Consider the following 60,948-nt stretch of genomic DNA (forward strand, 5'->3'; position numbering starts at 1 on the left):
TACTATTTCTTTTGTTTTTGGTGGTGTTGTTGTTTTTTCTATTTTGAGGTTTTTCATCATTGCTCTGATTTTTTCTCTTATAACATGACTAATGCAGAAATAGGATTAATGTTATTATGTGTATATATATAACCTATATCAGATTACCTAGAGGAAGGGGGAGGGAGGGGAGGGAGGGAGAAAAATCTGAAATTGGAAAGCTTGTATAAACAAAAGTTGAGAACTATCTTTACATGTAATGGAAAAAAATTTTTTTAAATTAAAAAAAAAAGCATTTCTGATAAGTGGACTACAGCTGAATAGGAACTCTGAAATACAGACACAAGAGTCCAGAGAAATTGGAAATAGAAATTTAGTAGAACAAGAACAAGTTGTGTGATGATTTAGTACTAAGATCCTATGGGGGGGAAAAGAAACTGGGGTTCCTTCAGAACCTTAATGTCCTCAAAAGGTACCAGGGGAGTTAAAAAAGAAAAACATAGGCCCTGGGATGGATTTTGTTTGGAGACTGTTCTGACAGTTTGAAGAAAGTGATGAGGGGGCAGCTAGGTGGCGAAGTGGATAAAGCACCAGCCCTGGATTCAGGAAGACCTGAGTTCAAATTTGACCTCAGACACTTGACATTTACTAGCTGTGTGATCCTGGGCAAGTCATTTAACCCCTGTTGCCCTGCCAAAAAAAAAGTGATTGAGGAGACAAAAAGGGGTTAACAGATAAATTGAGGCTTGAGTCCTTATTAATAGTACCTAAAAATGTTAACAGAGAAACTAAGGTTTGTGTTCTTACAGTAACCAAGAGGATTTGTCCCTATCAACCCTCACCATCAACAGAGACAGTAACTAGGGACCATTAACCATTAATAGCCATTAATATTCCTAGATGACAGGACACCTAGAAACCGGATCTTAAGAGATACCATCAACAGAGAGACCCTCTGGGTCTGACAAGTTTAAGCATGTCTGTAGGAACATGTGCAGAGAAGGCCAAATGTGTCCTTAAGTTCACCTTAAGATGTGTAAACCCCAAAAACACACCTCCAGGGAAAAAGGTACCTGCCTAAGGGGTTGGTTTAAGCCCCCAGGAACTCCAAATTAGGATAGGCCCTCCGGTGTACCTCCCTAAGGTGGAGATTATGATAATGAGGAGATAATTAATTATTTTTTGCTATAAATATAACCATCTTTCTTCCCCCTATTCAAGACACCTCCCTGGTGCTTCTCCCTGTGGTCACTCATAATATTGCAATAAAACTTGGGAAATTGAGTCACTGAGTCTTGTAATTCTTTGGGATGCCTCATGATCAATTTGATCAATTAAACCCCCACCCCCCATCAAAAGGAAGGAGAAGGCAGGTTATGAGCAGAACCAGAAGAACATTGTACACAGTATCATCAACACTGAGTGTTGATCTACTGTGATGGACTATATTCTTTTCACCAATGCAATGGTACAGAAGAGTTCCAGGGAACTCATAATAGAAGAGGATCTCCAAATCCAAGGAAAAAAAAAAAGAACTGTGGAGTATAGATGCTGAATGAACCATACTATTTCTTCTGTTTTTGGTGCTGTTGTTTTTTCTATTTTGAGGTTTTTCATCATTGCTCTGATTTTTTCTCTTGTAACAGGATTAATGCAGAAATAGGATTAATGTTATTATGTGTGTATATATATATGTGTGTGTGTATATATATATCTATATGTATATGTATAGAGATATATAGATATAACCTATATCAGATTACCTGCTGTCTAGGGGAGGGGGGAGGGAGGGGAGGGAGGGAGAAAAATCTGAAATTGTAAAGCATGTATAAACAAAAGTTGAGAACTATCTTTACATGTTGTATGATATGATTATGGATTTGAGTCAGATTAAACTCTGAGGATGGGGTCTGGAAGGTACCCAGCCCTGACCCAATATAGTTTGTTTAGAAGTATATTGCTTTTCAAATTCTCACTGTCTCCTTTAAGTTTAATTGCCAATTATTTCTTTGACTTCCCAACATAGCCGAAGATAAATTTTAACCCTGTCATCCTTATCTTTAGAGACAGGGGCCTGGAGAGGGGAGTCAGTGGGAACTGTGAGATTTGAAACATCTGACTCTCACTCTCCTGTTTCCTTTTCCTTTGGTTTGACCTTGTTCCCCCTCCCCTTTTCCCCCTTGCTCCTGGAACACGTATGCATGTCTCCATACATTGATCACGAGCTGAACACGCACCTTGGATGAGACAGGATTGGATGTTAGATTGTGAGCTCATCCACCTTAGGCGTACGTGGGGACAGTCCTTTTCAAGATTACTATAAAAACCTAGAGGATTGGGCATATCTTTGCAAGACTTCAATGTGTAATTGGGTTTTGCCCGTCCTCATGAGGATGTAATAAATCTGTCTCTGCTTGACTTGGTGGTCTCCTCGAGTTATTTGGGTAAACTGAGGCAGTTTGCTCCATACAATGTAACGGAAAAAATAAAATACCTCATACATTAAAAAAAAGAAAGAAAGAAAGAAAGAAAAAAGAAATAAACATGGGGAAATGTGGGGATAGAGAAGGGGGAATGGTGAAGAGGAAGGATTCTTCCCTCCTCTGGAGGGAATAATTAGAAGGAAAACAAATTTCCTGAAGCTGAAAGGAGGATTAAAGCAATCAAAAACAGGAAAAAAATATTACTATTGAAGGGAGTGCCTTAGATTGAAGAATGGTAAAACTTGTATTATGAAATATTAGCATCATAAGAAATTTTAAAGACAATTGCAAAGAATCCTGGGTAATAGGAATTGACACAGAGAGAAGTGAACAGAACTAGGGGAACAATTTACACGAGGACAGCAACAATATAAAGAAAAATAACTTTGAAAGACTTCAGAACTCTGCTGCAATGACCAGCCATATTGCCAAAGGACTGATGATGAAGCATGTCAGCTGATCTCCAGACAGAAGCAAGGGGCACAAGGTGCACAAGGTGCACAGAGAGACATGGCCACTGTATACATTTGACTTGTTTGTCTGTGCTTATTACGTTTCTCTCTCTTCAAAAAAAAAAAAAAAAGGCCACCTATAAAAGATGAAAACAGTCGAGCCCTGGGTGTTGTGAACCTGAATTTGAATTATTGCTCTGACGTTGGTTTAACTGTGTGAACCTGGTCAAGTTACTTAACGTCTCTTTATTCAATTTTTTTTTAAGGCAATTGGGGTTAAGTGACTTGCTGAGGGTCACACAGCTAGTAAGTGTCTGAGACCGCATTTGAACTCAGGTTCTCCTGACTCCAGGCTGGTGCTCTATCCACTGCACCACCTAGCTGCCCCTACTTAACGTCTCGTGGCCTCAGATTCCTCACTTTAAAAATGAGCAGTATAACGGCCCCTTCTAGTGACCACCACGATGAGAAAGACCTCTAAAGCTTCCTAGAGAGACCTCGGAAATGAGCCCGCGCGCCCCCCACAGTGAGCGAAGCAGGCTTCATCCGCTCTTATTGAGGCCTGGCCTATGGGCCCTCCCTCCCTGACCATGCACTGTCGTCCTCTCGGGGCTGGGGTGAGTGCCGGGGGAGGAAGCGCGGTGACTGCGGCAGGAGGAAAGAAAGGCCTTTCACCGAAAGGGAAACTGAACCGGCCGGTTCTCCCTACACCAGAAGGGCTTTAGAGGCCCAAGCGCTCCTCCCCCGAGAGGCCACGCCTACAAGGTCGATACACGTGACCTCGCTCGCACCCCCCCCCACGCTCACGCGCCCCCACGCAACCGCGACCTACGTGCCTAGTACGTGACCTCGCTCACGCACCCCCACGCAACCGCGACCTACGCTCCTAGTACGTGACGTCGCTCACGCGCACCCACGCAACCGCGACCTACGCGCCTAGTACGTGACCTCACTCTCGCACCCCCACGCAACCGCGATCTACGCGCCCGCTACGTGACCTCGCACGCGCCCCACGCAACCGCGACCTACGCGCCTAGTACGTGACCTCGCTCACGGCCCCCACGCTCTCACGCCCAAGCGGTCCACGAGATCACTGCGCAACCTCAGGGCTCACGTGCCCCGAAGCCCGTAGGCCCCTATTTTTGTTTCCTTCAGAACAAACGAAGCTTTTTTTTTTTTTTTTAACTGCTTTTCTGTGGGTTTGCCCTAATGAGGAATGTGCTCAGAGCACAGTGCTAGGCACCGAGCGGGGGTCAGTTGTCCGAAGCCCTTGTCCCTGCCCTACTCACAACGGACCTAGAAAAGCAGCCATTAAACCCCGTCAGTGCCTGGCCCCCAGCGGCGGCGGGTGTGCTGAGGATGACAGGGAGGGGCCCCAGGCTGTGCTTGGGAGGACGCGGGCGAAACCTCAGACGAGGCCAGACCAGAGCAGGGAAGTACATGGTGAAATGCTAGGCACTAGGGAGCCAATGGGGCGCTTTGATCAGAGGAGTGAGTTTTACTGGTAGATAGAGCACTAGACCTGAAGTCAGGAAGACCTGGCTTCAAATCCCGACCCACATACTTGCTAGCTGTGGGGCCCTGGGCAAGTCACTTAATCCTCATTATCCCGCAAAAAAAAAAAAAATGGTTGTTGAAACAAAGAGCATGTTGAGAAAGCATCAATTAGAGTCTCATGAGAGAGCCCTTATATGATGAATCCTTTTCTCAGAGGAAGGGTCATTTTTAGACTTGTGAATTTTGCATATCGTTGTAGTGATTTCTCTTTTCAGCCAGATGCTTGTCTAGGTTCTGTAAAAGGAGTAGTTGTCATGGTATTTGACATGTAATAACATGTAATAATAAAAATAGGTAACACTGTAATAACAATAATAAAAAGTAATGTTAGCCAGTATTTATATAGTGCCTACTTCCTATCTCATTTAATCCTCACAACTCTGAGAGGTTAAATTCTATTATTATCCCCATTTTGGGGATAAGAAAACTGAGGCAAACAGAGGTTTGATGACTAGCTCACAGTCACAGAGCTAGTCAATATCTTTGGTTGAATTGAACTCAAGTCTTCCTGTTTCCAGGGCAAGAGATCTTTCCACAGCAGCACCTTGCTGCCCTAATAGAATTGATTACCTATTGATTAAATATTAATTAAACACATTTGGGAAATAAGGTATAGACATTCTTGTTATTTGGATTTGGTTATTATTGATCCAGTTAGCATTTTAAGTGGATTAATTGAAATCTTTATTACAAGAAAGTACCCTTAAATGAATCCTCTCCTGAGAGGAAGAGACATCCTGGAATTTTTAGATTTGGGAATTTTGGATTTGGGTTTTTACTTTTTTTTTTTTTTTAGTGAGGCAATTGGGGTTAAGTGACTTGCCCAGGGTCACACAGCTAGTAAGTGTCAGGTGTCTGAGGTCAAATTTGAACTCAGGTCCTCCGGATTCCAGGGCCGGTGCTCTATCTACTGTGCCACCTAGCTGCCCCTGGGTTTTTACTTTTATTGGGGCACATACTAGGTTCTGATGTCATGGGACTTGATCCTAAGTAGTAGTAATAATAATGATGACTATAGATAACATTTCTATATTTCCTACTATATTCCAGGGCCCTGTGGAAAGGGTTTTACAATTATGATCTCATTAAATCCTCATTTCAGTCCTGGGAGTAGGTGATATTGTTGTCTCCACCTTACAGATAAAGAGACTGAGGCAAAGAGAGGCTCAGTGACTTCTCCAGGGTCAGATGGCAAGTCAGTGTCTGAGACTGGATTTACACTCAGGTCCTCCTGACTCCTGGCCCACTGCTCTACCATCACCTTCCTTCCCCAATATTATTTATTAATATGCTTGATTAGGTCTTAAGCATATTAATCAAATACATTGGAGGACAGAGCAGTATAAGGGATAGACGTATACCTCTTATTTAGAGTTGGTTGTTGGGGCAGCTAGGTGGCGAAGTGGATAAAGTACCAGCCCTGGATTCAGGAGGACCTGAGTTCAAATGTGACCTGAGACACTTGACACTAGCTGTGTGACACTGGGCAAGTCACTTAACCCTCATTGCCCTGCCCCCCCCCCAAATTGATAGAGTTGGTTGTTACTGAAACAACATTTTAAAAGGCATCAATTGGACTCTGCTATAGAAAGAACCTTTACGTGAAGAATCCTTTTTTTGAGAGGAAGGATCATCTACAAATATTTCGATTTATGAAATGTTAATTTTGATGTGCTGGTTTTTGCTTTCAGCACTTGTACTAGGTTCATAAAAGGTCATATAATTGTTATGGTACTTGATTAATAATAATAATAATAAAAACAATGGCTAACATTTTGTTTTGTCTGCTGTGTGGAAGACAATGTGTCAATGGCTTTACACTGATTATTTTTTTCAATATGCATAACAATCCTGGGAGGTAGGTTCTATTAGTATCCCCACTTTAAAGAAAAGGAAACTGAGGTAATGAGCAGTTCAGTGACTTGCTCAGAGTCATACAGCTATTCTATGTCTGTTGTCAGATTTGACCTCCTGGGCTTAGCACTCTATCTACTGCATCATCTCTCCACCCCAATACCATTGATAAATTATTGATGAAATATTAATCTTATTGATCAAACAAAACACATGAGGAATAGACTATGTCAGTTACTTGGGCCTTGTTGTGATTGCACCCAATGCTATTTTCAAATATATTAATTGGACTATTTGGTATAAGAAAGAAGTCTTACGTTGTAGATGCTTTCCTGAGAGGAAGAGTCATCCCGGAATGTTTAGATTTGGGAATTTTGGATTTTGATTTATTGATTTTTACTTTCAGTGGCACCTTATGCAGGTTCTATAAAAGAAGTTAATGTGGTTCTTATTCCGTAGTAGTAGTAGCAGCAGCAGCAGCAGCAGCAGCAGCAGCACCACCACCACCACCACCACCACCACCACCACCAATAATAAGAATAGCTACCTTTTCTATAGTGCCTACTCTGTACTGGGTACCATGCTAAGAGCTTTAAAATTGTTATCTCATTTGATCCTGAGAAGGACCCTGGGAGATAGGTGCTATTATTCCCATTTTATATATCTGGAAAGTGAGGAATACAGACTTTCAGTAACTTGCCCAGGGTCACACAGCTAGTAACTGTATAAAGCTAGATTTGAACTCAGGTCTTCTTGACTGTAGGCCCAGCATTCTATCTACTATGCCACCTTGCTACTCCAATATTATTAATGATTGATTAAGTGTTTGTTTTTGTTTTTTTGGTGGGGCAATGGGGGTTAAGTGACTTGCCCACGGTCACACAGCTAGTAAGTGTCAAGTGTCTGAGGCCGGATTTGAACTCGGGTCCTGCTGAATCCAGGGCTGGTGCTTTATCCACTGTGCCACCTAGCTGCCCCCTGATTAAGTGTTAATCATTAATCAGACATATTTGGGAACATGGCACTATATAAAAGAGACGTGTGACTGATTGGTTGCTGTTGAACCAAGTCATATTTTCAAATGTATGGAATGGACCATTTATAAGAAGAATCCACAGCCATCCAGGAATTTTTAAATGTGTAGATTTTGCAGTTTGGTGTTCTGATGTTTCTTTTTCTCAGAATTCTTGTCTAAGTTCTGTAAAGGGTACAATTATCATTATACTTGATCCTAAGTAATAACAAGAATTGTAAAAATCATAATGATGATAATAACGACAAATAGATTCTATTTATGCAGTGCCTGCTTTTTCCCAGTTCTGTGCTCAGAGATTTATAATGAATAACTCATTCAGTCATCACAATGGCTCTTGGAGGTAAGTGCTATTCTTCCCATTTTACAGATAATCAAACTAAGGCAAATTGGACTTCCTCAGTCCTCAGTGATTTGCTCAGTCAAAGGCTAGCCAATATCTGAGGCCAAATTAACTCAAGTCTTCCTGACTCCAAGCCAAGCTGTCTATTACAGCACAGTGTTGTTGCCCCAATATTATTGGTTAAATATTCATTAAAAAACACATTTGGGGGCAGCTACGTGGTGCAGTGGATAAAGCACTGCCCCTGGATTCAGGAGTACCTGAGTTCAAATTCGGCTTTAGACACTTGACACTTACTAGTTGTGTGACCCTGGGCAAGTCACTTAACACTCATTGCCCCGAACAAAAAAAAACAAAATAAAAACACATTTGGAGGCAGAGCAGAAAAAAAGGTTAGATATAGTCCTGTTATTTCAGTTCAGTTGTTACTGAACAAAATAGCATTATAATGCATTAATTCGATTTTTTTTTATACAAAGAACCCTTACATTATAAATGTTTAGAGTCATCCTGGAATTTTTGGATTTGTAAATTTTGGATTTTGGTATACTGGTTTTTACTTTTAGCAGGACACCTACCTAGGTTATTTGAAGGGAGTGTTTGTCGTGGTAATTGATCACACATAATAATAATAATGATATTAGCTAACTTTTATATAATGCCTCCTACAGGCCAGGCACTGTGCTAAGGACTTTACAATTAATATCTCATTTAATCCTCACAACAACCCTGGGAGGCTGATACTGTTATTACCCCCATTTTATAGATAAAGAAACTGAGACAAAGAGAGGTCTGGTGACTTACTCAGGGTTAAATGGCTGGTTTGAAATCAGATTTGAATTCAGATCTTCCTAACCCACCTCTCTATGTACTCTATCTCCTCACTACTACAATATTATTAATTATTGATTAAATATGAATTATATTAATCCACCAAACATACTTGGTGACACTGCAGTACAAAGGATAGACTTATACCTGTTATTTAGGATTGGTTGTTACTGAATCAAATAGCATTTTAAAATGCATTCATGGGTCTCTCTCTTTTTTTTTTTATTGGTGAGACAATTGGGGTTAAGTGACTTGCCCAGGGTCACACAGCTAGTAAGTGTTAAGTGTCTGAGGCCGGATTTGAACTCAGGTCCTCCTGACTCCAGGGCTGGCGCTCTATCCACTGCGCCACCTAGCTGCCCCCTGGGTCTCTTTTTTATAAGAAAGGACTCTTACATATGGAATCCTTTCCTGAGAGGAAGAGTTATCCTGGCATGTTTAGATTTGGGAATTTTGTATTTTGGTTTACTGGTTCTTATTTCCAGCAGCACCTTCTGCCGGTTTGGTAAAAGGAGTAGCCGTCATGAGACTTTATCATTATCACTGTCATCATCGTAATGAGAATGGGAATGGCTGAAATGTATGCGGTGCCTATTATTTTCATGGTACTGTGCTGGGGGCTTTATAATCGTTATCTTCTATGTGCTCTTATTATCCCCATCTTACAAATGAAGAAACTGAGGCAAATAGAGGGTTAGTGAGTTGCCCAGGGATACACTGCTAGTGAGTTTCTGAGGCTGCATTTGAGCTCAGGTCCTTCTGACTCCATGCCAAGTGCTTGATGCACTGGATCACCTCACTGCTCCAAGACTACTGATTAATTATTGATTGCAAATATGTAATCACATTAATAGAAAAGATACATTTGGAGACACAGCAAGATAAGGGATTGATATATTCCTATTATTTGGGGGTTGTTTTTATTGAACTAAATAGCAATTTAAAATGCATTAATTTGGGGCAGCTAGGTGGTGCAGTAGATACAGCACTGGCTCTGGAGTCAGGAGAACCTGAGTTCAAATCCGGCCTCAGACACTTGACATATACTACCTGTGTGACCCTGGGCAAATCACTTAACCCCAATTGCCTTACCAAAAATAAATAAATATAATTAAAATGCATTAATTGAACTCTTTTTTTTTGTGGGGCATTGAGGGTTAAGTGACTTGCCCAGGGTCACACAGCTAGTAAGTGTGAAGTGTCTGAGGCTGGATTTGAACTCAGGTCCTCCTGAATCCAGGTCCAGTACTTTAACCACTGAGCCACCTAATTGCCCCAGAACTGGGGTTTTCTTCACTCCAGGCCAAGCACTCTATCCATTTCACCACTGCATTGGCTCATTATTATTGATTAGTTATCAGTTCAGTATTTGTTAAACAGATTTAGTGACATAGAAGAATAAGGGCCTGTTACCGGGCAGTCTTTATTACTGAACCAAATAGCATTTAAATGCATTAATTGAACTCTTTCTCATTAGAAAGAATTGTCACATGAAGAATCCCTTCCTAAGAGGAAAAGGCATCCAGGAGTTTTCAGATTTATGAATTTTTCATTCTGGTCTTTACTTTCAGCAGGGCACATGTACTAAAGTTAAAGAAGTAGTTACCACAGTCCTCAATCCTAAACAATAATGATAATACTAGCTTATATTTATATAGCACCTGCTATGTACCTAGTACTGTTCTAAGGGCTTACCAATTATTATCTCATTTGATCCTCAGACCAACCTTGGATAGTAGGTGCTATTATTATCCTTATTTTGCAGATAAGGAAATCGAGGCAAACAGAGGTTCAGTGGCTCATGGTTGTTGTTTTTTTAATTAATTACTACTGCTACAGATATCGGTTTTGGGTAAGCATGTTATTATTTTTATTAATATTGTATACCATTAATTTTATATTCTCATGGTCTCAGGCCGAGTGGTAGAGAAAGCAGGGAGAAAGCTTCAGCAAGGCAGTTATCGAAAGCAGGAGGAAAGTGCCAGAAGACCCATCCTAACTCCCTACAAGATGTATGCCGTCCTAAAAGAACAACCAAGAGCCCTCCTGGCCTCTTCCCAAGGTTTTTATCCTCTTTAGATAGAGGCAGGTAATCATTCTACATTGATCAAAGCAACGTTCAATTCCATTGGTTGACATGATTTGAATGTGGTCCACATTAAAATGAACTCTGCAGATGACATCTGGGACAAGAATGCAAAAGACCCTAGCTCAGGTTGCTTAAGGCAAAGTCCGTTATCTAGGTGTGGTTCCATCCTATCAGTCCTTCACTGAGATTGACCAGAGAGTCTGATCCCATCAGTCCTTCACTTGAGATAGACCATTTCTTTTGTTCCCTTGGGTTTGGCCCAGATCTAGGAGAACTGGATTTTCTGGGGCGGGAGGTGGAGAAAGGACTGAGAAACTGATCTCTGTATCCCCCCATGAAATCCATTATTAATCATTATTTTCTCATACTTGCTCAGGATTACAGGTCAGTGTCTGAGGTCAGATTTCAGCTCAGGTCTTGACTCCAGGTCAAGTGCTCTGTGCTCTCCACCACCTTGCTGCCTCAATATTACCAATGAAATATTAGTGAAATCTTTTTATTATAGATTTTTATTATATTCCTATCTAATTAATATCTAAATAATTAAATTAATTAAAGTCACTAAATAATTATTGATCAAGTACTAATTAAACAAACACATTTGGGAGACACAACAGAATAAGGGATAGACATATGCCTGTTATTCGAGTTTGATTGTTATCGAACCATGTAGAATTTTTAAATGCCTAAATGGGACTCAGTTATAAGGAAAAACTGCCATATGACAAATCCTTTCCTGAGAGGAAAAGTCATCCGGGAATTTTTATATTTGTGAATTTTGCATTTTGTTATACTCCTTTTTCCTTTTTCTAGAACACTTGCACCAGCTTCTATGAAGGGAGAGTTGGCATGATACTTGATCGGAAATAGTAGTAGTAGCAGCAGCAGTAATAATACTAATGGTAATAATAGCTAACATTTATATAATGTCTGCTGAAGGCTGTGCATTGTGCTAAGAGCTTTACAATTATGATCTCATTTGATCCTTAGACCCACCCTGGGACCTAGGGGCTACTATTATCCCAATTTTACACAAGAGGAAACTGAGGGAAATAAAGGTTCACACAGACAGTAAATGCCTGAGGCCAGATTTGGACTCTGGTCTTCCTGACTCCAGGCCTAGCCCTCTTTTCCACTGTATCACCTTCCTGCTTCAATATCGAGGATTAATTATTGATTAAAATATTTATCATAGAAACACATTTGGAAACACAAAAGTCCAAGGGATAAAGATATGCGTGTTACTCAGATTGGTTTTTTCTTAAACCAGATAGCATTTTCAAATTAATTCATTGGATTCTTTCTTAAGAGCTTAAAGAACTATCACACAAATAATCCTTTCTTGAGAGGAAAGGTTATCCTGAAATGTTGTACTTTGTGAATTTTGCCTTTTGGTATACTGATTTTTACTTTCAGCAGGTCATTGTAAAAAGGAGTAGTTGTGGGGGCGGCTAGGTGGCACAGTGGATAAAGCACCGGCCCTGGATTCAGGAGTACCTGAGTTCAAATCCGGCCTCAGACACTTGACACCTACTACCTGTGTGACCCTGGACAAGTCACTTAACCCCCATTGCCCCGCAAAAAAAAAAAAAAAGGAGTAGTTGTCCTTGTACTTGATCCTAAGTAATAGTAATCATAAAATGATAGCTAACATTTATGTAGTACTTACTTGATGTGTAGAGGGACTGTGCTAACAGCTTTATAATTATCATCTCATTTAATCCTCCAAACAACCCTGAAAGTTAGGTGCTATTATTATCTCCATTTTAAAGATGAGGAAACTGAGGCAAACAGAAGCTAAGTGACTTGTCCAGCGATATCCAGCTAGTAAGTTTCTGGGGCCAAATTGAACTCAGGTCTTCCTGACCCCAGATCAGGTGCTTGATCCACTGCACCTTGCTGCTCCAATACTATTGATTCATTATTGATTAAATATTAATTAGACAAACATATTTGGGGACATAGCAGGATAAGGGATAGACATAGACCTGTTATCTGGGATTGGTCGTGCTTAAATCAAATACCACTTTAAAATGCATTAATTGGACTCTTTCTTATAGGAATGAAAAATCCTTTCCTGAGAGGAAGGGTTATCCAGGAACTTTTAGATTTCTCGATTTTGTATTTTTGGTGTATTCGCTTTTCGTTTTAGCAGGACACTTGGATTAAGTTCTGTAACAGGAGTAGTTGCCATGGTACTCTGTCCATCATCATCTTCATTGTTAAAATGTCTATAGAACCCACTTGGTCCCAGGCAGTTTTGTTCTGAGTGTGTGAAGATTATTATCTGATTTAATTCTCACAATAGCCTTGGGAGGTAGGTGCTATTATTATCCCTATTACAGATGAGGAAACTGAGGCAAAGAGAGGTTCTGTGATTTGCCCAGGGTTAGTCCCCTAATGAGTACCAAAGACTCGATTTGAACTCAGGTTTTCCTACCTTCAAGACCAGTGCTCTATCCAGTGAACCTCCTAACTGGCCCAACATTGATGAATAATTATTGATTAAATATTAATCAAACAAACATATTTGGGGACACAGGGATAGGCAAAGGTCTGCTATTTAAAAATGCTTTTCATTGAACCAAATAGCATTTTCAAATGCATTAGTTCGACTTTAATACAAAGTATTAGCAAGAATTGTCACATCAAGAATACTTTCCTGAGAGGGATGGGCATCCTGGAATTTTTAGATTTGTGAATTTTGCATTTTGATGTACTGATTTTTACTTTCAGCATAACATTTATATTGGGTCCCTTTTTTTCCCTCAATTACATGTAAATAAACAAATTTAACATTTGTATTTTAAAATTTTGAGTTCTAAATCATCTCCTTTTCCTTCCCGCTCCTTGAGCAGGCAAGAAATATGATATAGATTATACATGTGCAGTCATGCAAAACATTTCCATGTTAGCCATGTTGCAAAAGAAGATGCATGGGGCAGCTAGGTGGCATAGTGGATTGAGTGCTGGGCCTGGAAACAGGAGGACTAATCTTCATAAGTTCAAATCTAGCTTTATTTACACACTTAGAAGCCTGGGCAAGTCATTTAATCCTGTTTGCCTCAATTTCCTTGTTTGTAAAATGAGCTGGAGAAGGGAATGGCAAACTACTCTAGTATCTCTGGCAATAGTACCCCAAATAGGGTCATGGAGAGTTGGACATGATTAAAAAATGACTGAACAACAAAAGAAATCAGAGACCAAAAAGACAAGAATGATAAAAGGTTTGTGGTTTGTTTTTTTTTTAAGTGAGGCAATTGGGGTTAAGTGACTTGCCCAGGGTCACACAGCTAGTAATTGTTAAGTGTCTGAGGCCGGATTTGAACTCAGGTCCTCCTGACTCCAGGGCCGGTACTCTATCCACTGTGCCATCTAGCTGCCCCAAAAAGGGTTTTTAAAAATACTTTTTAGTCTGCTTTAATCTGCATTCAGACTCCATCAGTTCATTGTTTGGAGGTGGATAGCATTTTTCATTGCAAGTCCTATAGAATTATCTTAGATCACTGTATTGCTGAGAATGGCTAAGTCATTCATGGGGAAGCCAGGTGACACAGTGGATAGAGTAATGAGCATGAGATCAGGAAGATTCATGTTCATGAATTCAAATCTGGCCCCAGACACTTACTAGCTGTGCGACCCTGGGCAAGTCACTTAACCCTCAATTCTTCATCTGTAAAATGACCTGGAGAATGAAATGGCAAACCACTCTAGTATCTCTGCCAAAACAAACAAACAAACTCAAACCAAATGGGGTCACAAAGAGTCAGACTCAACTGAAACAGCTAAAGTTATTCATAGTTGATCATCATACAATATTGCCCTTACTGTGTACAGTGTTCTTCTGGTTCTGTTCACTTCACTTTACATCAGTTCATGTAGGTTTTCCAAGGTTTTTCTGAGAGCATCCTGCTTGTCATTTCTTATACTACAATAGTATTATATCCCAGTCATATACTACAACTTGTTCAGCCATTCCCAAATTGATTGGCATCAAAGAATTTCCAATTCTTTGCCACCACAAAAGGAGCTGCTGTAAATATTTTTGTGCATATAGGTCCTTTTTCTTTGATCTCTGGGTTAGAGACCTAGTGCTGGTATTATTGGGTCAAAGGGTATGCACAGTTTTATAGCCTTTTGGGTATAGTTCTAAATTGCTCTCCAGAATGGTTGGATCATTTCATAACTCTGCCACTAGTGCATTAGTGTCCCAATTTTCCTACATTCCCTCCAATATTTGTCATTTTCCTTTTCTGTCATATTAGCCTATCTGATAGGTATGAGGTACTTTAGAGTTGTTTTAATTTGCATTTCACTAATTAATAGTCTTTTGGGGGGGCAGGGCAATGAGGGTTAAGTGACTTGTCCAAGGTCACACAGCTAGTAAGTGTCAAATGTCTGAGTCTGGATTTGAACTCAGGTCCTCTTGAATCCAGGGCCGGTGCTTTATCCACTGTGCCACCTAGCTGCCCCTCAATAGTCTTTTAGAGCATTTTTTCATATGATTATAGATATCTTTGATTTCATCTGAAAATTGCCTGTTCATATATATCTTTTGACTATTTATCAATTGGAAAATGATTTGTATTGATGCATTTGTATTGATACATTTGGGGAGCTAAATTTTTCCCTAAGTACTACTTTGACTGTATCCCATAAATTTTGGTGTGTTGTCTCATTGTTCTTATTCTCTCTCTTTTTTTTTTCAGGGCAATGGGGGTTAAGTGATTTGCCCAGGGTCACACAGGTAGTAAGTGTCTGAGTCTGGGTTTGAACTCAGGTCCTCCTGAATCCAAGGCTGGTGCCTTATCCACTGCACCACCTAGCTGCCCCCTGTTCTTATTCTCTTTAATGAAATTATTTATTATTTCTGTGATTTGTTCTTTTGCCCACTCATTCTTTGGGATTAGATTATTTTCTAATTACTATTTAATCTTCGTTTCCATGACCCTTTGTTGAAAATAACTTTTCTAAAATTCTATTCATTTCCTTAACTTCTTTTTTTGCTTATTTTATGGTTAGATTATTTAGTTTGGAGAGGGGAAAGTTGAAGTGCCTCACAGTATAGTTTTACTGTCTGTTTCCTTCTGTAACTCATTGAACTTTTTCTTTAAGAATTTGGATTCTTTGCCATTTGTTCCATATCTGTTTAGCATTGATATTCGTTGTCTATGGTACCTTTTAACAAAATGTAGTTTCTCTCCTTATCTCTTTTAGTTCTATTTTTGCTTTTGCTTTATCTGAGATCATGATTGCAATCCCTGCTTTTTTTTTTTTTTACTTCAGTTGAAGCATAATAGATTCTGCTCCAGCCCCTTATTGTACTAGGTTCTGTAAAAGGAGTAGTTGTCATGGTACTTGATCCTAAGTAACCTTTCCTCTAATGAATTGTGCTTGGCAGTTCTCTCCATTTGTTGACTCACCTTTAATTCTTCTCTGAGCTGTGGAGAAAGGTGATCTCTGTGCACCTGCTTCCTGTGGAGATGGTTATATACTTGCCAGGTAATTTGAGAGGGGCTGGTAATACCAGAGAAAGGCATATGCACAACTGAAAAAAAAAGGTGGGAGGAAAACCAGAAAGAGAATTATGAAAGAAAGGAAGGAAGGAAGGAAGAAAGAAAGAAAAGAGAGAAAAAGAAAGATTGACTGGTTGGTCAGCTGTCCATGAGCAAATGTTAGAGAGTTGATGTGTGGGTCTTTGTAGTAAGTCATTAGTACTCTTGGCAACAAGATTGTGTAGGTTCATGTTCAAGCTCCAGTACTTTTTAACTGTATCTGACCTCTCTGAGTCTCAATTTCCTCATCTGTAGAAGGAATGATAATACTTAGGACAACCTTAATGACTAGGGGTTTTGTGTGGAAAGCACTTTGTAAGCCTTAAAGAAATGTGAGTTATTGTTTCTAGAGGCAACAAAGTGTCCATAAACGTCATCCCACAGTGCAAGATGCAGAAATGAGTTCTCTTTTCACTGAGATTTGAAATGTCTTGCCCATTGTGACATACCTCATGTTTTCCAGATTTTGAGGTCTGAATTCCAGTCTTCTCTGCTGCCGTGCCTGTCACAATATAATCAAACCCAGAGGCTTTCCCTCGTCCTTTTGTTCCTGCCCCCCCCCCATCTCTGATTGCTTTTGGTCACACTGGGCTATTATTACATTTAGAGCTACTCTAACCTCAGTTTATAAATAAGCAAACTGGGCACCAGGTACACTCAGGAACTTGCCCAAGGCCACACAACTGGGGAGTCTCCAAGTCTCCTGACTCTAGTTCTAACATTTTCTACTATAGCATGCAGCTCTTCCCCTTACACTTTGCACATAGCTGCCCTGCTTTCTTTTCCTTAAAAACTCAAATCTTCTCTAAACAATGAGGGTTAAGTGACTTGCCCAGGGTCACACAGCTAGTAAGTGTCAAATATCTGAGGCTGGATTTGGACTCAGGTCCTCCTGAATCCAGGGCTGGTGCTCTATCCACTGTGTCACCCAGCTGCCCTGCCTTTTGTTTTTCTTTTCTTTTCTTTTTTTTTTTTGTGGGGCAATGGAGGTTAAGTGACTTGCCCAGGGTCACACAGCTAGTAAGTGTCTGAGGCCGGATTTGAACTCTGGTACTCATGAATCCAGGGCCGGTGCTTTATCTACTGCGCCACCTAGCCGTCCCCCCTGCCTTTTGTTTTTAATTCAGTGAAAACCTTCTCTCCAGAGTTGCTTACTTTCCTTTCCACCCTTGGAATGTTCACTACTCAGCTCCCCAGGCTATACATTCTTTTTTTAAAACTTCCATTAAAAGTATTTTATTATTTTCCAGTTACATGTAGAGATAGTTTTCAACATTTGTTTTCATAAGATTTCTAGTTTCAAATTTTCTCCCCCCTCCCCAAGACAGCAAGTAATCTGATATATGTTATATATGTACAATCACATTAAACATATTTCTTCATTAGTCATGCTGTGAAAGAAGAATCAGAGCAAAAAGGAAAAACCTCACAAAAGAAAAATAACAACAAAAACATAGAAATAGTACGGTTCAATCTGCATCTAGATTCCACAGTTCTTTTTTTTCTGGATTTGGAGAACATTTTCCATCATGAGTCCTTTGGAACTATCTTGGACCATTGTTGAGAAGAGTCAAGTCTATCACAATTGATCAACACACAATGTTGCTGATACTGTGTGCAATGTTCTCCTGGTTCTGCTCATCATTTCTTACAGCACAATAGTATTCTATTACATTCATATACCACAACTTGTTCAGCCATTCCCCAATTGATGGACACCTCCTCAATTTCCAATTCCTTGCCACCACAAAAAGAGCAGCTATAAATATTTTTGTACATGTGGGTCCTTTTCCCTTTTTTTATGATCTCTTTGGGAAAAAGACCTAATAGTGAGTGGTATTGCTGGGTCAAAGGGTATGCACAGCTTTATAGCCCTTTGGGTATAGTTCCAAATCACTCTCCAGAATGGTTGGATTATTTCACAGCTCCACCAACAATGCGTTAGTGTTCCATTTTTTCCACAGCTTCTCCAACATTTATTATTTTCCTTTTTTGTCATATTAGCCAATCTGATAGGTGTCAGGTGGTACCTCAGAGTTGTTTTAATTTTAATTTCTCTAATCAATAGTGATTTAGAACATTTTTTTTCATATGGTAATAGATAGCTTTGATTTCTTCATCAGAAAACTGACTGTTCATATCCTTTGACCATTTCTCAGTTGGGGATGGGCTATACATTCTTACTGGGATCCCAGCTATAAACCTGCCTCTTCAGTGAATTCAGTTTTATAAGCATATATTTTGTGCCTACTCTACTCCTGGGCAGTGATGGCTGCCCCTCATTGGACCCTGGATGTGTGTGGCCTTTATTGTCAACCAGCTGGTCATTGTCTTGTGTCGTAAGTCCCCAGTTTGATTTTAGGGGCAGGTTTAGAGCTTCTTCTCTATCCCCTACATTTCCTAGTACAAGAAGTAGTAAAAATTCTCAGAACTCAGTCTGGGTTCAAATCCAAAGGAGAAACCTTATTAGTTTTGTGACCACAGTCAAATCACTTGACCTCTGATCCTTCTTTTCCTTTTGAAAAATGGGGAAGATAATTGGATTTCCTGCTTTACAGGGAGGGACAGTACTTTGTTATCCCCATATCACTACATAAATATAGCAGCTATTATTATAGTAACTTGTTGAGGGATCATTTCTGGGAGCTAAGGAGTACAGTGGATAGAGTTTTAACCTTAGTCAGGAAGTGCTGAGTTTGAATTCTGCCTCTCACATTTGTGCCTTAGCTGTGTGTTCTGGGACAAATCATTTAACCTCTTTCTGCCTTATTTTCTTTTTTTGTAAAATTGATTTGTTGTCAAGATCAAATGAAATAATCTATGTAAAATGCTTTGCAAACCTCAAAGCACTGTAGAAATGTTAGCTAGTATTACTTAGCATGTTAAAACTATGGAGAGTAATTTTGAGAGCAATACTCTTTTCAGCAGCTGTCTTCCTCTCCCTCCCTCCCTCCTCCTCCTCCTCCTTCTTTTCCCTCTCTTTCCCTTTCTTTCTCTCTCTCTCTCTCTCTCTCTCTCTCTCTCTCTCTCTCTCTCTCTGTAGCCATGGAAACAATCCAAGGAACAAGGGTGAGGGAGGACATCTGGAGATCTGTTTACTTGCTAATGCTCCAAATTTTTGCTTACAGAGCTTCATTCCATTCCTTTTCCATTTTGGTGATCTTGTGTCAACACCGAGTCATCTCTTTCTCCCCCCCCCCCTCCACTCTGGCGTGGAAAAGAAAAGAAATCTGTGACCCTTGATCAATGTTAGATGATGCTTATTTCACAGCATTTGAAATATGGGGGCAGGATGGTTCTGAATCCGTTTGTCTTTTCTTAGTGCAGTGGTGATTTTTTTCCATCTATTTAATTGCTCTTCTTTTTTTACATCATTATCACTTCCTGCTGGATTTCCTCTCCCCCCTTCAAATAATCTTCCTTTGGAATAAAAGTACAGTTAAGCAGAACTGATCAGCCCGTTGGCCACATGTCAATGTGGCCTCATTCCCTACCAGTTTTCTACTACCTTTCTGCCAAAAGGAAGATACGATGTTTCACCCCAAATCTTCAGATGTCCTTAAAGGTCTAATGTCATTCACTGTGTTCCTTTATATGATCACGTTTATTGTGTAAATTGCTTTCCTGATCCTTCTTGATTTCCTTTACATCAGTTCCTAAATAGCTTGCCAAATTTCTCTGAATTCTTCATATTTGTTGTTTATAACAGCTCAAGATTAGTGTATTACATTCAGATACCTCGGTGTGTTCAGCTATCTCCTAATCAGTGGGTACCCAATTTGCTTCCAGTTCTTTGCTGCCACGAAAAGTCCTCCTATAAACAACATATGTGAAACTTTTCCTTTGGTTTTTGATCTCCTTGGGAAATAACCATTTCTCTCATTAGAGATTTGGAACATTTGTCCATCTGATTGTTACTTTATAGTTCCCTTGAATATTGTTTATATATGGTGGGCAGAACTAGGATGGTAGAGTAGCAGGAAGAAATACAATGAAATCTCAATGTAAGATATTGATGTAAACCTAACTCTCTTCAAACTGATTTCCTGTTTTCCTGGCAGTTTTTGCATACGAGGGAGATAGGTGGGCCTTACCCCTGTAGTTTGTTTTGTTTTGACACATTGACCCTAATATTATGACCTGCTAAATGGAATAAGTTTTGCTTCCCACAATCCCAGGGTTATGTCTCCTTAAGAAGATCACAAATTGGGGGCAGCTAGGTGGCACAGTGGATAGAGCATTGGTCCTGGAGTCAGGAGTACCTGAGTTCAAATCTGGCCTCAGACACTTAACACTTACTAGCTGTGTGACCCTGGGCAAGTCACTTAACCCCAATTACCTCAAAAAAAAAAAAAAAGATCACAAATTGGTACCTGCTGCTAGAGGGAGGCAGTATGTATGAGATTTTCTGCCTTCAGACAAGCTATCTTGTCTCTTAGGTTTCTTTTCTGTTCCTCTGCTTGGGAGCCTTGCTTTATGCCTTCAACCAGTTAGTAAATACTTTTGGGGAATCTGCCTTCAACTTTCTCTTCCCTGGCTGCTCTCCTCTCACCCAGCTCCCCAGATCCTAGTGTATAGATAGCTTTGCTTTCTTTTCCCAGTGTTTCAACTGTCTCAGATATATTATCACCAATTTTCATTCCTTTACCCTATATGTAAGTATATATATGAAGGTGCATGTATGAACTCTTAAAACATCTGCACATTCTATACTTCAGTATCACTATACACTTGCATAAAAAATCATAATGCTTGTTTATTTAGAACAGGCTTTTAATTTTTAAAAAATTTTTATTTTTAATCATAAAAGTATTTTATTATTTCCCAGTTACATGTAAAAATAGTTTTCAACATTTGTTTTTATTATTATTATTATTATTATTATTTTTTAGTGAGGCAATTGGGGTTAAGTGACTTGCCCAGGGTCACACAGCTAGTAAGTGTCTGAGGCCAGATTTGAACTCAGGTACTCCTGACTCCAGGGCCGGTGCTCTATCCACTGCGCCACCTAGCTGCCCCACAACATTTGTTTTTATAAGATTTCTAGTTCCAAATTTTTCTCCCTCCCTCCCTTCCTTCCCCCCTCCCCAAGACAGAAAGCAATCTAATCTAGGTTATATATGTACAATCACATTAAACATATTTCTGCCTTAGTCTTGTTGTGAAAGAAGGATCAGAAGAAAAGGGAAAAACCTCAAAAAAGACAAAACAAAAACCAAAGTAGAACCCGTCTGGTTCAGTCTCCATTCAGAATCTAGAATTCCTTTTTCTGGATATGGAGAACATTTGCCATCATGAGTAGAACAGGCTTTTTTAAAGAGCACACATACTTCGGGATAATTCCGTGACTTAAAAAAAATATCAACTCTTAACTAATTGTTATAATTTTGAATTGTATTCCTCAGTGATATAGGTCAGTTAGATCAGGCATGCTACCAGTAGGAGAAAGATGAACATGCAGAGAGGGTCATAGAGTGACTGATAAGTACAAAGAAATTCTACCACCCCTGCTTTTAGCCGCTTTGGACAGTGGATAGGGTGCTAGGCCAGGAATTAGGAAGACTTGAGTTTGAATCAGGCCTCAAGATACTTACTAGGTGTGTGTCCCTAGGCTAGTCACTTTACCTCTATCGGCCTCAGTTGTCTGAACTGTAAAGTGGAAATAATATTACTCACCTCGCAGGGTTGTTTTGAGGATAAGATGATACAATATTTATAAAGCATAGTTGCTGACATGTATATAAATATGCTCATATAAATGCTGATTCCCTTCCCCCACTCTCACATTGCTTATCTTAAATTGGTTTATTTGTAGGAGCCTACAGCCCTTAATACCTGTGGGCCATCCTGTGGTCAAGCTATTGTGATGGTCTTCTGGGAGCAGTTCAGTGTGTGGTTGGTGGACCAGACTCTACAGAGCTACTTACATCCTTTATGTATGAGTGAGTGAGAGTAAATAAGATAACGTGCAATACATTTTACAAACTTTGAAATACTTTACAAGTGCTTGATATTATCATTATTATTTCAGAAACCCTTAAATTAGAGCAACTAAAGCAGAAGCACTATGGCTCAAAAGAGAGAAAACCTGGAGGTAATGAGGGTTTAGACTAGGGGAATGGCAACATGAATGGAGAAGAAAGGATCTACATGAGGGCATTTTTTTTTTTTGCAGGCAATGGGGGTTAAGTGACTTGCCCAGGGTCACACAGCTAGTAAGTGTCAAGTGTCTGAGGTCAGATTTGAACTCAGGACCTCCTGAATCCAGGGCCAGTGCTCTATCCACTGTGCCACCTCACTGCCCCTGCTGTTCCTTTAATAAAGGATTGTTGGTTCATTTTCTTTGTATGTGACTGTCTTCTTTAGAATGATGGCCAGCTAGTGCTTTGCAAAACGCCCCACATGCCTCCTCTAATTTGAAACATACGATAACCTGGTGAAGTCAGTGTTTTAATTATTCATCCTTTACAGATTAAAAAACTGAGGCCAAAAGAGGTTGTGACTGGTGTCCTGGGTCCCAAGCCAGTGTTTGAGGAAGGATTGGAACTCGGGACTTACCAAATCGGAGGCTGGGGCTCTATCCACTAAACTACCCAGAACTCTCCCATGTAACAAAGCTGTACAGTTGAGTAAGACAAACTGACACCTCTATCATGTGTGACAATGTATGACTTATTCAGCATCTGTAGCTCTCCACCTCTGTCCAAAGGAGGAGGCTTGCTGCGCTGTTGGAACGCTGGAGGCATGTCATTGGATACTACAGTGGGAATTGTTCTGAGGTCTTTCCATGTTGCCGTGGTCACCCTGTGAATTGGCTTTCTTGGCTCTCCATCCCCTCTTTCTAGTCCCTCCCTCCATCCTCGTTCCCAATCCTCTCTCTCCCGGTGCCCCGCCTCTCCTCCGAGGCCTCCCTGTCTGGGGCCCCTTTCCCCTTCCCTCCCCTCCCCTCCCCTCCCCTCTTCTCCCCACTCCCCAGGTTGGGTGGGGAGCTGAGCCACCGAGATGTGCAGACCTCCGAGGCATCATAGAGGGGTTCCGGAAGCTCCCGGCAAGGGGCTGCAGGCTTTCTCGGCTCTCTGGCCAGTGGGGGCACTTCCTGCCACGCCAGCACCAGCTCTGGGCTCGGTGAGTTCAGGGTGTCGGAGCTTGGGGCTCCAGAGGGCTGGGGAGGGGGAGGAGGGGCGGGGCAGCCGGGAGATCTCAGAATTTGGGTACCATTCGTGAAGTCGCCACTCCCAGCTTCAGTTTCCACATCTGTAAAATGGGATGAGCTTGTATTACCCCCTTCTCCCCCAGATGTTGGGGGGACACGGCTAATTAGTGTAGTGTGGGGGAAAGGGGCTCCCAACTTGGGAGTCCAAGCACCTGAGTTCTCATCCTGCCTCTGACAGTGACTACCTGTGTGACCTTGAGCAAATTGCTTAACCTCTCTCTTTGGGCCTCCGTTTCCTTTTCTGTAAAATTGAGCGAGTTGACCTGTGAGCCTCTAAAGTCCCTAGATTTATGACCCCATGAGGGATAAGGCTTTATAACCTTTAGACATAGTGGAAATGTGAGCCGTTATTTCATATCCTTTGACTTCCCCGATCTGCCCAGTGCCTACTCATACCATCTCCCCATCCCCTGCCTGTCCTCCTTGAGCCCCATCCATCCCTTCCTAATCCTGGATCCAAGCCTCTTGGAGGGGGGGGTGGAGGGGAGGGGAGGGGAGAGGAGAGGAGAGAAGAGGCGGGATGTCAGTATGCTGCAGTGGAGAAAATCCTGGTTTGGCCACCAATTGCTACCTGTGTCACCTGGGACAAGCATTTGCCTCCTTGGGTCTTAGGTTCCTTGTCTCTAAAAGAAGGGGACTCTTTCCAATTTGATATTTGTGATTGAATGAGGTTGTCACAGAGATAAAAACCCTCTGTTCTCCATATGTATTGTGTATGTATGTTCACTTCTTCATATCATAGGTGAGAGACTTGTTTGTTTGCTGTTAGTACCTATGTCTGGTTGCTAACTGGGTGACAGCAGGTGATTAGGAAGGAGCAGAGTAATGGATGGGTGAAAATCCATTTGTATACAAGAGATGTGTGTGAAATTCTGAGAGAAAATCAGAAATGCATGCCTTATGTAGAGCCTTGGATGGTGGAATACCCCTCAGGGAGGTGGGGAGGTTGGGAGATCTTGGGAGATCTGCTGCTTGAGCCACTTAGAATCTCCAACCTCCTTCAGAACAGAGCTCAAGCACTACCTCCTCTGGGAATCTTTTGGGGACTACCCTTATCCCTACCCTTGTATCTATTTGAGAGGTTTTATGTGTACTTGTGTCTTTCAGTAGAATCAAGCAAAGAATAGAAGGCAAAGACGGCTTCCCTTTTGTCCCTTGTAGCCCCAGAGCCTGGCCCGCAGTAAGTGCTTAATAAATGAATGCTTGTTTATTGACTCCTGAGATTTTTGCCCACATGTCAGGATTTATGAAATGCTCTCCTTTCTACTGTGTTATGCGAGAGCTTATACAAGTTGTGTCATCTCCAGTTTCAGAAAGGTTAAATGACTTGCTGAGGATCACATGGCTAGTAAAGGTCTGAGATGTCCCTCCAATTTCTGGCCTAGTTCCCTGGTCCAGGACCCTTGCTGGTATGCCATGCTGGCTTTCTTCCATCACAGGACCAACATTTCATGTTGAGGATATGCTGGAGCCGGCTCAGACTGGGAGTCAGTTGTTAAATTTCTGTGTGAGCATTTATACCTCAAAAATCAGCAATTGCTACCTTGATGTATTGTTTTGTTGATTGTCTGGGCTTAAGAAAGTGATGTAGGACATGTTAATAATGAAGATTAAACTGAAAACTGTATTGTGTATACACCCCCCCCCCCCCAAGCCTGTTGTTAAACATTTATCAGCATACCCCTGGGGGAACTTCAACTTCACTACCTGAAATTACATTTGCGTTTTTCTTCTATTTGAGATACACTGTTAAGTCATAGAGTCTCTACTGTTTGGGAAACAAGGCCAGAAAGCAGGTCTTTCTTCCCTTCCTGTCCATCTCCTTACTCTTGCTGTAACCCTCGTCATCTAGGAGTTTCTTGTCAAATCAATCAATGACTATTCTCTCGTTTTAGAGTTAGAAGTTATTTTTATGGGGGGCTGTGGAGCCTGGTGCCTGATATGCACGAGGTTGGATCGTGAGCTTCTGGGATCTGCTTCTCTGACTCTTGACCTTTGAGCACTTTATAGGACAGTGATGAGTCTCTTAGGTTAGGGCAGACCCTTGTGATCTCTTAGATTTTGCTTCTTTTCATAGGGCCCAATTGGGCAAAGCCTTCTAATGTTTCCCATGGGATGGTTTGCACTTGTACCAGTTCACTTTAAATCAAGGTAGAAGCCCCTGAACTGCTTTTCTTTGGGAAAGGGAGTGGAAGAGGAACTCAGTGGTGAGGAAACAAAAAGCGTAAAGAAAGCTAGTTTTCAAACCCGTTTTCCCCTCTCATACACATGCTCTTGTTCATTTTTAGGAGGCATATGGCAAAGAAAATGAAAAATGATTTAACTGCTTTATTAAGTGAAGGTAATTAAACAGGTCATTGTGAAATTATTGGGAGATGAACCTTCTCTGATTCAGCCTGGATAAGTAGGACAGGTTTTTTTTTGGTTTGCTTTGGTTTGGTTTTTACCATCTAGTATTTTTTTTTTACTTTTTTTGGGGGGGGGCGGGGCAATGGGGGTTAAGTGACTTGCCCAGGGTCACACAGCTAGTAAGTGTCAAGGGTCAGAGGCTGGATTTGAACTCAGGTCCTCCTGAATCCAGGGCCGGTGCTTTAACCACTGAGCCACCTCGCCGCCCCCTTTACCATCTTATACTAAGGGGACAATACCACCGCGTTCCCCAGCCAACACTTATTAATATTACTTATTTAACTGATTCCCTCTGAATTGTAAAATGTGTTTGTAAAATGCTGTGCATGCAGATTTGGTATTTCCTCAAGGAAACCATGTGTAGTTATCACTGTCCTCATTTTACAGATGAGGAAACTGAGGCCCAGGGGAGTTAGATGACTTGTTCCAGGCAGAGCAGCTAGTGAGTGGCAAAAGCAGAACATGTACATAGTTCTTTTTCTTTCCTAATAAAGTCGCATATTTTAAAAATAAGCAGGGTCACTTCAGAATTTTTAAAAAATTTCTTCTTTTTGTTTTTGTTTTTTGCAGGACAGTGAGAGTTAAGTGACTTGCCCAGGGTCACACAGCTAGTTAAGTGTCAAGTGTCTGAGGCTGGATTTGAGCTCAGATCCTCCTGAATCCAAGGCCACTGCTTTATCCACTGTGCCACCTAGCTGCCCCCCAGAATTTTTAACTTAATTTTAATTAACTCTTTAATCTGATAGCAAACCAACATGAAATGGAGACTTTCAGTTCAATCAATATGGGGAATTGGAATTTTATTTCAGCTAACTTATTCTTTGTCTCCTTTTTACTTATAGACTGGAAAAGAAAGAGCTTTCCCTACATTTTGATTTTCTCCAACCCTCTCTCCATTTAAAATTTTAGAATTAATTAGTTCAAAAGAAGACACTTTTATTTCCTATCAGCAGAAATGCTACTGCTTTTAAAAACTGAGCCAACAATTTGCTGGTAATAGCTTTTCCTTAAAACATCATTATCAAGTGCATTTAAAAAAATAATTCAGTCTTGCTCTTGATGTTTTTTTCTAGGTAGAATAAAAGGTAAAAGCACTAGGCTGCGCCATAGCTGACTTTTTCCTGATAGTTACAGATTGGGCCTATTAGCAATCCTATTCCTATTGTGGAGGAAATGAGCTAGAAACAGGGCCAGGTGTGATCTGGCGACCAGACTTCTCTGCTGAGAGAACCGAGGGAACCATGTCTCAAGTCCTATAAACCCTGAAATCCTGATCCCAATTTCATGGTAACAACTTCCAAAACCATGGTTCCCAACTCTGGGGCTATGGTGTGGGGGTGGGGGATGGGTCCTTAAATCCTTGTGGTCACCTGAACATTGTCATTTGCTAACTTGCCTAAATCAGGGCTGCTTCAACTTTTTCCACTTGCAAACCCTTTTCTCTCTGAGAAAATTTTACATGACCCTGGGTATATAGGTATATAAAATAGGTATATAGAACCTTTTACTGTTACCAAATTTTTCGTGACCCCCACTTAATTTTTTTGTCATAAAAGTATTTTATTATTTTGTAGTTACATGTAGAGATAGTTTTCAACGTTTCTTTTTATAAGATTTCTAGTTCCAAATTTTTCTCCCTTCTCCCCTCCCCAAGATGGCAAGCAATCTGATATAGGTTATATACGTACAATCACATTAAACATATTTCTGCATTAGTCATGTTGTGAAATAAGAATCAGAACAAAAGGAAAAAAAAAAACCTCAAAGAAGAAAAACAAAAAAGTAGAAACAGTATGGTTCAATTTGCATCCAAATTCCACAGTTCTTTTTTCTGGATATGGAGAGCATTTTTCATCATGGGTCCTTTGGAATTATTTTGGATCATTGTATTGCTGAGAAGAGTTAAGTCTGTCATAGTTGATCATCACACAATGCTGTTGATGCTGTGTACAATGTTCTCCTGGTTCTGCTCATTTCAGTCAGCATCAGTTCATGTAAGTCTTTCCAGGTTTTTCTGAAATCTACCTGCTCATCATTTCTTACAACATATTACATTCATATACCACAACTTGTTTAGCCATTCCCTAATTGATGGGCATCCCCTCAATTTCCAATTCTCTTCTACCACAGAAAGAACAGCTACAAATATTTTTTGTACATGTGGGTCCTTTTCCCTTGTTTATGATTTTTTTGGGATAAAGACCTAATAGTGGTATTTCTGGGTCAAAAGGTATGAACAGTTTTATAGCCCTTTGGGCATAGTTCCAAATTGTTCTCTAGAATGGTTTGGATCAGTTCACAATTCCACCAACAATGTATTAGTGTTCCATTTTTTCCACAGCTCCAACATTTATTATTTTCCTTTTTTGTCATATTAGCTAATCTTATAGGTGTCAGGTGGTACCTCAGAGTTTTAATTTGCATCTCTTTAATCAACAGTGATTTAGAGCATTTTTTCATATGGCAATAGATAGCTTTGATTTCTTCATCAGAAAACTGCCTGTTCATATCCTTTGACCATTTCCCAATTGGGGAATGACTTGCATTCTTATAAATTTGATTTAGTTCCCTATATATTTTAGAAATGAGGCCTTTAATCAGAAATACTGGCTGTTTCCCAGGGGCAGCTAGGTGGTACAGTGGATAAAGCACCAGCCCTGGATTCAGGAGGGCTTGTGTTCAAATCTGGCCTCAGACACTTGACACTTACTAGCTGTGTGACCCTGGGCAAGTCACTTAACCCTCGTTGTCCCACCAAAAAAAAAATTTGTTTCCCAGCTTTCTGCTTCCCTTCTAATTTTGGATGCACTGTTTCTTTTTGTACAAAAGCTTTTTAATTTAATGTAATCAAAATCATCCATTTTACATCTCATAATATTCTCTATCTCTGGTCATAAAGACCCTCACTTTTAGTTATGCAACCCCATATGGGGTTGAGACCCGCTGTTTAAGAACCTAGGGCCTAAATAATGCTGCTTTGGTGGATAAAATGCAAAGCCGTTATTAACAGCACCTCTGAATTTGTAGTAGCTTTCAATGCTAGTGTTCTTGACCACTCAGTGGATACTGATAGCACAACTACTGTCTTTTTTTTGGTGTGGGTTTTTTTTTTTTTGCGGGGCATTGGGGGTTATGTGACTTGCCCAGGGTCACACAGCTAGTAAGTGTTAAGTGTCTGAGGCTGGATTTGAACTCAGGTACTCCTGAATCCAGGACCTGGGCTCTATCCACTGCGCCACCTAGCTGCCCCCCAACTACTATCACATGGAGGACTTTATAAAGGGGTTCTTATGTTGAAAAACATTAGGGACCATTATCTTTCTGGCATTTTTCAAGTTGAAATATATTTAGACTGGTTTGTAAATAATTTCACCACCCTCCCCAAATTTTAAACTTTGGGTTAAATTCTTTTACAACCTTTATTCATCATATGCTCTTACTGCTCATATAGCCCTGAGTCTATAGGAGTAAAAGCAAAAGTGTCCCTTCCTTTCTCATCCTTTGGCTGCTTCTGAACCCATCATTTTGATGCCAAGTGAAGCTTCAGCAGCTGCAGGATCAGGACCCAGTGTTTCGCCTTAGGCCTGAGCCTCCACTGTCAGACTTCAGCCTCCTTAAGTTCCTTCCTTGTCTCTTTTGACTCTCTTCTTTTGTATCTGAGCAGTCCAAGGGTGAGGACACTTGTTCTCCATGTTTGTGCTTTAAAGGATCTTGAGTCTATATCTGTTCACTTTGTTTTACTCTCAGGTCTCACAGAAGAAGGCCGTGTCCACTGTGGACCCTAGATAGATCACTTGAGATGGTATAAAGGGAAGGGCTGAGTGGGGGATATGATGTTTTCTTGTCATTCTATGTTTGGGTTACCTTCAAGAATAAATCTGTTTTCCCTTAGGTAATCTGCCTGCTGCTGCCAGGTGACTCGGTGTGCTTCGATTGGGATCGTAGAGTCATAGATTTGGAGCCGGAAGGGACCTTCGTTTTACAGGTGAGGAAACTGAGGCCCAGAGAAGTTAAATGACTTCTCCACAGTTGCCGAGTCTTGATAAAATCGGAGAAAGGTTAGAATTTTTCAACGCTTTCTATTTTCTCTTACAAAAGGTTAGTACAGTGCCAGGCACAATATAGGTACTTAATAACTGCTAGCTGACCGACTTGTCGACTGACGCAAACAGTGTGCTTTAACAGCTTTGCCAAACATTTATTTTTAATATGATCTTTATATGCAGCAAGTTTACAAAGCAAAAAGCCCTGCTCAGGTACAATGTAACACCTTTCTCACTAATCTCAAGAGACCCTCATCTTGTCTGATTCAGCCTCTTGTCTGATGTACAGAACGTAAATTGTATGCTCCTTTTAAACGATATTTGACTCATAGTCAGGAAATGTGGAGTTGAGTCCTGAACCACCAGTTTTACTGGGGGCAAGCTATTCTTGGAGTCCTGCTTTCCTTATGTACAGGATGACGATAATGATGCTTAGGTTAGCTACCCCCTAGGCTGTTGGGAAGGTCATATGGGATAATGTATATAAGGTAGGCTTGGGCTCCGGCCTAGACTTGGGATTTCACTAGGGTATGGGCAACTCCTGGGAGGCAGCTCCTTGGACTTCCTCTGCCTGGGAGGTTCTTCCTGGCTCCAACCACTACTCCACCCTGTCTCAAGGTTGGTAAAATACTCTATAAATATCAGCTGTTGTCATTATCATCAAGAGAAAGTTTGGCATCGAATTGAATGCTTTTGGTGTCATGGCTCCCACTAGCAGCCTCCAAATGACATTTTTAAATGTTAAATTTTTTCTAGAGGTTAGTGAAAATAAGGATTTTTTTCCCTTCTAACTTCATTGACTCCCTGAAATCTAGCAAGGGTCTATAGACTCCAAGTCAAGAACCTCTGCCATAGAGGATGGAGAACTATCTTCAGCTAGGAAGACCTGCATTTGAATGCTGTCTGTGACACATACTAGCTCTGTGACCAGGGACAAGTCACTGAACCCTTTACAAGTCTCTAAGGTTATAAATTGTAGAATGGTTCCTGATCAGTGTCAGTTGAGGGGAATTTCTTCCTGGGAGTAATCAAATCACGGGTCTGGGAAAACAAAATAATTATGATGCCTTTAACTTAAGAGTAAAATATATTTTTGGGAATATATACACAGAACTAGTGTTTTGAGGTTCAGGTGACAATTGAAGCCCCTTCCTCCACATTTTCAGTGGCCCCTTGCATCTCTGAGAAAAGGCACTCCCTGAACTGGGGGTGGGGGGGGGGGAGAGAAGTGCTTTTCAAACACTTTTTGCCCCTAGCAAGTGTTCTTTGTCATGGGAATGGCCCACTGAGCTTTGAAGTTCTCCAGTCCCTTGTAAGGGGGATGAGCTGCCCAATTTGGAGCACACCTTGGGGACCACTGTTGAGAGTCTGGAAGCCCAGCCATCCCCAGAGGGCATTTTTCTAGACAATAGTGAGTCATCTCCCCCTAAAAAGCTTTTGAGGTCCTCTTTCAGACAGAAAAGATGTGTTTTCATCTCTTTGGGAAACTTGGTTCTCTTTCATCCTGTGTCTCTGAATTTTCACTTTTTGTGTTTTTGCCCACAGTCCCCCTACTCTCAACAACTTTTTTGGGGTCTCTGCCCAAAGCCTTATTTGATTGCCTTCTCACCTTGTGCCACAACAATACATTTACCGCCAATGGCCCGTGTTCTGATAATTGTTTTATCATTGGCTTGGTCCTTATTTAGGGTTATGTGCACCTGTCACTCATTGCTTGTGTATCTCTGTTCCTTTCCAGGCTCTTCACTAGTTGAGAATTTGACCTGATTGTCTCCAGCAATTACTATTTTTCCCTTTACTTATAGCTGCGCAGCAGGTTAGTGGAAAGCAAGACTGTGCCCTTGTCTTTGGTTGTGAAAGTATTGCTGATTCCTTGCCCAGCTTCTGAATTTTTTTTTGCATCAGATTTCTGCTTTGTTGTTGTTAGTGCCCTGCCCACCTTCTTGTTTGCAATCATGTCATCCTGCTTGTTGGTTGTTCCCAGTGACGCCTCATCATTTTTATCCTTTTTGTAGAGACTTATATGTACATTCCATCAGTTTGACCACTAAAACCAACGCTGAGTTTACAACCACTTCTGAGATTAAGGTGACCGAACAAATATATTCCTAATTGGAATCAATGTTAATTCATTCCACATTCTGTCCTTTCTGTTTTGCGTTATTCAAGTAGACATTTTTTATTTTCTAGCAGTTTTATAACTTTGCATATTCTAAAAAATTGGTATTACTGGGGGCAGCTAGGTGGTGCAGTGGATAAAGCACTGGCCCTGGTTTCAGGAGGACCTGAGTTCAAATCCAGCCTCAGACACTTGACACTTACTAGCTGTGTGACCCTCGGCAAGTCACAACCCTTGTTGCCCCACCCCACCCCCCAAAATTGGTATTACCTTGTGTAATTTGTTGCATGTTGCAATATTTTTATCCACTTGTGACCTTTAAACAGTGAAAGTGAAGTTGTTATCCCTGCCCTTACTCCTTTTTTTTTTTTTTTGGTGAGGCAATTGGGGTTAAGTGACTTGCCCAGGGTCACACAGCTAGTAAGTGTTAAGTGTCTGAGGTCGGATTTGAATTCAGGTCCTCCTGACTCCAGGGCTGGTGCTCCATCTACTGCGCCACCTAGCTGCCCCTACTCCTTTTTGTTTTGAGTTTCTGTTGTCTTGATATTCTGGAGATCTCATACCCATTTTGATAATATAGCTATTGATTGCACTGTATGCAGGTTACAGTAATACCTTGCTTCCTTGAAACTCAGCTGTCCATCACCCTCATGTTTTTGGAAAAGAGCTGAGAACCAGCAGATTTGTTGTTGTTGTTGTTGTTTTTTGTTTTTTTGTGGCGCAATGAGGGTTAAGTGACTTGCCCAGGGTCACACAGCTAGTAAGTGTTAAGTGTCTGAGGCCGGATTTGAACTCAAGTACTCCAAACTCCAGGGCCGGTGCTCTATCCACTGCGCCACCTAGCTGCCCCCAGATAAATTTTTTAAAAGGCTTCCAGGCAGCAAACATTTGTTGTAAAATCCCTGCATTTTCTTCTCTTTTCATAGGATGACGACTCAGCTACTCACTGAGAACCTATTTAATAGTCTTATACTCTTGATTTATACACACGTCAGCTAAGCTTGGTTGGCTACTTTCTAGCCTTCAGCAGATCACAGTGGAGGTGAGGGAAGAAACAGAAAAACAGACACAAATACTCATAAATGTCCTGTGGAGCCATTTAATGTAGAGGCACAGCTTAGTGTAGGCCTGGTGACATCACTGTATTACCAAACCAGTACTGAGACAGAGTCCTCTAGAAGAGTTCTACTTCGTGTGCTCTATTTAAGAAGGCAAAGAGTGTCTTCAGTTTCCAAAGATCGCCATTCAGAATGGTGAAGTTTTTAAAGGTTGATGTCTACTCTTGACCTTCAGGTAGCTGTAACATCTATTTAATCCAAATGATTTGGCCCACGTGTAAAGCTGAAACTTTGCTGTGTTCTTGGAACAGCTGTTTGGCTTTGCCAAGCCAATTTACTTAATGGATTCGTTTTTATTTTCCTAAAATCTTTATTAATGATCATCACTGGTCGTTGGCTTATTGCAAGGTTCACCATTTCCACGTGTCCCTTGAGACTTAGAATTTGGGAATTAGTTCATCATGTTCTTTTCTTTCCATGAATGATTTTCTATTCATTTTGACCCTTTTGTTTTGTCTAATAAAATCTTTTCTTCATTTGTTCAGTTTTATAAAGAAATCTGGTGGGGGGGGTTTTTATTGAAAATGTCAAAAGACAATTCTCATGTAATCATTTCTTTTGCCATCTGAAAGTTATTTATTGGCTTACATTCCTTTAGATCAAATTAGACATCATTTAACATAATTATTTATTCTCCCCATACTGCTTGGTGTGTATAAGCCAATAAGCTTTGGCATTTTTCCTTCCCCCCCACCCCAGGGCAATGACGGTTAAGTGACTTGCCCAGGGTCACACAGCCAGTAAGTGTCAAGTGTCTGATCTGGATTTGACAGGTCCTCCTGAATCCAGGGCCAGTGCTTTATCCACTGCCACCTAGCTGTTCCCAAGCTTTAGCATTTTTTTTTAATTTTTTTTTTTTTTTTTGCAGGCAATGGGGGTTAAGTGACTTGCCCAGGTTCACACAGCTAGTAAGTGTCAAATGTCTGAGGCTGGATTTGAACTCAGGTACTCCCGAATCCAGGGCTGGTGCTTTAACCACTGTGCCATCTAGCTGCCCCCAAGCTTTAGCATTTTTAAGAATTGACTTAAGTGAGCTAGCTTCCCACTTAATGATGCTATTTCTTTGGGAAACAATAGTACCCGATTTTTCCAGAATTATTTTAATGAAATGTAAGAGTTACCCTGTATGTTATATGCTATACATTTCTAAGATTTTAAAGGAAACTTTGTGCTGTTCTTTATATCATTTTTAGCATATTGCTAGTATTTTTCTTGTTTAATCATTAAAGTATTTTATTATTTTCCAGTTACATGTAAAGATAGCTTTCAACATTTGTTTTCATAATATTTTTAGTTCCAAATTTTTCTCCCTCCCTCCCTTCTCCCTTCCCTCTCCAAGACAGAAAGTGATCTGATATAGGTTATATATGTACAATCTCATTAAACATATTTCTCCATTAGTCATGTTGTGAAAGAAGAAATATTTCTGGTATTAAATAATTATCTTTTATATGTAGTTAACTGTCATTGTTTTTCTTGTAAACATATTTTTAGCTGCCATAAAAAACTGGATTCAGAATCAGAGAATCTGGGTGCACATCTAAGCTCTGCAACTTACAACCTGTATGACATTGGGCAAGTCATTTGATTTCTGTTCCCTTATGTACGAAATGAGTGTGTGGGGGCAGCTAGATGGCACAGTGGTTAAAGCACCGGCCCTGGATTCAGGAGTACCTGAGTTCAAATCCAGCCTCAGACACTTGACACTAGCTGTGTGACCCTGGGCAAGTCACTTAACCCCCATTGCCTGCCCCCCCCCCAAAAAAAATGAGTATGTGGGCTAAATTACCTTGAAGGTCCCTTTTAGTTCTAAATAGAATGTCATTTTCTATATTTTTAGGACTTGACTTTAGCATTTGTGTTACCCTCATTTCAGTAGTATTGACTTTTGGTGCCCTTGTACTAGGATGTTATAAAATGGTGTAGTGTTGGCATGACTTTAATGTTGGATGTCTTGATTGCTTCAATTTCTGTAGTAGGGACATTGAATTCTTTCATGCCTGACCTGTTAAGGTTTGGCATTTCAGGCATCTGGGAATTAAAAAATTTTTCTCATGTTCTACTTCAAGGGATATACACACAGAGTCTCAGTCTCTCTCTCTCTCTCTCTCTCTCTCTCTCTCTCTCTCTCTCTCTCTCTCTCTCTCACACACACACACACACACACACACACACACACCACAGAAAGAGGGAGAGAGACACGGTGTGAGTTTGTCCCAAAAGTCTTAGTGCAGTTTTAAGCCTTAATAGCTTAAAACTGCACTAAGACCTTTGAAACATCTGAACAAGGCTTTTTTCTTTTTTACTTTTTAAAATTACTTTGCTTCTTTAGCTAATATTGCTTTTCCCCTTTCTCTCTTATAATTTTTTTATAGTCTGGCCCAGAGCCTAACTACTTGCCTCATTTTTTCTTTCAAGTGACAAGTGCTTAGATTTCATTCTTTTGGCTACTGCTTTTTTCTTGGTTTAAATTGATTGATTTCTGCTCTAATCCTTATAGTATTCTATTGTGCCTGGTAGGGGTGAAAGGGGTTGGGAGCCAGGGTCGGGTGTTAAGGTAGTTATTCATTTTCCAGGTTCCATTTCCTGGATTAGAGGGTGTATGCCTTAAAAATTTTTTTTTAATAACATACAAATTCTTCCCTTAGTCCTGCTTTGGCTGCTGCCCTTAATTGGTGGCTTCACCTCTGGTATATCATTCATTGTTTTTACTGTCTTCTATATTTCCTTTCAGTGTAAGGTTATTCCAGGAGTGATTTTCTCAGTTTCTGTGTGTATTAGTTATGCTGGGCTTCTCCATTTTTCCCATTCTTAATGATATTATACTACGATTCAGCAAAAATGCTAATTTATATCTTTAAATGTAACTGGAAAATAATAAAATACTTTTATTATTTAAAAAAATAAAAATAAAAGATGCCTCCAACACACACACAATGCTAATTTATAGGTGTCTGTTCTTATATACTTATTTATTGCCTCCTGATCCATGACCTATTTCAGGTAATTTTTCTCAGGGTGGAGAGAAAGATTTATCTGCTCTCTATCTGAAGCCTAGCTTCTTAAACTGTGGGTCACAACACCATATAGAGTTGCATAACTGCATGTGGGGGTCATGAAAAATTTGGCAACAATAAAAGGTTTCTGAACATGTGACCACCAGAATATATATTATATATATATATATATACACACACCTGGGGTTGCAGAAAAATTTCTTGGGCAAAAAAGGGGTTGTGAGTAGAAAAAGTTTAAGAAACCCTGATCTAGATAGTCTGACTAATACTTGGTTTAATTCAAGAAAATATAAGGGCTCAAATTTGTATAGCATTTTCTTTTTTTTCTTTTTTTTTAAATCATAAAAGTATTTTTTTATTTTCTAGTTACATGTAGAGACAGTTTTCAACATTTGTTTTCCTAAGATTTCTAGCTTCAAATTTTTCTCCTTCCCTCCCCTCCCGTCCCTCCCCCCTCCCCAAGACAGCAAACAATCTGATATAGGTTATATGTGTACAATCACATTAAACATATTTCTGCATTAGTCATTCTGTGTAAGAAGAATCAGAGCAAAAGGGAAAAACCTCAAAAAAGAAAAACAAAAAAACCCATAGAAATAGTATGGTTCAATCTGTATAGCATTTTCAAGTCAGCAAAGTGCTATAGATAATCTTTTCCCCCTATGAACAACTCTGAGAAGTAGGTGCTATTATTTATCTCCCTTTACAGATGAAGAAACTGAGGCTCAGACAAGTATAACACAACTTGTAAGTGTTGGAGGTAGGGTTTGAACACAAGTTGGTGGCCAATGGATAGAGTGCTGGCTCTGGAGTTGGGGGACCTGAATCCAGCCTCAGATATCACTCACTGTGTGATCCTGGGCAAGTCTCTCTCTTTTTTTTTTTTGTGGGACAATGGGGGTTAAGTGACTGGGCAAGTCTCTTAACCCTATTTGCCTCAGTTTCCTCCTCTGTAAAATGAGCTGGAGAAGGAAATGGCAAACCTCTCCAGTATCTTTGCTAAGAAAACCCAGTGGGATCACCAAGAGTTGGGCATGACTGAAACGACTAAACAACAACAAGAAGAACAACAAACACAACAACTTCTGACCTCAAGTCTAGCATGATCCACTCCACCAGGCTACCTCTCCTACTGATATTTGCAATTTGTGAGACGTGTGTGTTTGTGTGTATAAATAGCAAGGTTTCTGTATCTCTTAGTGTAATTTATTGTCTCACTATTTTTATAGCCAGTTTTAATATACTTTCCATAATTTGGAGGACTTAGCATCAGAAGCAGACTATTAAAATGATTCCATTTATTCTTCATCTTGTGACATTTTTTTTTGCTTTAAAATAATTCTGATGTAAAGTATGTATACCTGCTTTTTGTTTTTGTCGAACCTGAAAAGTAAGATGTACAGAGGAGGGTGGCTTGCCTTGTGAGTTGGAAAGCTCCTTGTGGAGTGGGCAGAGAGCTGGTATACCAAATGGGTGCCAGGCAGATCTAAGATGTCCTGAAGCTGAATTTCTCTAGGCAGGTAGATGGTCTTCCCAATCTAGTCCAGGCTCCCTGGTTTCCTTGGAAGAGAATGGTATGTTGCTATTTGGAAAGGGATCATCTATTTGGCAATTTTGTATCCATGTATACATCCCTAAGCTATTTCAGTGGTTTAGTCATGCAAATGAAAATAATTTCATAGGATTTACTGTTTGATATATGAAATTAGTCACCTACTTTTCCCTCTTGATCTGATTTTTTTTTTTTTTTAGCATTGAAAAATTCCCTCCTGGAATGTTGCTCCTTCTTGCTTGCCTTTGATCTTAACTTGTCTTGGCTCTTGGCATGCCTAGCCAACTCCCTCCCATTCTTTTTTTTTTTTTTTAAGTGAGGCAATTGGGGTTAAGTCACTTGCCCAGGGTCACACAGCTAGTAAGTGTTAAGTGTCTGAGGCCGGATTTGAACTCAGGTACTCCTGACTCCAGGGCCGGTGCTCTATCTACTGAGCCACCTAGCCACCCCCCTCCCATTCTTTTGTTTGTTTGTTTTGGGGGGGTTTTTGTGTTTGTTTTTTGTGTTTTTTTGCGGGGCAGTGGGGGTTAAGTGACTTGCCCAGGGTCACACAGCTAGTAAGTGTCAAGTGTCTGAGGTTGGATTTGAACTCAGGTCCTCCTGAATCCAAGGCTGGTGCTTTATCCACTGTGCCACCTAGCTGCCCCTCCCCTCACATTCTTTAAGGCCCCCTTGTGAATCTTCCTTTTCAGGTGGCAACCAGCTACTCATTCATTGTCTTAATCATTTGGCAGTTAATCATGCAGTGCTTTGTGACTTGTCCTTTATTGTTTTAATTGTTGCTGAACTTTTACACTGTTATTTAATTTTTGGTCAGTTTATGCTTTGTCTCCTGAATTATGCTGTACATCCCTAGAGACTAGTGCTTTGACCATAGTAAGCCTCCCTCAATAAATATTTGTTTATTGATTGATATTAATCCATATGAATCTGTTTTATGAAGTCAGTTAGCACACATTATACGTGTATAGCATATATTAGGTTTCTTTTTTTAGTCCACTCTCCAAACCTTTTATATTTCATTGTATCATTAAGTGCTTTTACAATTAATTAAACAAACTTGAGTTCACTCTTGCTTCCTCTTTCCATAGCAAACCTTTTTTATTTTTAACAATTTCTGTTGAGAGTACCAGCATCCTCCTAGTCACCCTGGTCTATAAGCTCAGAATCATCCTTGACTGTTCCCTCTCTCACTCTCTATCTTCATTTAATTATTTGCCAAGTGTTGTCTTTGAGTCTACCTCTACATCTCTTGCCTCCATTACCTAGTTTAGGCCCTCATAACCTCTTTCCTGAACTATTTCAGCAGCTTTCTAATTGCTCCATATTTTTTTATTCTCTCGTCTCAAGTCCATCCTTCATACAGCTGCCAAATTGCTATTTTTAAATTAATCCATAGGTCTGACCATGTTATTCTTCTGCTTAAGAATCTTAAGGGTGTTTGTGTATATGTGTGTGTGTGTGTGTGTGTGTGTGTGTACACTTTTATTATGCAGACAATCTATACAGCATCGTATTGTTCTCAAGCCTCTTTCAGTATGATAATCAACAAAATGTATTTCATTTGTAATACCCTAATAATTTAGGGGTGTAGAAGTTTGCTCCATGGGTCTTGCCATCTCTCACCTCATGATCTGCCTTCTGATGGTGAGCCAGTCTGAATTTAGCTAGGCTGCTTGGTCATTGAGGAAATGGCAGACACATTTGTTGTCCTTGATGAGATGGAGCCTTTACCAGAGCTTCTCCAGGTTGGTTAGACTTGCCAGAGCTTGGCCTGTGGTCTAGCCTCCAAGATCCTAGGATCAGCTTTAAGCCACGATGCAATATCAGAGCAAGACTTTAGTAGGGGATAAGCGAGCATTATATCTTCAAATTTGACTTTCTTTTTCTTCCTATTAACAGAATATGCAAACAACTGCTATAGTATTTAGTCTACTCATATCTTCCATTTCCCCTTCCCTTTTCTATGTTCATTACAAATGCTACTGTGAATCTCAAGTCTTTTATTGTTGTGTTGTTGGATGGAGATCGGGCCTCAGTCAAGAACTTATGGGGATCAAGTCCCATTTGTGAGCCTCAAGCGCCTTTCAAAGACTCATCTATGAAGTTACAGATTGGTGGCTAGACGGGTGCGGTGCATGCAGCAGAAGGCTTTTCCACACTTAGGAGACCGACAGAAGCTTGACATAGGGATAGATCGGAAGGTGTAAAATAAATCTTTCACTTTGTATTGAGCCTGTTTTTATGATTTAATTGGACCATTGAATCAGTGAGCAATTGGCTGCATGGTTGTTGGGAGGTGTGGGACTATATTTGTTACCCGAGATGTGTGTTTGTAAAGATCTTTTCTTTTTCTTTAAAGATTTGTGCCCAATTTTGTTTGGATAGTGCTTCATTTGGGCTCTGCTTCCAGTTATCATTTCTTTACTCATCTGCTCATTTTGCAGAACATTTGTGACGATTTCTTTTGGGGCTTTCTCACATGTCAGATATTTCTATGAATTGGAAGAAACTTCTCCTTGGCTTATTTTCTAGATTCTAGGGGTTTTCAATTGCTCATTGCTTAGGTTAAAGACATTTTCACCCTGCTTTCTTCCTCTTTCTTATCTTCTACTTTCATAAGCTACTTTGCTGTTATCTCCATCTGCTCTCTCCTGAGCCCCAGTTTTGTTTGTATCACCAATTGCTGGATGTCCTATAGGCATCTCAAATTCAGCATGTCTAAAACAGAACTTACTTTCCTCTCTCTCTCCCTCCTTCCCTCCCTCCCTCCTTCCTTCCTTCCTTCCTTCCTTCCTTCTTGTCTTTCTGTTTTTCTTTCCTCCCCTCCCCTCCCCTTTCCTCTCCCTCTTTCCTCCCTCCCCCCCACCCCAGCTTCATCATGAAGAGTTTGTTAAGTGCTTACTAAGTGCCAGGCACTGTGCTAATAAGTGCTGGGGATATAAAGAAAGGCAAAGATATTTTTCTGCCCTTTTCCTGTCTACAGCTTGTTTGTACATATTTGTTTGCTTATTGTCTCCTCCATTAGATTGGGAGCTCCTTAAGGGCAGGGACTGTATTTTGTCTCTTTTGTATGCCTGGCACAGAGTTGGCACTTAGTAAATATTTATTGACTGGGGCAGCTAGGTGGCACAGTGGATAAAGCACCAGCCCTGGATTCAGGAGGACCTGAGTTCAAATCCAGCCTCAGACACTTGACACTTAACTAGCTGTGTGACCCTGGGCAAGTCACTTAACCCTCATTGCCCTGCAAAAACAAAAACAAAAACAATATTTATTGACTAATGAGGGAGACAACATATAAATAGGTATATATAAGAAGGAAGGTAATCTTAAAGGAGAAGGCACTAGCAACTGGAGAACTGGAAAAGGCTTCCTGAAGAAGATGGATGGGCTTTGAGCTAAATCTTTTGAAGATTATTTATTTTTATTCTGAACTTCAAAAACACCAAATAAAACGGGCATAATAGAGCAGGAAGAAAAGGCTTACATGAAAGTAGAGAGAGCCCACTTTTCTTTTGAAGTGTATGATGAAGTCAGCCTGTAGCTTTTAAGCCATCCTGCACATTTCTCCTTCTTTCTGGCCTGCCTTCTATTTTCTTCTATACATTTTTTAAAAAGATACCTCAGCGACCCTCTTTTCTTTTCTTTTCTTTTTTCTTTATCCTCTCATTAGGAAAAGAAAAACAAAGTCCTTGTCGAGCAAAACAACCTCCCCTATTAGCCATGTCTGGAAATTGATGCCTTACACTGAGGCCATCACTTCTCTGCTTTACCATCCGTCCTTTTCTTTTTTTTCTTTTTCTTTTTTTTTTTTTTTAATTTTTGCAGGGCAATAGGGGTTAAGTGACTTGCCCAGGGTCACACAGCTAGTAAGTGTCTGAGGCCAGATTTGAACTCAGGTACTCCTGAATCCAGGGCCGGTGCTTTATCCTTTTTTCTTTTTTTTAAAATTTTTTATTTAATTTTTTTGTGTGTGTGGGGCAATGAGTGTTAAGTGACTTGCCCAGGGTCACACAGCTAAGTGTCAAGTGTCTGAGGCTGGATTTGAACTCAGGTCCTCCTGAATCCAGGGCCAGTGCTTTATCCACTGCACCATCTAGCTGTCCCCCATCTGTCCTTTTCAATCATGGTTTGTCATTGTATTAATTGGAATGCTCAAATCTTTCAAAACTGTTTTTTTTCTTTATGATGTTGTTGTTGTATAATTTATTCTCCTGGGAGAACTCATTATCCTTTCCCCCAAACCCACTTCTCTACAGAACTTTCCTATTTTTGTTGAACATACCACCATCCTTCTAGTCACCCAGCCTCGAAACCAGGGGGCTCATTCTAGACGTCAATCTCTCATTTCACCTCCATTTCTGATCAGTTGTCACTTCTTGTGGATCCTACCTTCATAACATCTCTTCCATACATCCCTTTCTCTGCACTTTCACAGCCACTGCTGTAGTTCAGGGCCTCATCACTTCTCACCTGGACTACTGTAATGGCCTCCGAATTGGCCTCCCTGCCCCTGGCTCTTGCGTCTCTAGTCCCTCCTTCCCAGATGTGCCAGGATGAGAATGCTAAAACACACATGGCCACATCACTCCCTTCCTCAAGAAATTCCAGTGGTTCCTTATTACCTCTACGATCAAATACGAGCTACTCCACTTGACATTTAAAGCTCTTCCTAATTTCACTCCAGACTCATTCCATGTTACGACCCTTCATGCAGTCTACATTCTAGTCAAACTGGCCCATTTGCCGTTTCCCATTCAGGATGTTCCATCTCTTTTCTCCATGCATGAAACACACTTTCCTTGCCTCCACCTCAGAACTTCTAACTCCCTTTGAGGCCCCCTCCTCCATGAAGCCTTTCCTAGCCCTGTTCAGCACCTTATCTCTACTTGGTATATATTGTGTATCTACTTATAGAAATTCATATTGTTTCCCTTGAGAGAATGTAAGCTCCTTGAGGACAGGGACTATTTCATTTTGTCTTTGAATCCTGGTGCCCTGCACAGTTTCTGGCACAGAATAGGCACTTACTCAATACTTATTTATTGTTTGATTTGGCTGATATGATTTTAGGTTTATTCATTGTTGCTTTTCAGCTCTTTCTTGTTTTATTTCTTAACTGTAATTTGAACATTTGATTCTTTGGGTCTTTCAGAACTTCTTGTTTCAGCCATTTTTTCCTTTTCTCATTTGTTTCTAGTTTCTTTCTTATAATATTTACTAATAATACAGTCATTGATGGAATCTCTCTTTTTTGCTCCTCTGCTCTCCTCTGCTCTCCTCTCCCCATCCTCTCCCCTTCCTCTTTCTTTCTTTCTCTCTCTCGCCATCTCTCTGGTCTTTCTTTTGTTTTCTGGCCCACTTCTTTAGTTGTTTAAGGGAGTTCCACTGGGTTACCCCATGTTGCCTTGTGTTACATTTCAAGCTAAAATTCAACAAGGTTTGTGAACAGTGATTTAAAGTGTTTTCATCAAAGAGCCCAGATGGAGTCTATTTCTCATTGGTGGGAGACCCACAGGGCAGGGTCGGGTCTCACTCATGACTTTATTCACTTTTCTTAGCTTTGCCTGTTCCCCAGAGTCTAACAGTTTCCCGAAAGGGGAGCACAGGAGCGGAACTGATGGCAGCTCTTCTTCTGACAGCCAGGCCCCAGGTGAGCTGTGCTTCTCTCTTCCTGTCCCGAGATGTGAGAATATTGCTGTTACCTGAGGCTAGCTCAGGGCTCCTTCACTCAGCCTTTCTTTTGGTGGTGGTGAATCCAGTGACCTGAGCCCTAGTTCCCTCTCTCTGAGTAGATGACATAGCTATTGTTACTGTCACTTCGTGAATTGGAAAACTGTGTTCCAGGGTCTTTGAGAATTTGGCAAGTTTGTAAGAGAACCCAAACTGGAAGCCAGGCTTCGTGACTTCTAGTCAGGTGTTCTTGGCACTGTATCATGTAACTCAGGTTTGCTTGTCCCTATATTTCTATCCTCATCCTCTCCCTCCCCCCACCCCCCTCCCCAGTTGTACACACACATACATACACTCTACAAACCCTTAGCCACCTTGCCTCTAACCCTTCTGGGGCTGCTCACTGTGCCCCTAGTCCTGGCTCAGGTTGCTGGGATTATCCATGGGGGCAGCAGGAAACTTTTCTTTTAGGAGTTGGTGACATTTGAGGATGTGGCCGTATATCTCACAAAAGAGGAATGGGGACATCTGGGCCCTGCTCAGAGGAAGCTCTACAGGGACGTGATGCTGGAGAATTATGAGAATGTCATTTCACTGGGTAAGGACTCCCTCCAGCCTCACTACTGCAGGCACAGTCTCTTCTTTGGTTTGCTTTTTTGTTAACAGCTGTGTCCATAAATATCTGGGAAGAGCCATGCCAACAACCCTTCTAGGCTGGGGTTCTGCCTTTGGCAACCAGAGGCACCAGGAGCCAATGGGTAGGAATATGTAGTCGTTTTCCTCCATGATATGGACTACTGAAGGTTAGGGATAGTCCTAAATCTCCTTACCTAAAAACATTTCTTTAGATTTCCTAAATAATTTGGAAGGTTAAATGCCAAGTTTGTTTCCCTTTTGTTTTGGAGGGAGTTTAGCATCATCTTGGCCTTGTGCCCACTCACATTGGTTGGATACATGGGATGCAGAATAGAGTTTGGTCACCACATCTAAAGAAAAACACAGAAAACCCATAGATAATTCAAGGGAAAACACATCTTCAAAGACCAAGGGATGTGGCAGTTTCCACATGAGAAGTGACTTGTCAAATTTTTAGGAGATAAAAGGTAGCGGGCAGGAAGAGGACATGAGTCAAGATTGATTATAAAACCATGAAAGATATAAATGGAGATCCGTGGTTCCATTCTCTAGATTCTGTCAAGCTAGAATGAGACTCTACTCCCTTTCTTACTAGGTATTTAAATTTTTTTTTCACTTATTGAGCATTTTTTCTCCCTCCTCCCCACCTCCCCACTGGAAAAAGAAAAAATGAAGCTCTTGTAACAAATAAGCAGAGTCAAACAAAACAAATTCCCAAATTGGCTGTGTCTCCTTCTCTACCTGGAGCCCACTGCCTGTCAGGAGGTAGGGAGCATTCTTTATTCTCAGACCTCTTGAATTATGTCTGCCCCTTAGTGGTCAAGAAGCTACGTGATCTGGGAACAAACTAAAGGCAGTAAGTAAGGACTGCTTTACATCCAACACTATGACACTGAATGCTTTTTGAAAGTCCACAAACTTGAACTGAAGTTTCCCCCTGTTCTTCTGTATGTAAAGGAGGACTTCCTTTTGTCTTAAAACTTGCTCCTCTCTTGCAAATTTAAGGTGGGGGGAATTCCCTTATTTCCCTTTGATAACATCCCCTATCAGGTTTGCTCTTTTCAGACCAAAGAATAATTATCTTTTTAGTGTCTTTGTATAAAGGACAGACTATTCCTTCACCTTAATCATCATTATCATTGACTTCTTTGGCACCCTTTGGGCTTTTTCTGCTTGTGCACTTGTGCACATGCATGCATGTGTGTGTGTGTGTGTGTGTGTGTGTGTGTGTGTGTGTGTGTGTGTGAGTGATACTGGTGCTGGTGCTGGTCCAGGTGTCTCTCAGTCGCTCACATTTAGACTCAGAGAACAGAGAGGACTTTTGAATCATTGTGCTGGAAGGGCCTATAGAGGTGATCTCCTTTAAGCCTCTCACTTCACAGAGGACATGGAGGCTACAAAAGGGTAAGTTATTTGCTTGAGCTCCCACAGCTAATTGGAATGTGGATCTCTTGATTTAAAGTCCTCTGCTTTTCTTACTCTAGAGTCTTTGAAACACTCTGTTAACATTTTTTTTATTCATTGAATTTTGTGGGATCGTGAAGAGGTAGTGGGGTACAGTGGACAGAGCAGTGCCTTGGATAACTCCAAGGCCTGGGTTCAGGTTCTTCCTCTGACACCTACTGGGGGCTCTGTGATGCTGGGCAAGTTCCTTAACTTTTCAGTGGCCCAGGTAAGTCTTAAGTTGCAGACCAAGTGCTGACCTATGTTGGTTAAAAACCCAAAGTTCCTAATCCCGTGAAATCTCAGTTGTGATGGTGAAATGTAGGTTCTAATAGCTGAGAGGCTTCTTTGGGGAAAACTTGCTCTGGACCTTAGTCTTTTCTTTGTCCAGTCCCTGAACACAGTCTAGTTGGGACTGAGCTCTGGGGCAGTCCTAAGACCAAATGGCCAGCCACATGTGGCTTCCTTTCCCACGAGCAGGATTTCCTGTTTCCAAACCTGACCTGATCTCCCAGCTGGAGCGAGGGGAAGTGCCATGCTTGCCAGATCTACCCACTACTGAGGTTCAAGAGATCCATTGTGGTGAGTGAATGCATAGCAGCCTAGTTCAATGAGGTGGGGACAGTTGTTTGATTTATATATAGATGTGGTCTCCTTGATGCTACTTTGGTCTGTCCAAATGGAATGCCTACCAGTGCCTTCCTTTCCATTTCTTCTTCTGGTCATCTCTTCCTTAGACCTCCAGTGGTTACTATCCATACCTTTCATGTTGTCAAAAAAAGGATTACCTCTTTCTCCCAATTTTAGAGTGTTTGGGGAATATACCATTGATGCTAGGAGAAATGGCACTTGTCTGGGCTTAGATGTAAATGTCTGAGCTTACAGATCCATCTTGTCAAAAAGAAATTTGGGTTAAATATTGTCTCATTAGGAAAGGCATTTTTTTGTAGAAGCCAATCATGCATTAGAAGAGAGCCTAAGCCTATGGTAACCAGAGAAATAGATGGATGAGAAGAACTTCCTATATGCCAGGCATTGTGCTAAGAGTGGGGGATGCAAATAGAGGATAGTTTAGTATGAAATTCTATTGGACTAAAGCTCATATTGCTTAGTTGATGACTTCATACCATTCTAGGAAAGGTTATTTATCCTTGGCTGGCTGGTGGTCTTGCTAATGCTCGCTTTCTTTTACTGAAGTGGATGAAGGGTTCTGGAGGAGATAAATAGAGTTTGGTGCCCTCCTGAACATGGGGTGTGGCGTCTAGGAGGGCAGAGCTATTGATCTGGCCACCTCTGCTTTTTGGCATCCTCTAAAGGGGATCCAGTAATCCTGGGGTGAGGAGTAGTGCTGGGCCTCTTGGAGCCATTTCGTCCCAAATGCTCCACTTCTTTGTACCCTTACTTTACTAACCATCATTCTTTCTCACCTTCCCTGGCCACTCTGTTCTTCTTGACCACAACTCTTGGCCTGCCCACTCTCTTCACTGCTCCTTCTGTTATTTCTCATTCTCCCATCTTCTCTCGCTATAATGCCCACCTTCTTTGATGGCCCTACCTCTTTTCTCTACTTACTTTGCCATTTGTGCCAGCTGTTTCTCTGACGTCTTCATTTCCTTTCCTTCTTCACCCAGTTCTCATCTGACACCTTGTTTAAGGGTTGTATTGAAGTCCTTTCAAAGCTACCTGCCTTGAGTAGGTACTCATTTATGGAATGATTCTCACACTCGATTGATCTGGGTATTTTCTATTTATCATTTCAGCTAAGAGCTCTGTGACTGAGAAAGAGGCCTCTATTCCACAGCAGGAAGTTGGTGAAGAAGTGAAAACCCAGGGAATATTGTCAGCAGGATCCCCCAAGGGGATTCGCCAGGACTATGTAGTTGGAGGACACTGTGATGTTGAGGGCAGCTTAGAGCTGCATCAGAGAAACCCTATAGGCGATAGGGCCCAGCCATCTTATTCATGTGGCAGCCTTACAGATAATGCAGACTTTCCAAAACAACAGCAGAGACAGGAGCAAAAGGTAGAGAATCCCTATGAATGTAAAGAGTGTGGGAAAGCCTTCAGACTTAACATAGAACTTATTCAGCATGAGCGAATACATAGTGGAGAGAAACCCCATGAATGCGAGGAATGTGGGAAAGCCTTCAAGGGACACTCAGAACTTATTGAACATGAGAGAATTCACAGTGGAGCAAAACCCTATAAATGTAAGGAATGTGGGAAAGCCTTCAGAAGGAGCTCAGGCCTTAGCAGACATAGGCGAATTCATAGCATAGTAAAGCCCTACCGATGTAATGAATGTGGGAAGTCCTTCAAGAGGAGTACAGGCCTTAGTCAACATCAGAAAGTTCACAGTGGAGAGAAACCCTATGAATGTAACGAATGTGGGAGAGCCTTCAAGGTTAGCACACACCTTATTCGGCATCAGAGAATTCACAGTGGGGAGAAGCCTTTTGAATGTAGTGACTGCAGAAAAGGCTTCAGGGAACATTCAGACCTTATTAAGCACCAGAGAATTCATACTGGAGAAAAACCCTATAAGTGTGATGAATGTGGTAAAGCCTTTCGGGGGCAATCAGGTCTTCTTGAACATCAGAGAATTCATAGTGGAGCAAAACCATTTGAATGCGTTCAGTGTGGGAAGGCATTCAGGAGGAGTTCAGAGCTTACCAAACATCGGCGAATTCATACAGGAGAAAAACCCTATGAATGTAAGGAATGTGGGAAGCCTTTTAGGCAGAGTTCAAGCCTTCTGGAACACCAGAGGATTCACACTGGAGAGAAACCTTATGAATGTATCGAATGTGGGAAGACCTTCAGGGGACCTTCAGACCTTATTAAACACAGGAGAATTCATAGTGGAGCAAAACCTTATGAATGTAATGAATGTGGGAAAACCTTCAGGAGGAGTTCAGGTCTCAATCGACACCGGAGAATTCACAGTGGAGCATCACTCCATGGATGTGATGAGTGTGGGAAAGCTTTTAGGAAAAGTTCAGCCCTTTACAGACACCAAAAAACTCACAGTAGTTAGAAATCTAATGAAAGTAATGAGTTTGGGAAAACCTTCAGAAAACACTTGGATTTTGTTAAACATTAGACAGTTAATAGTAAAGCAAACCCCTGTTGGTGAATGAATATAGGAAAGCCTTTTGGAAAAGATCAGGCTTTAGTCAATATTGGAGAATTCAGGTGGGAGAAAAACCCAATGAATTTTGGTTAACTACAATTATTACTGCAGTCTTATGGCCTATCAGTGTATATATGAGTGTATATACTGATATACATATATATCAGTGTCTATACATCATCAGAAAATTCATGGTGGAGTGAAACTTGTGAATGTAATGAATGGGAAAACCCTCCAGTTAGAATGTAGGCCTTGAGCATATTAGAAAATAGAAAGCAGAAACTGCTCTTTTGAATAGGATAAGTATATGAAAAACTGAAATGAATCTTTGTGGCATTGTTATGGCCTGCATACCCACAAGTATAATGATAATAATTCACATTCACATAGCACTTTACAGTTGATGAAGCACTTTCTTCAATCCAGCTACAATTGAGCCAATCTCTATCAAACACTTTTAAGCTTTTAGAAAGCACATGCCACATTTTTTCTGTTACCTAGTGTATAGAGAAAAATACTCCAGTGAGTGTCATGGGAAATATTCTTCAGTGTTTGTTTGGTCCATCTCTTCCAGTCCTGCCATTGGAGGCCAGGCTTGAGATTACTTGCCCTCTGATGATCTATTTCCAGTGTCTTTTTCCTGTAATCCATTTGCTCCTAGCTTTCAGATTAACAGCAGAGAAGATTTCATCCTGTCACTCTACTGCCCAATAACCTGACTTGGCAATGTCAATTAAGCATGTCATATTCCATTGACAGACCTACACAGGATGTAGATATTGGATATACCAACAGTTCAAGAAGAAATCTGGGTCCTCAAATTGGGGAAAGACCATTCATCCTCTGTGATTGAAGCTAACAATGATTCTCACAGAATGGAGATTAATTCTCTATAGGAAAACTTCCCAGCTGTAGTCTAGCCATCTTAGGGTGCAAATTGGATAGCATTTACTGATGAAATTGCGATATCTCCCCTTTGTTATTTATAAGTGGCCAATACACTTGGGAATCCTCAGTAGCCTATTATAAGAGTCTGTTGAGATGAAAAAGAGCAGTAACAAACACAAACAGAAAGGTGATGGTCCAAGTAACTGGTGATCTGAAATCGGTTTCTCTATGCATATTTTCCTCCTGGGGAAAAAATGTACATCTTGTCAATTTGGCAATTTTATTTATAATTGTAATTTTTTTTTTAAGTGAGGCAATTGGGGTTAAGTGACTTGCCCAGGATCACATAGCTAGTAAGTGTCAAGTGTCTGAGGCTGGATCCGAACTCAGGTACTCCTGACTCCAGGACCGGCGCTCTATCCACTGCGCCACCTAGCTGCCCCTATAATTGTAATTTTTTTTTTTTTTTTTTGCAGGCAATGGGGGTTAAGTGATTTGCCCAGGGTCACACAGTTAGTAAGTGTCAAGTGTCTAAGGCCGGATTTGAACTCAGGTACTCCTGAATCCAGGGCTGGTGCTTTAACCACTGCGCCATCTAGCTGCCCCCTATAATTGTAATTTAATAAATGTGTCCTGGATTAGAAATTTTACTCTTATCAATTCAGTTAGCTTGAATCAAATGACTAGATCCAGTCACTTCTGAATGACCTAACACGTTTGTGAATCTGAATGCTGTAGTACAGTGGTGTCAAACTTAAGTAGAAATAGATCCCTGTAGGCTGTGGATTGACTTAGAAAACCACCAACTAACATTATGTTGTATTATATTTTTATTTATTTTGTTAAACATTTCCAGTTACATTTCAATCTGCTTTTGAGGGCCAGGAGTTAGACACCTCTGATAGCAGATAGGGCACTGGACTTAGCGTAAAGGGGACCTGGGTTCAAATCCCAGTTCAGACATTTGTTAATTGTATAACTATGGATAGACAAGTCACTTAGCCTCTCCGGGCATCATTTTCCTCATCAGAAAAATGACAGAGTGGGAGAAGGGGAAGAATTGGACTCTGGCTTCTAAGGTCCCTTTTAGCTTTAAATGTCTGATCCTGTGTCCCATCCCAGGGGAAGCAACCTTCTGGCCTTAGCTATTCATTTACTATATTGGTGACCTAGATTTCGGAAGTTAGGGGAATCATCCTACTGCCCTTTTCTTCAGGGTGGTGGCCTGTGGATAGCTTATATACAGCTGTACTAACAACAGTGTATTGTCTAGAAATGGCAGATTATCTTTGTTTTCTATTCTACTTGTGCCATAAATATAAGTTGTAGGACCGTGGACCTTCCAGAAAGTCTAAATGTAAAACAAAAATAACCTAATGAATTTTAAGCCCTGTTTGGATCCATCTAGATTCCTTTCTGAAATAGAGGATCTAGGTTTGAATAATGGCTCTGCTACTTACTACTTGTGTGACCTTGGGCAAGTCATTTCCACTTTGGGGGCATCAGATTCCTGATTTATGAAAGAGATTAGACTAGATGACCTTGAAGGTCCCTCCTAATCCTCTGGGTTTATTTTCTTGTGTTACACGTTTAGATCATGTGATCACTTTACAGGTACTGCTTTATGTGCTTTTTTTCCACTTAATGGTTTTTCCTATGTATACTCGTATGTATTACTATGATCCTCATATGTGTAATTTAAAAATAATGGTTGCCTTAATATGCTGTAATTTGCTTGAATATGCTGTGTTGTCGACTGATTATCTTGCTGTCAGTTTCTCTGCTGTAGTGGTACTTTACAAATTGGGGTGCAAATTCCTTTTCTTTCTGTGTGCTTTTCTCCCCAGAATCAAGACAGCACCCTGATCTTTGCTTCACTGGCCTTTCATCATATAATTCATTCATTGGCTAGTTTCAGAAGTTTATGAGTGGCACTTTAAAGTCGTTTCCTTGTGCATTTCTGTGTTTGATTGTGAAGAGAGGTGGATTCTATGCCTACCTCTGCCACTAACTAGCTATGTAACTTGGCCAAATCCTTTTCTCCTTCTGGCCCCCAGTGCCCTAATCCATAAAATGAGTGGGCCAGACTGCATCATTATCTAAGGACCCTTTCATTTCCAAAGTTCAGTGATTTATTTTGTCTTTTTCCTCTGGTGTAAATTTTTTATTTAGATCATGGATTGAATGGAATCTAGGTGTTGTCAACCGTATATTTGTGTCAATTTTCAATGTGTTTTGGATATGAAATCTCTTCTTAGCATAGTTTACATGTATGTGGCGATTTGTGTTTTACAAAACACTTTCCCATACATTATCTCATTTGATAAAGCTTTATCAGTTGTTTTTCAAATATTTTCCCTACTCTATTGATTTTTCTTTAGATATCTATTTTAGCAAATTAAGTGGTACAGGATTTTAATTTTATATATGTGGACATCCATCTTGTCTCTGATAGTCTAAAAATCTTTAATATTCAGAAGTAAACCTTCCTTCTATCACTGGGAGAAATATTATGTTTCTGTTTTAATAGGTTTAAAAATTTAAACTCTCTGAGCCATCTAGATTTTTGTTTTGTTTTGCAATGCGGGTTATGGATTCAAGTTAATTCTTCTCCATTTCTCATGCCCAATTCATCAAATAATGGAATGATAGTTTGATTCTTCTTCTGGAATCTCTTCTATGGAATTAATATTTTTTTCTGTCTTAAACACAATAATTATATGTTTTTGCTAATTGTCCATTGGTAATATGTTTTAAAATCTGGTAGGATGAGTAGCTTTGCTATTTCTTTTCATTAAGTTTTTCTTTGGTATTCTTGTCTGCGTATTCTTCCAGTTACATGTTACCATCAATTTGTCAATTTCTAGAAAACATCCCCCCGGGAACATTAATCAGTATTCTATTAAAATTATATATTGCTGTCAGTAATATTTTAAGCTTTACCAGGAGTAAAGGACATTCTTTTCATTTATTCATGTCCTTTATTTCCTTTTTTAGGAGAACAAATCTCTCAGTTCCAAATTAAGCTAATACCCAAATGATTTGTTTATTGTCGATATTCTGTATGGAATCCCTTTTTATGAGTGCAGGTGATTTTGTGGATGTATATAGCCTACAATGTTGTTGAGCATACTTGAGATCAATAGTAAATTGGGGGTCAATTTCCTTCAAGTTTATATACTTATTGCTTTATTTCTTCTTTTCAAACGATAAGTATTTTTAAGGACCTACTATTATTTAATTGCTTTAACTAGCAATTAGATGAAAGATGATAGGGCACATCCTCGTCTTCTTTCTATTTTCAAGAATGACTCTAGTACTCTGTCAAATACAATGTTAGCACCTGTTTTAACTATCTGCTCTTTAGTAAGTTAAGAGAAAAACCTCTTCAGACCATTTAAAACATTTTGGTTCTTGAAAAGCTTAGAAAATTTTGCCATTTCTTCTTCTATTATTCATTTATCCCTATTCTGTTTCTTTAGCATCTTGACAATTGATAAATATTATTTTGTCCTTCATTCTCAAAATCTTACTGTATAGTCAAGTTACTTTAGTCTGCCCCCAAAACACCCTTTATATTTATGATATCGCCTTTATTTTCTTATGTTATGATAGGTCCCTTCTTGCTCATGATTTCATCAATTTGGTTTTTTCCCTTCCTCCTTTCTAGTAATTGTACTAACAGATTGGTCATTTTGTTAATTTTTCCAAAGGACCAATGGGTGGTTTTGTTTACCATTCCCTTTTTGCACTTATTTCTGTTATTTATTATGGTTTGTTATTTGCTTGTTCTTTTGTTTGCCTTTGAAGTTTTGTGGGTAGAGTTTGACTTTGCTCTACTTTGGTTTTTATTTCTTACTAATCAAAGTCGTTAGAGCAGTGCCTAGTCCTCTTGGAGTGCTGCTTGAGAAGCCCCTCCCTCATACTTCAGTATGCTAGGCCCCTGTTTGCTTTTCGCTGTCCAGCTTTCCTTTTTGACTCTGGTAGTTGTTTAAGTGGTTATTTTGGAGTGTCCTCTGCTTGGATGCCCCTGAATTCTGTCTGTTCTTTACTTCTTGTACTGGGTCGTAATCTGAGATTGTGTAAAATCTGTGCCTTTTTGTATTTGCTAGGAGCACCTTTTTGGCCCTCTGACAGACTGATTGTAGGGAATAACGCCTGTATAATTTTTTGGGGGGAAAAATCTTCTATTCCTGCTATATGCTTCTTTCCCTATATTCTCTCTCGCTATGTTATCCCCCTGCAAACAAACCTGCACTGTCTTGTCATGTTTGTATTGGAGGCCCTCCACACTTTTGATCCCAACTTAGAGACATAAGGTTATAATCGGAAAGGTACTAGATTTGCAAGCAGGGGACCTGAATTCAAATCCAGCTTTGGTATTTGTTAGGGATGTGACTTTTGGAAAGTCACTCCAAGCCTTAGTTTCCTCAAAAGTGAAACAAGAGATTGGAATGTTTGAGGGGAACTTTGGGAGGCAATGTAATATGGAGGGAAGAGCACTGTATTTTGAGGCTGAGGATCTGGGTCCAAATCTTGACTGTGTAACCTTGGGCAAGTCATTTCACACCTCTGAGTCTCAGATTCTTCATCTATAAAATGAGCAGGTTGGACTAGATGACTTCCAAAGTCTCCTCCAGCTCACAATTGGGGATCTTATGTGATATGAATGTCCCTTCCAACTCTAAATCTATTATTATTTTTCTAAGTTTACCTTCAACTACTTCCCTCCCCATATGCCATGCTCCAGCCAAATTGCCCTTCTGTCTTTTCCTCCAGTATACTTTGGCTTATGCTATTCCATCAAGGCCTTTTGGAATGATAATAACAATAATAACAATGGTTCACAAGTATACAGGCTGTCCCAAAAGGCTTATTGCTGCACCAAGACTTTTGACACTTATTTTCCTGAGGAGAAGGTGGGGCAAATCTCACTTTCCCCATTTTACAGATAAGGAAAATCAGGCTCTGAGTGGTAACTAAGATGGCAGAAATGGGTGGCAGGGCATCCTAATAGGTAGAGAGCTGGGTCAAGAATTGGAGGACGGGGGGCAGCTAGGTGGCGCAGTGGATAGAGCACTGGCCCTGGAGTCAGGAGGACCTGAGTTCAAGTCCAGCCTCAGATACTTAACATTTACTAGTTGTGTGACCCTGGGCAAATCACTTAACCCCAATTGCCTCACCAAAAAAAAAACAACAAAAAAACAACTGGAGGACATGACTAGGATTTAAATTCTGTCTCATGCTTTTACTCATGTGAACTGTGCCAGTCCACTTAACTTCTCTTGGCTTCAGTTGCTCATCCATACAATGAGGGTGTTGACTAGGGGACCTCTAAAGTCAGTCAGTCAATAAGATTTATTAAGTGCCTGCTATGTACCAGGCTAAGTGCTGACAAAGAGGCAAAAGACAGGCCCTGCCCTCAAGGAGCTTACACTCTAATTGTAGAGACAACAAGCAAACAAATATTTATAAACAGGCTTTATATAGGATAAACAGGGAATAATCAGCAGAGGAAAAGCACTAGAATAGGGGGTGGGGAGGAGAATCAGGAAAGGCTTTCTGTAGTAGTTGGGACTTTAGCTGCTACAGAAGAAAATCAGGAGGTAGAGATGAGGAAGAAGAGCATTCTAGGCGTGGGGAACAGCCAGTAAAAACACCCAGAGTCTTGTTTGAGGAATAGCAAGGAGGCCATTGTCACTGCTGGATTTTCCAGTATGTGGGGGGCGGGGAGGGGGGTGGTAAAGTGCAAAAAGATTGGAAAGGTAGGAGGAGGGCTCTGAATGCCAGAGGATTTCTATTTAATCCTGGAGGTGAGAGGGACTTACTGGAGTTTGTCGAATTGGGGAGAGGGGGAAGGAGGACATGGGCAGCCCTGTGCTTTAGGAAAATCCATTTGACAGCTGAGTACAGGAGAATGGACCAGAGTGGGGAGAGATTTGTGGCAGACAGACCCCTCCCTGGCCCCAATCCTCTCCCCAGAGGGCTATTGCCATAGTCCAGGTGGGTGTGAGGTGATGAGGCCTGCACCAGGGTGGTGGAATTGCTAGAGAAAAGGGGGTGTAGGAGAATGCACAGGCCTTGGAAAGAGATTGGTGGGGTGAAAAAGAGCAGTTGAGGATGACAACAGGATTGTAAGCCTGGGTGATTGGGGGGGATGGTGGTGCCCTTGGAAGTAATAGGATGTAAGATGTAATAATTGAAAAACAGGCCATAGATTTGGCCATTAAGAGATCATTGGTAACTTTAGAGAAAGCAATTTGGGTTGAATAATGAGGTTGGTAGTTACACAGTAGAGTTAACAAGAGAGGGAGAGGAAAGGAAGTGAAAGCATCAGTTATAGGCAGCCTTCTGAAGGAGTTTAGCCACAAAAGGATGATAGATAGCAGGAACTGTTCAATCAAATGAGGGATTTTTGAGGATGGGGGAGACACATGTTTGTAGACAGTAGTGAAGCAGCCAGTAGACAGGGAGAGCTTGAAGGTAAGCAAGAGAGTAGGAATGATAGGGGGCAGCTAGGTGGGCCAGTGGATAGAGTACTAGACCTGGAGTCAGGAAGACTCATCTTCATCAGTTCAGATCTGGCCTCAGACACTAGCTGTGTGACCCTGGGCAAGTCACATCAACCTGTCTGCCTCAGTTTCCTCATCTGTCAAATGAGCCGGAGAAGGAAATGGCAAACCACTCCAGGATCTTTGCCAAGAAAACCCCAAATGTAGTCACAAAGAGTCGGACACAACTAAAAAATGACTAAACAATAAGGAATGATAAGGGGGCCACATGCCAGATAAGATAGGAAGGAGTGGGGATCACCTGTGCATGTAGAATGGTTTGCCTTGACAGTGTAAGTGGCTAAAATTCTAGCTAGTCTGTCTAAAATATCTAACGAGTGGTTGCCAATAAATTATGAGCTTTAGCAAGAGTTTAGACTTTTAAGCATTTATTAAGGAGAATAAGAATTTGGTGAAGAGAGAGAGAAAGAGGCCTAGATTCAGCTATCTATCTCAGGAAGCCCGCATTTCTACTCTACACGAGAGTTCTAGCGAAGAAGAGCGAGAGAACCAGCCTCGCTCCCTCTTCCTCCCACAAGCAAACGTCACTTCCTGATGCCAAAGAAAAGCCTCATGGCTTGCCCTCAAACGCCTTCTCCTCATGGCGGAGCTTTCCTACAGTAAGTTTCCGGCAGGTGGTGTCATTCCAATCATTACAACAGGGAAAAGGGCCAATTCTTTGTGTTAAACACGTGTGATGGCAAAGATCGTGGCAGAAAAAATATCTGGTAGGCGTGAGCAGAGGAGGAAGGGAGAAGGCAAATAAATGGTCTCAATTTCTGACTTGCCCAGGGTCACACACATAGATAATCAGTATTTGCAGAGTGATTGCACCCAAGTGTTCTTTTTTTTTTCTTTTTGAGGCAATTGGGGTTAAGTGACTTGCCTAGGGCCATACAGCTAGTAAGTGTTAAGTGTCTGAGGCCGGATTTGAACTCAGGTCCTCCTGACTCCAGGGCCGGTGCTCTATCCACAGCGCCACCTAGCTGCCCCTGCACCCAAGTGTTCTAATAACAAACCCAACTCAGTTGCCACTTCCCCCTCCAAAGCCTCTCCTGTTCCTTCAAAACCGAGACCAAATGTGATTTCCTCTATTAAGCTTTCCCTTTGCCACCCAAGGAAATGAGATCTCTTCCTCCTTAGACCCTGTGAAATAACTCTTCACTTGTTGGCCCCACTTTTGTGGCACAATTTGCCTTGGACACTAATTCTTTTTTTTTTTTTTGGACACTAATTCTTTATTTGTTTTCATTTTTCCCTACAGTAAAGTGTCAGTTCCTTGAGGGCCAAGATTAGGTCTCCTATTGATCATTGTATTTCCCCTCCCCAGGCTGGTGCAGTGCCTTGTGTTTAGAAAGTGTTCAATAAATAGTTTTAAATTGAATTGAATGGATTCTGCCTTATTTATTTATCCTCAAGTCTGGCTTATTTTCTTCCTTATCTACCTGAGTTGTCATTCTGATGGTAGATAGTAGGTAGTTTTGTGGGGTTTTTTTGTTTTGTTTTGTTCAGACCTGTAACTCCATTGGTGTAGGCAGCTCCCAGGCCAGAAACTTCCTTTACCAATGCAGATATTCAGCTGGCTGGCCACTTTTGTTGTCTTAAGAGAATTGCCTGGAATCCTGAGTTTAAGTGACTTGCTCAGGGTCACACAGCCCGTGTACATCAGAAGCAGGATTTGAAACCAGCTCTTGGGGCTCCAGGGTCACAAGTGCACTTAGTAGTATTTTTTAAGGTTTCTAATTACAATTACACGTATCAGTCTCTTACCAGTTCTTATTTTCTGCTTTTAAGCGAATTGTTAGCTAGCATATTTATTCCCTAAAATCCATCCTGGTATTTGAGTTTCATAATAATAGGTAATAGGAGAATGTGATCCCAACATTAGACCATATCTGCTTCTTGAGGACCCACCTTGCTCACAGGTGTGGCCCCTCCCTAGATGGTCTCCAGAGACTGACTTTAGCAAGTTTCTTGAGGTTGGCAGCTTCCAGTGAGCCACCTCACCATCAGCACTTTAATATCCCTTCCCAAACACTGCAGACTTCCCTGACACATTTTATACACATAGATCCTCTGCTTCTTAGAAGCCCTGCTCTAAGGCGGGCATGCTGACTCCATCCTGTTCTGCATCACCTATTTTACTCTTCAGTGTCTGTTTTTCTCCTTTTATTGGCCCAAAAAGACTTGGCTCCTGAAGGTGGAGGATGCCAGAGTCCCAGGGAAGTTCTCCTCCCTATCTGACCTGACAGGCAGTTTTCTTTAATTTAGTAAAACTAGCTATATTAAGCTAGTAACTCCCATAATTCATCTCCTGCAGCTAATTAACACACATTTTCAACATGTATTCTATTCTTTTTTTGTATAACCACCTATGTTTCATGAATAGCCCTCTTTCTTTTCTTTGCTCCATACAATGACATGTTGAATTATATTTAGTTTATAAATGTTGCCCTAAAAATGTGTATATAAGGAATCTCTTATACCAGGCTCATTGTAGATGCCTTCCACCTTGGTATCTATCCCAACTGGCTGAAAATAGAAGGTTTTTTGCTTCACTCTTAATTGAATCTGACTTCGACTGCAAGAACCCAGATTGGTGAGTACTAACCAACCCTCTTGGGTCCCCCAGAATTTCACTACAGAGAACACACAAAACAAAGAAATATACAAAAAGACCTTTCATCCTGTGCAGCCCTCTTCTGATTGTACAGTGAGAGTGGCAGAAAAGTGGGTGGAGGATTCTGTTCAGATCATCTAAGAACATTAACATAGCTGTTGGTATTCTAGATGTGAGACCCTTATTGGGTAACCAGCCAATGGCTATTCATAGCAATCTGTGACATTTCCTTTGTAAATAGAAGCAGAAGAGAGAAGGAGGTCAAGTTAAATGGCAGGATGGCTCCCAGATTCTTCTTGGAGAGAGGTAAATAAAGGAGTTGAAGTTATTCTTATTTTCTGTCCAACAGCAACAAGAAACATGATTTCATGGACTCTTTGGCCATCTCATATTGCAGTGCTCTAGCTAAGCTTTTGCAAGGTCACTACAGGGATAATTGCAGCTTACACACCAGCATCTTTTGTAGCAGATGAGGAGGTAGAGAAATCATCTGAAGGACTCTATCAGACTCCCCAAATCAAATCAACATATACTTTAATAATTAGTGATTTCAGTGCAAAAGTAGGCATAAGGGAAGATGTTGATGTGCCTATAAATCATGAATCTTTTCTTTGAGAGTCACGAGACACTGCATATGTTAAACACCAACTAATGCCATAAAATGGAAATGATTATGTTGTGATAGGAAATGAGTGGTTACTAATGTGGGAGTCATTTCCAACCATCTGACCATGTAGCACAGACTTGTTAGAGGGAAGATTAAATTCAGTGTGACACCAGAAGAAATAATAATAGATAGCAATTAGGAAACCCTTTAAGGTTTACAAAGGTCCCTTATGTGATCCTCACAAAAACCCCAGGAGGTAGGTTCTATTATTTCCGTTTTAGAGAAGAAGAAATTAATGGCTGAGAGACATTAAGTGACTTGTCCAGGGTCACACAGATAGTAAATATCTGAAGTAGGATTCTAAGTCAGGTGTTCCTGACTCAAGGTCCTACACTCTCCCTTCTGCCACTGAGCTCTCTGAAAAGAATCAAAATGAGAAGAGCCTAGAACTAAAACAAAAATGAGGTGCCAATGTTGCCTTTGCCTTCCTCATTTGTCTCCTGAGATTCAGAGTGCTTGAAGAGACCCTTACGTGGAAGGGAAATGGAGGGAGGTGGCATTGGATTCAGGAAGGCTGCTAGTGTTTGAAGGTAAAGAGGAGGGGAGAAACTGGAAGCAAAGTGGGAAGCAATTTCATAGGGAATTACTGAAAAAGAAAAACTATGGTATATAAATAAAAAAACCTTATTCTATAGTAAGAAATTGGGGATGTGAAAAATTTGGCAAAATGGGAGAGATTTGTATGAGTTGAAATAAGCAGAACCAGGAGGACAACATACACAATGACCACCAGGATGCACATGGGAAAATTACAAAAAGGAAGTTGAATTCTGAATAACTGAAGAAAAATATTGAAACATACCGACTAGGGGCAGCTAGGTGACGCAGTGGATAGAGCACCAGCCCTGGAGTCAGGAGTACCTGAGTTCAAATCCTGTCTCAGACACTTGACACTTACTAGCTGTGTGACCCTGGGCAAGTCACTTAACCCCCATTGCCTCACAAAAAAAAAAAAAAGAAAGAAAAGAAACATACTGACTTCCTCAGGTCAGGGATGCAATGTTGGAAAGCTTGGCAGATGTTCTCATTGTTTCAGATATTTGGGCTTTAATTTTCTTTGTCATAAGGAAGGAATCAATCTGGGAGATGGGGGAGGCTCTGCCTCTCATTACCTGGCTGGGCATGGGCAAGTCATTGTACCTTTCAGGCCTGGCCTCAGTTTTCTCAACTGTCAGAAGGACTAGATGACATCTAAGGTCTCTTCCAGGTCTAAATCTGGGGTCCTATGACTGTGTTATAAAGACAAAGAACAGCAATAAGATGTTTTGTTTTGTTTTTTAAACTAACATTTAAAAAGAAAATGTAGAAAGAGTGGGAAGGAGGGGAAAACAGGGAGAAATTGTGGCCAAGTCAAAATCATTGTACATTTGTCCCTGCAGCCAAATCAAGTGAACATGCATTGATGAAGTACCTACTATGTGTGGGGCACTGTTCCTAAGGACAAAAGGAGCTCATATTGGAATGGAGGAAACACCAGTGTAGGAGAGATTATAAATCACTTAGGACCCAGGTATAGGGCCATGTTGAAGTCTGGACCTGAAGACCATAGGGAGTCCGAATCTGGTTGACCAAAGAAACTTAGTAGCTGGTTATAAATGTTATAAAGGTTATAAATGTCTGAAGCCCAGATCATTATCACTGGGCTCTATCTCTTGAGCAAATAGTTTTCACTGGAAAGGGCCTTCTA

General features: G+C 40.7%; 1 protein-coding gene across 1 annotated transcript; it reads left to right on the forward strand.

Annotated features, from left to right (window-relative positions):
- Window positions 1–23,127: 23,127 nt before the first annotated feature.
- LOC122733977 (zinc finger protein 501-like) lies at window positions 23,128–48,439 on the forward strand. The gene is made up of 7 exons (XM_043974671.1): window positions 23,128–23,301; window positions 29,691–29,783; window positions 31,580–31,657; window positions 43,212–43,303; window positions 43,795–43,921; window positions 45,883–45,984; window positions 47,163–48,439. Exons 4-7 carry the CDS (start codon window positions 43,271–43,273, stop codon window positions 48,437–48,439), a joined length of 1,539 nt encoding a protein of 512 aa, XP_043830606.1. The 5' UTR covers window positions 23,128–23,301; window positions 29,691–29,783; window positions 31,580–31,657; window positions 43,212–43,270.
- Window positions 48,440–60,948: the final 12,509 nt, after the last annotated feature.

The sequence above is a fragment of the Dromiciops gliroides genome, chromosome X (assembly GCF_019393635.1).
Source record: "Dromiciops gliroides isolate mDroGli1 chromosome X, mDroGli1.pri, whole genome shotgun sequence".
Classification (NCBI taxonomy): Eukaryota; Metazoa; Chordata; class Mammalia; order Microbiotheria; family Microbiotheriidae; genus Dromiciops; species Dromiciops gliroides.

What these genes read in the sequence shown, in the direction of transcription:
- LOC122733977 (XM_043974671.1), top strand. Translation starts at nt 43,271, where the DNA reads ATGGCAGCTCTTCTTCTGACAGCCAGGCCCCAG. An exon ending in TTCTGACAGCCAGGCCCCAG is followed by an intron (nt 43,304 to 43,794) that starts GTGAGCTGTGCT and finishes CTTTTCTTTTAG; the next exon opens with GAGTTGGTGACATTTGAGGA. An exon ending in GGTTCAAGAGATCCATTGTG is followed by an intron (nt 45,985 to 47,162) that starts GTGAGTGAATGC and finishes TTATCATTTCAG; the next exon opens with CTAAGAGCTCTGTGACTGAG.